The 55,754-nt window shown below is 45.8% G+C and overlaps 4 protein-coding genes and 1 pseudogene across 5 annotated transcripts; 2 read left to right on the forward strand and 3 right to left on the reverse strand.

Moving 5' to 3' along the window:
• Positions 1-21,242: 21,242 nt before the first annotated feature.
• Positions 21,243-26,728, reverse strand: LOC101757002 (splicing factor U2af large subunit A). Of its 2 annotated transcripts, none has more exons than XR_001164758.3 (10): positions 26,440-26,728; positions 25,404-25,687; positions 24,650-24,766; positions 24,130-24,203; positions 23,314-23,372; positions 23,081-23,179; positions 22,379-22,999; positions 22,143-22,281; positions 21,763-21,998; positions 21,243-21,675 (listed from the first exon to the last, which is right to left on the reverse strand). XR_001164758.3 is itself a non-coding variant. In XM_004979736.4 (10 exons), the coding sequence occupies exons 1-10, from the start codon at positions 26,620-26,622 to the stop codon at positions 21,538-21,540; spliced, it is 1,782 nt and encodes a 593-aa protein (XP_004979793.1). In that variant the 5' UTR covers positions 26,623-26,727; the 3' UTR covers positions 21,243-21,537. The 2 variants fall into 2 exon arrangements, 1 of the variants encoding a protein (XP_004979793.1); XM_004979736.4 differs by having other exon boundaries at positions 21,763-21,830; positions 26,440-26,727.
• An 898-nt stretch (positions 26,729-27,626) lies between these two features.
• Positions 27,627-29,596, reverse strand: LOC101757402 (polyol transporter 5). The gene is made up of 2 exons (XM_004979737.4): positions 28,936-29,596; positions 27,627-28,864 (listed from the first exon to the last, which is right to left on the reverse strand). The coding sequence occupies exons 1-2, from the start codon at positions 29,428-29,430 to the stop codon at positions 27,902-27,904; spliced, it is 1,458 nt and encodes a 485-aa protein (XP_004979794.1). The 5' UTR covers positions 29,431-29,596; the 3' UTR covers positions 27,627-27,901.
• Positions 29,597-30,409: 813 nt separating this feature from the next.
• Positions 30,410-32,019, reverse strand: LOC101755520 (probable indole-3-pyruvate monooxygenase YUCCA10). Its single transcript, XM_004980729.1, has 4 exons — positions 31,405-32,019; positions 30,908-31,141; positions 30,704-30,826; positions 30,410-30,592 (listed from the first exon to the last, which is right to left on the reverse strand). Exons 1-4 carry the CDS (start codon positions 32,017-32,019, stop codon positions 30,410-30,412), a joined length of 1,155 nt encoding a protein of 384 aa, XP_004980786.1.
• A 546-nt stretch (positions 32,020-32,565) lies between these two features.
• LOC105914994 lies at positions 32,566-33,433 on the forward strand (annotated as a pseudogene).
• Positions 33,434-51,695: 18,262 nt separating this feature from the next.
• On the forward strand, positions 51,696-53,756 carry LOC101757805 (AAA-ATPase ASD, mitochondrial). Its single transcript, XM_004979738.4, has one exon. It carries the CDS (start codon positions 51,778-51,780, stop codon positions 53,503-53,505), a length of 1,728 nt encoding a protein of 575 aa, XP_004979795.1. The 5' UTR covers positions 51,696-51,777; the 3' UTR covers positions 53,506-53,756.
• Positions 53,757-55,754: the final 1,998 nt, after the last annotated feature.

Consider the following 55,754-nt stretch of genomic DNA (forward strand, 5'->3'; position numbering starts at 1 on the left):
TCGGCCCCTGCGCCGCCGGCAACCTCCGCCCAGCCTTCCCGTCGCCCTTCGCCTCCCTCCCCCACCTCTTGCTGCCGGCCGCGGCATGTCGTCCTCTGCTGTGGCGCTCCACCTACAGGCCACTCCCGAGGACATGGATGACAAACGATGGAAAGGAGCTGCGGGGAGCATTTTTTTTCGGCTCCCTCCCCGTGGAATGGCTCCACTCAACGCAATTTGCGGAGCTTCTCCACCGAAGCTGTTTGCGTCTCGCCGTTTGGTAGAGCTTCACGAGCAGCCATTGAAGAAGCCGAAGCTGGAGCTCTCCCAAAGAGATTGGGAGAGCCGTAGTATGGTGTAGTCGAGTCACCTAGCCTGACCGGCCCGAAAATAGATAGGATTTCTGTTACAGAAAAAAAAACTAACTACACATAGCCTTTTGTCAAACTGACTAAAGCCTGCAAAATCAATTGTAGTACTTACTTTGCTATATCCTAGAGAAATTGTTAAACTGACTGAACGGCTAGAATGGAAGCTTGATTCGTGGCATGCCGTGAGCAGGCCTGGCCGTGGGGCAAGGCGAGCGGGGCGGCCGCCCAAGACCCCACGGCTGGGAAGGGCCCCACTGATTGGCTTAGAAATAAACAATATATGCATACCAGTAAATAAATGTAGCTAATATGCTGCTATTCAGTACTAGCAGCTAACAACACGAAGCATTCTTGTAACTGGTTACATGCTCCATCCTTTTGCTGGTGATGTCCAAGACTATTAATCGAACATGCGGATATTATGCTATGTGCAATGATAATGATAAGAATAGAAGCTAATGCATGCCTTAATAGATTTAAAAATCATTTTATTTGGCCCGTTCCACTAATATCTTCACGCAATTTTTATGCTATCCTGAATGTATTAATATCTCTATTTACACTTTGCTTTTGAAAAAACAACTATATATGTACTAAATTGTCTTAACATATAACAGAGCACATAGAATGAGTATGCGTGTGTACATTAACTTCTGCTTCTACACTATTTTCACAAAAATATGATAAAGAATTAGTGTTTATTTTAGAAATGATTGAGGTGATCCATAAATATATACTAGCCGCGGAAAATTTGGTAACATCGAGCAGCTGAACATCTCAAATTTTGCAAAGGAAAATGCATGAGGCCAGGCTGTTTATTTCAGATAAAATTTAGTTCTAGTTCATGTAGAGAACTATGAGTTCCCTTTCGAGTTGCCAGCAAAAGAACATTATCGTAGTTTAATCCTATTTTCGTGCATGCTTTGTTGGACGGAAGGAGTACAACAGAAGCATGGTCCTGCGCTGGCACCTCCTAATATAAAAAGAAAGGCTCTTTGTGTGCTAGTTCAGCATGTGCTGTACTGTACATGGGCTGCTTTTAAGCAAGTACTACAAAACATGCCGATCCATGGACGTGAATCACCTAACAAATTTGCTAGGCAGCTCTTGATCGCCATGTCCCAGCCTGCCTCGATACCAATGCTTTGCATCCGTAATATTGTTGTTCGAGAGAAAGAAGCAGGCATGGAGGCAAAGCTAAAAATAGAAGAGATCAGAGAGTATTGTATGCGTGGTATGTGCAGTGAGATACAGACAGTCATTCTGCGTTAAAACGTTGAGTTTGTTCTTGAACATCATATTGTGATGACGATGTAAATTAGGGAGAAAAGTGCTAGGCATTAGAAGCATCGAGAATGGGTGAAGTTAATCCTTGTGATAAGAGGCTTCGTCATAGAACTTCCAGGCCGCCTAAAACTGTTGTTAGACCACGTGTTTGGACAGAACAATAAAACTCAAAGAAAGCATCTGCATGTTAGCAAACATGCGGTGGACAGGTACTCACAGATTGATAGCATATAACTTTTCTTTGAGACGTGCAGTACCTCCCCTATCCTTTTTGATCTGATTAGCTTCCATTACGTACCACAGCTCTGCTTATGGCTCTGATTTTATTATCCTGCCCTGACAACCTAATAAACATACTGATAGAACAGCATCACTTCCCTGTTGCCGTGTTCATCAATACATATAGATTCATGAATTTTCATGACTGGATGTAGTGAATATGCACACGAGCTTAGCGAGCAAAGACATGAGCAACTCATCAGAAATCGGCTCGTGCTGCAACACCATATGCAACCAATTTGTCTTGATTTTAGTCATTTCTAACGGTGTGGGGATGAGAGACACCATGGAAAATAGAGGCGCCAAAACCGTCGATGCCACCGAGTTCTCTGCTGGAGGGGGCCTACTCACCTACACTGTTCAAACACTAGTATAGACAGGATTATTTGCAGGAGCCGGCCGGGGAGATAAGTAGCCTTGTGTAAGTAACTAAGTCTGAAGATTTGTCTCGTTCTTTGTGTATTCAGCACAGACTAGTTTGGCAAAACCCTAACACGTTTCAATCATCCACCAGTACTAAAAGTACATTGTTTTCCATACTAAAAAAATGAACTCTACACATATATTCAGTGGTTGTAAAGCATTCCTATGCTTTCCTGCGAGCTATAGCGTCTCATCAATTTATTTTTATTGGTTTTTTGTTATTTCTCGGTTCATTAGCAAGTTCATTTCCTGCAGGTGTATATACAACCCATACTAGCTTCAGCCATCTGCTCACTAATACGAAGCGAATGAAAAACTAAGAAAAATAAAGATATATGCATTAATCGGGAATGAGTGGCCCTGGAAAATCCTTTCAGCAGTAGTTTCCCTCCTTGTGGCAATCGGGTTGTTTCTGGCCCTGTGAGAAGACAAATGTTGCTTATGGGTGTGTGGCATTGCGCCCATTATTCCACCAAAAAAATAACTGACGACTTGTTCATGTGTTGGCATTTCTTCCTGAGTTCATCTCGGAGTTCAACATGGCCACGAGTCTTAAACTCTGGGAGGAAGTTAAAGATCTACTTGGAAACATTGAAGTCAATGGGGGTGAAGAGATTCGCCAGCTTGAGGTACCAGTGGACGATCTAGCACAATGCAAATTGGTCGATGGAGTGGATTGTAAAATAAAGATCGGATTGTTTAAATTCATCAGTTGGTCAATTTGAAAAGTAGTTGAGCTATCTGCAAGGAAAAACCATGAGGCCTACGTAGGACTCTTGGAGACAGAGTTTGGTAGAACTGACTTTGCTTTTCTTTGAGACAGGAAGACAGAGGAGATGTCATCTTTGGATTTTCGGACAAGCTAGCAGGCTCACAAATCAATGGTCCTTGTGTCCTCCAGGTGCAGGAGATTGGGCTTAATGCACTCCAGAGAGCAGGTTCTGCCGATGAGCTTCTCCGCGGTCCAAGCAGGCCCACAAATCAATGGTCCTTGTGTCCTTCTTGGCATGTCGCTGATGGGCTATGAATCACCGATACTTCACTGATCCTGCCGTACCGGTATCAGATACTTGCGTATCCAATACTTCGGTACTTCGATACTCCGATACTCTCTCTATATCATCACTGTGTTGTTTTCCAAAATTGCGTATCGCTGTATCGTATCGCTGTATCGGTGATACGTAGCTGATGGGTGAACTTGGTGAGGAATGTCACCTCTGCTTGCTGCAGGCGGACCTCAACAAGGACAACTGCCTTCATCTCCCGGGTGCCCGTGGAGGCAAGCGCACTCATGACCATGACCTTCATTCAACAGGTCCAAGGAGGACGACACTAAGAAGTTATCCTCAAGCCTTCCAGCCTGCACTTCCCAATCGTTGCCAACTAGCAGAGATCAGCCACAAGGTCATCTGGATGAAGCATGTGCATTGCTTTTCTGCCGGGTATCTCTGCAAAAGCACGTACGGATACGCTGAGGCCATCTTCGATAGTACAATCAGCTTCTGTGCCACATCCACAGACTGCTCTCTCTAGCATTGAACTAGTAGCATCATCCACTTCTCTTATACTGTCTTTATATCTCATTCCAAATAGCTATATTGTGCCCAATTTGGTGTTGCGTTTATGCAGTAGATGCACAGAAATCCTGCAGAGACGTCGAAGCCACGTGGCAGAGAAAGTGGTTGACACAATGTACGCGCTCACCCAGGAAATGAAAATTGCACCGTAACACATCCTGTTGCTGCGTACTTGACGTGCATCACCCATTTAGCTCTTGTACAATGATCTTCTCAGCGTCTATATGTATTGCTTTCTTGCATAGGTCCGAGCATTTCGATTAGGAAAAAACAAATGATGTACGCAATCTGAGCCGGAGAGGCGGAGAAGGGACAAACGCATCAAGGTTGTAGGGAATGAGAGGTACTGGGAAAAATTGAGGTGTAGTTTTGGCACTTTTCATTTTCTATTTGGACATCCCAGCCACGTCCTAGCAGGCAGCAGCGTGTAATGAGCACGACAGTCAGCACTAGCTATTGGTAAGGCAGCTGTTAGTCACACGATACAAATAAGATAGCAAGCTGCGTATGCCGAACAGGGGACAAAATATTTCTCTGCATACAAACAGTCCTTTCCATGCAGAACATACATTTCTTGAGAAATAGTGTATCACCGAAATGAGCTGTTTAGGGAATTCGTGATCAATTTTCCCATCTCAAATGGAAGGCAACAAATACGCCAAATGTTCAGAAGAAATGCTTACTTTTTTTTTCCTTTTGGGCGAATTCAGACATATGTTCTTACCTGCACATAATTTTACAAGGGGAGTAACACTGTTCCTGTCCTGTTCACATTAACTATGAGCTAACACCACATCTACTTTTGTTCGACATATTGATTACTTACACAGTGCCCTTTCTTCTATATATACTGCCAGTTTTTCTCAACTATATGGTTGCCAACAGATAACAGAGGACTAGCCGGAAGAGAGGATTACGTTCTTCTGTTCTCCAATGATGAGTAGTTATATACTGTTTCGATGACATTGGAATACAGCTCGGGAATGAGCGGCATCAAGGAAAATACTTTTACTTGAATACCCCATTGTCTAGTGATGAAATAGGGTACGTAGTCACAACGTAGTGATGAAATACTTTTACATGCTTTCAAGATCCGTAATGCATCCAGGCTTCAATGGAAACAAGTTATATGCTTGGTGATGAAACTGTATTAATCTTTTTAGACAATGGGGTAGTCTATTTCGTTAAGGAAATGGTAGACAATTTAAATAATACGCTACTAAATTGGAATATCAAGTGCAATTATAAAAACAATTCAATTTAGTAACATGAATTACATGATGAGAATACTTTTTTTCCAAATAAAAAACATAAAAAGTGAAGTTGGGTAATTAGGACATTTTTTGTGAGAGCCAGGTAAGATACAGTTTGGACGTTCAGAGCCTTTTTATAGGCATACAGAATGAATAAAGTTCGTGTAGGAAGGCACACGCACAGATGCTGGCCCAATCCTTACATGGACAATTATCTCCATAAAGAAATACCATCAAGTACAGCGAGACAAATACTGAGCCTTGAACAACTAATTTGGAGATGATGATACCGTGCAAAGTTAGGAGACTGCTCTTCCCCTCAATCCACTCTTGAGTTTCAGTACATAATTATTTTTATTTGAGCAATCACTCCAACATTGCTTATGGCTACCAGTGCATAAATTCTGTCCACTCTGAATTTCAGTACTTATATATCCATCCATTTGGGGCTTAATTAGGGAGAGGGAGAGGGAGAGAGAGCTTTGTCACATTATGCAAATAGAAGCTCATGGCATCGCTAGGAACATTGGAAATGAGTGTCATCAGGGAAAACTGAATGACTCCATGCACTATGTACAGTGTATGCGAGAACTTAGAGACAGCGGAGGTTGCATTCATCAGGCGTGTTATTGCCACCATCCGCAACCTCATCTCCCTGATAGTTTGACCCAGCTAAACAAGAGGCCACTGTCGCTGCCGCCCAACTGCTAGGTTGTCGCCAAGAACCTAAGAGGCCTCATCCTCCCTCGATCTCACTTGCTTAGGGAACAGTATCATGTAACAAACTAAGGCTCCGCTGTCAATTTATCAAGATGTGAAATTTAATTCACCTGTGCTTTCCTAACCTTATCTGCCAATGGATGTGAATTTGGTCCTGTCAATTCCCTTCTTCTATGGTGGGAACTATGTGCTATGTGATATGTTTATCTGCTACGCTGTGCTTCTTCCTGCCACCCAGAATCTCACAAACCTACTGTATTACATACCAGTACATTATATTTATCCCAGCTTTGGGCGGTTTGCTCGTTGACTGAAAGAATTTAACTCGCATTGAATTTCAGTTAACACAACACATCTACTTTTTTTTGACACATTGTTTTCTTATAACTTCCTTTTCATCTATATATACTAGTTATCCTAATCATTGTATGCCAAGAAAAAAGACAACTATGAAGATGAAAAACATCAGTTTTACATTGTTTAGTGAAGAAAGGAAAGCTCGCTACCATGCTAATATGGTATGGTCTGCACATTGTGAATGAGTGGCACCAAGGAAGATACTTTCGATTGATTGATGTGCTCCTTGTGAGAAAAGATCCTTGCAAGTGAATTCACATAGCCGAGCAAGCAGACGCACTTGACCATTTGGAATCGGGAAACAGCGAATGATCACAATTCCAACTCCATCCACAGTTCACTGGCAGCATCCTAGTGTGGCAGTTTGAGGCTGTGCAGCATCGAAATAAGCACTTCAGTTGATCGGCATACCCAAGTGAGCATTTTGCCTAAAACTTTACTTGATTGCCAAAGTAGACATAAATTAATAATGTAAAATCCTGTGTAAATTGCTTATAATGGAGTACCCTGCCCCGTTCCTCTGTTTTCCCATCACCACTGTTCTGTTCGTTAATTTCCCCACAATCTTCTTATTGCCAGTTTTCTCTGGTACCCAATTTATTTGTAAAAAATCCATAGAAAGGAAGATGTACTTCATATAGTATCATCACTTCTATTTTGTAGTCCATGATTACTTATCTAGAATAGGCCTCTGTATTGGTCAGAGTATCTCTAGTGCCACCACATAATATTTCAGTTATTAAAGCAGTCAGTTGCACTTCCATATCACTGCATCTAACACTTCTCTTCATTAATGCTCTTGTATATCCCATATAACTTTGAGTTAACAACACACCTAATATGTGTGACATGCTTTCTTGCTACTTTACTTCCCCTTCTCAGTTGGCTTGATCCACATGGGCTTCTAGAACTCATATATAAATCATTCAGTGTTGGATGTGAAGGAAACATATAGGAGGCTAAAAAAGGTGAGACAGATGAAATCCTAATTTCTCATCCGGATGTATGGTTGAGAGACCTGTTATGAAAATAACATGTCACCGAAGGAGAGGATGGCAACGTTTGAAATGAGGGGCATTAGGAAAAACCAAGGTGCTGCGATGCGCAGAGTGCGACGTATAGGTTTACCGTTTACGTACTCTTGCCTCTCTCCCTTGGAACAACTCCGGCTCACAACCTAGAAGATCTAGCATTCATCCTCGGGTTTTGGGGTCGAGCGCGCATCAGATTCGAGCTTGGGTACGGTGTCTCGCGAACTTCTTAAGGATCAGCAACCTACTCTGGAAACTCACCAGCATGGAGTTTTCAGGTGGAGCTGCTATGATGCCATGCGATGAACGATGGGTGGAAAAGGGTCTGGCGAGGCATCCAGCGTGACTCTCCTCTTCCTGCCTCCCCTTGAGCCGGTTTTAGCGCTGAATAGTAATCTAGAGGAGGACTGTAGTATGTCTGCAAACCCCTTCAGAAATGGTGGTTATGAAGCGAAAGGGAATACTAGTATACATCAAATAACACGATTTTGGCTCATTGCCCATAACTAATGCTTATATACGTCTTTGTTTCTTATGCACAACACTTGCTAATTTCACTTGTTATTCTACAATTAACTCTGCTTTCCTGCCACATCTACCTACCTCTCTATATAATGCGTCATTCTATGATCTCTGCGTCATTACTCGGTTCTCCTTTATATCAACTGGTAACTTCACATGGAAGATATAAAGCTATTTTTGTTTTTTGAGTAGAGAAGATGCAATATGAGAATACTGCGTATAGTACGTAGAAGATATAAATGTTGACGAGGAGAAGAGAACATATAGGAGGCCGCAAAAGTGAGACAGCTCAAGTTCTAATTTGTCATCCAGATGTATACATAGTTGACAGATCGACTTGTTATGCAAATAACAGGCCACGTATAGGAGAGGATGGCAACGTTTGAAATGAGAGGCATTAGGAAAAACCAAGGGCCTATGATGTGCAGAGTGCAACCTGTAGGTTTAGGAACTCGTGCTTCTCTCCCCTGGAACAATTCTGACTCACAACTATAAGATCTAGCGTACCGCGAGGAGAAGACGACGGACTCTGTCACTGCGACTCTCCTGGCGAGCATTTATATATTCTAAGGCTTCGGGATCGAGCTTGCATGAGATTCGGCTTGGGTATGATGTCTCACCTGGAAGGGAAACGGGGTACTCTAACGTTATATATACGTATCACCGGAAACTTTGAGCAAAGAGGTCACCGATCGTTACCCCAAGACGCGCAGCGCAGAGGAGAGTTGGAGCAGCCGGTCCATGTAAATGCGCATCGGTGTAGAGGAAGTAGTCAATCACGATCGTCTCCTCATCCTCTCACCAACAGCCACCTCACACCGTCGTAGCTGCAGCACAACAGCAACATCAGCAGCGCCTCCATGGAGTCCACACATACGAGGAAGGAACATCGTGCGCCGGTGTGCTAGCACCGCGCGCTCGGCAGGGGTCTCAGGGTCACGCCGAGAGGAAGTGGCGGCTAGGGTTGTGGCGTGGTGGATTAGTGCGCCCCTAGCCCCACCCCTCATATTTATAGAGCACACTAATAGGTTTCTAGTCTGAAGGCCTATTAGTTACCCTAATCCCTCATGGATCAAATGTTCTATGGGCCTTTAATCCGAATTGTTATGATTGCCTCTTGGGCACATCACCAAAAATCTCCCACTTGCATCAGAGACAATCATACAGGCAAGTTCTTCCAATATTCAAACCCTTAAGTGTGTGACCTGTTAGGTTCATGTACAAATGGCTGTGAACGAAAACCGCTTCTGAATCACAAGTCAGCAGCGGTACCTAGCAGGACACTCTCGAATGTACATAAAGATCTTATCGACCTCGACCGAACCTAGTTACATTCCTTCACATACTAATCCCTTTGCCACACGATACCAGTCAGGCTCAAGGTGAGATATGTGCTACCCTTGTGATAGCTCCACCATTCACTTGATCAAATAGCACTAACCTTTAATCATCATGATTAACTCTTTAATCATATTAGCATGGCCGTGCACTTTCCAATCCAACTATCTCGAGGGGCCCAGAGGTATCTCTCCTGTTATTTAGGAGGGGCAAATTCCATATTGATCCACTCACATCACATTCTATATTTCATGATACACCTGGAGACTACTTTTGTAACTATCCAGTTGTCAGTGTTTAGACCCGGCAACCTACCGAGAGGTACTCGAGGTAGTGTTTTATGTGTGGAGCTCACCGAGATCAAGAACTCGATGGTGAACTCAAACACATAATTTAGACAAGTTTGGGCCGCTTATGTCGCATAATACCCTACATCATGTGTGTTGGTTGTGTTGTATTAATTGAACTTGTTTGGAGGAGGTCCCTGCCTCATCTTATATTACCGGGGGCAGGGTTACAGGTTGGTTGTTTACAAGAATACTCGTCAGATTCGACTAGAGAGTCCTATTCTAATTGCTACGAGTAGTTTCCTAATCCTCGACTAGTTCTTGTCCTCCATGTAGACCATGCCGTCCTACACCGTAGTCTCCATGTTTGACATGTCTCGGTGAACAGTCCCATATTGTAGGACTGTCCAAACCTTCTAGTGGACCCATAGATGTATGGACGACAAGCCTTCAAGTACTTTTTAGTCAAATGTAGCAATTCCGAGTACTTCTGTAGACATCTCCAACTAGTTTGTGGTGCTCTTTAAGTACTCCATCGGATTGAGTCTTCGAAAGAACTCGAGTACTGCTATGTGGCTAGAATGTGCTCAAGCCTCATAACCTCATTTAACTTGGTCTTGAATTTTCAACCTTGAATTTTATATGGAAGTACGATGAAAATCGCACTCCATATGGAGTAGCCCCCAAGCCTTAGGTTGAATCGAAGAATCAGGCTAAGGGTCAATCTTGTAATTTCACATCTCTTTTACCTTAAAACCCAAAGAAAAACTTTTTAGCCGATGGGCACATGGCACACAGCCCTCGAGCCGTTACACGACTAGTTTGGGTATAAGGGTCAACCACTGGTAAACGTGACCGTTCACCAACAGTAACCTTATCTCTTTCAGAGAAAATTTGGAAACTGCTAGCAATAACTTTGGGCGTTTGAAAAACATAATATTCCCATTAATCTCACCCCGATTTAATTGTGCCGCGGTTATAAATAACGGAGTAATTCATTCTTTCGGTTTCACCTGAGCCATTCTGCCCGTTCATCTTCCTCACTGTAGCCCTCGCGCTGCTGCTTGTGATCCTTTGAGCTTTGAGTGCCATCCTCCCCCACCGCTTAGCCCCCGAGCACTACACTTAGATCCAGTTCTTTCATGCATGATGATTATATCTACAAGTGATTCTACATCCCTAGGACAAGCATTTTATCTATCTTATTTACATTCATACTCTCTACCTGTTTTAATCTAGGTCACTAGTTCTTTTGTTAGATCAATCTTATCATATACAAAGAACCTTCAGTTACATAGATTAGTGCTTAGTTAAGCGTGCAAATCCAATTGTTCTACGGATTGATAATACTTGGGGGATTACTCTAAGGGAAGAACTACAACTGATATGTACGCTTGCGGTTCATAAATTGACGTGCTAATTGCTGTTAACAAGCTTTTCTGACGCCGTTGCTGGGAACAAGTCAATTTTGCTACGTTTAACATTATATTAATTTTTGTTAATCTCTAACACCTAACTTTTTCTCTAGAAAATAAAATCTTTGTTTTTGTTTTTGGTGTCTAGATGGCTCTAATCAATCACTACAAGGAGGAAGGAGAAAAGTCGCTAAGGGACTATGCAATTCCATTAACCGATCAATTCGACATGTAGAAATCCGACTCAGTGCTTGCAGCCAAGGAGTACATCTTGGATGGATAATTGACATGGCTGGAAGCAATCCTTTCCAAGGAAATCCATATAGACACATTGAGCGATTCACGATGCTATGCAACACACTACAATAAGATGAAATTCCGCTAGCTTGGTTTAGGTGGAATTTATTCCCGTTTTCACTTGCAGGTGAACCGAGACGATGGTATGCAGAAGCTTCTTTCGATGCGAAGGGAAATTAGGAGACACTAATGATAAAGTTTTGTGGGAGATTTTTCTCTGTTAGCAAACTTCAGAACCTTCGGAAGGAAGTGATCATGTTTGTGCAAGAAAATGATGAAGAAATAGATCAAGCTTGGGACAAATTCAACAGACTACTCGAACAAAAATCTAAGCTTGGATTCTCGAGTGATATGTTGTTGTATACATTTTACTTTTCACTAACCTAAAATACCGGGGCGAAACCCGCGGCTAGGAAGGTCCCGCTGATTGGCTTACCAGTAAATAAATGGCTAATATGATGCTATTATGCTCCGTCCTTTTGCTGGTGATGCCCAAGACTATTAATAGAATATTCTGGTTCGTTGGCACTCATAGCCTTCATCCGGATATTATGCTATGGTTGGGGATGAGAGGCGTCCGGGAATGTAGATTCGCATTGTTTCAAGATGCATGGGCCGACGTCATCGGACCTGCTATTTCTCCTGCCCGTCTGCCGTCTTTCTATGCCAGTAGCGTGCCAAGCCCCATCTCACCAGCCTCCTACGCAGAGTTGGAGCTTAGGATTGATGCATGGCAGCATCCTTTGAAAAAAGCCTTAGGAGTGGTGCATGGTGATCTGGGGCTGATCCATTGCTAGAGAGTCTCCCACCTTTCAATCTGTTTTGTCTGGCAACAGCCCACCGCTCGAATTGGAAATCAAGATGCACTGGACGGTCAGGTTCTGCAGCAAGTGCAAAGCCTACGGCAGGAAAATAGACTAGTACCCACATGACAATAACACTTTATGAATGGCATTCTTCAATTAATTAATGGTGTTTCATTACACATGCTGTAAGCAAAAAATTTCATTCTGCTTACAAATTTTCAAATCACTATGCCACTTTAAATTTGTCGGAGTGTTTAGTTTGCAGGAATTTTGTGTCACGTTGCATGAAAACACTCACTTTGCATACACCTTAGATGTTCAAAGTTTTAGTTGGGATCCATGCATTGATCACTTTCTACTAAAAACAACACCCATATAAGGCATCAAACCTGCCTGTCTGCAATCTTTCTATTGTCCCGTGACTCGGAGCTGCACGATCCGTTCTCCATGGTCCTACTAGTTTACCCTGCTTTGGCTTGACCAACTTCCATGGTCCTATTCCCAACATGGGCCTTCTTTACCACATCAGAACACATGGAAATAAAGTAGAAAGTAATGTGTTTCAAAAGTTTGAATGTTCAAAAAATATATCCACAAACTGTGCCCCATCCACTTCCTATAGCAAACTTGTATAGTTGTTCCGTTGCACTTAGCTGCAAAAGTAGTAGTGATGAAGGGAATATAATTTAAAGTGAAAGTATATTCTTTGGAAAATGTGGAGGGTGTTTGAGATATTACAGGACAAACTTTCAAAGTTAAGAGTGCACACTGTTTTTATTTAGCTCGCAATAACTTTCAGCTACCAAGGCACATCTACTTGCGGGTGTCAATTGTGGACTTGATTCATGGAGTTAGGGCTGTTTGGTTCACAGGGGGTTAAACTTTAACTCTGGTCACATCGGATGTTTAGATACTAATTAGGAGTATTAAATATATACTAATTATAAAACTAATTGCACAGATGGAGGCTAATTCGCGGGACGAATCTATTAAGCCTAATTAGTCCATGATTTAACAATGTGGTGCTACAGTAACCATTTGCTAATTGTGGATTAATTAGGCTTAATAGATTCGTCTCGCGAATTAGCCTAGGGCTTCTACAATTAGTTTTATAATTAGCTTATGTTTAGCCTTTTTAATTAGCATCCGAACATTCGATGTGACAAGGACTAAACTTTAGTCCCTCAGCCCCATATATTTCAGATCCATTAAGCTAGTGGAGTACAAAATAATTTTTCCGTCATAATTACTTTTGTTTACTTCGTTAACTGCACAGTCTGTAAACATCCATCACTTTTGGAGACTCAGCTTGTACAGCTCTCCTTTTACTATAAAGAAAAAAAACCGAAGAGCTAGTCCTACATACTCTGATCCTACTTGTATAGCTTCACTGTAACTTTACACACCTACTATACTTATCACAGATAGCACACAATATTTTTGCTTTTCAGATATTGGCCATCTATATAACTCCCACACTTTTTTTTTACCATAAAACTGTGGGGGATACACTCATGCACCCGGACACAATAAGCAGCTAGTAGGTACAACCCGGCCTGATGAGCGTTGCAATCCTAAGCTAGGTAAAAGAAAAACAGGCATAGTCAGCTTTTGCAATAGGATAGGCATGAGGGACATCGAGGAAATAACATTCTCACTGCAACTGGTAGAGGGACCAGAAGGAAATAGGGAATTTACATAGTAGGCTATTATCAGAGGTTCTACCATACAACTCTGTGTAGAAGAAATTAAACATTCGACAAAACAGTGTTGCAGTCCCAATGTCAGTGGTTACCGTGATCATACTTATCACCACCATCCTGCAGACTGTCTAAACTATCTTGAGTTTCTGGATCTACACCGGAAACTAGCAATCGCAGGATCGAGAGAAATATATTTGTGGTTTCTAATATTTTTATGTGTAGTAAGCATGTAACCTTTATATGTCCACTAGTGATTACAATTTTGTTAATGAAATTATAGTGTTTAATGGGTGTGCTTTTTGAACAATTACTTCGCATCTACACTATCCAGATTTACGGGTCTTACAATAACCTTCTTTCTCAGAAATTTTCACATCCTATCAGCAAAACAAATGATCCCAGTCATCAGTTCCACTCGTTTCATTTCGGCTTCACTAGTTTTCCACTTACCTGTAATACAGCATCTGCCACTAGACTGTACATATTGTTATCGCATATTTTCTGTAGAAAACCTCGCTTGCATTTTACATGAACAGACATTCAGCCTGTACAGCTCTTCCTTTTATGACCACCTACTATAAATTTACACCTACTTACTAGCTTTACTGTAAATTTACACCTACTATAACCACCACAGCTCGCACGCAGTATTATTGCCTTTTCGGATATGTTATATAACTTCCATGCTCATCCAGTCAAACACAATGATGTTATAGACTAATAAGCAGCTAAGTATTATTCATGTGTGCAGCTAAGTTGATACAGCACACATGAATGGGATGGGAATGAGAGACATCGCTGAAATAGCATTCTCAAAGTAATAAACTGTGGCATTAGTTTGGTAATAGGGAATTTACACAAGCCTGCAAATTGCCGGAGAATTGAAACATCTGACAAAACAGTCTCGGGCTCCCAACATTGACTAATTCATGGGGTCAATGAGGTTCAAAGATGGTGCTACCAAATAATAAAACCCATCAAGACCAAAGGGCGAACAGAATGAAGTTGAACGATTCACTTCTTCAACTCTGCCATCATCTCTTGTTCAAAGTTGAGTATCCTGTTAAAGATTACTGACCCTGGAACGTGCCTTGACAACTAATTTAATCCAGGCACTTGTAGTATAGATAGTGGCCTTGCGTTACTTGTGATATGTGCAGTCCTGCTATTCATTCATTTTTTTAATTTAGTGGATAAATATTAAAGATGGTGTCAACCCGTAATATTAGTTCGTCCACTTTCAAGGTCATTCAGTGCAATTTGATGCTCAACATGAAGGACAGAATTCTGGTTGAAGGCTTCACCCGGTACTAAAGTACCGATTGAAGGCTTCAGCCGGTACTAATTGTCAATCTTTAGTACCGGGTGAAGCCTCCATCCGGTACTAAAGGCCCTCACGGGGGCTTCTCGGAGACTAGCCGTTAGGCCCGGTACTAATGCTCACATTAGTACCAAACCAAAATGCAACCGGTACTATGGGCTAGGACGAATGCTCAATTTTCTAGTAATGGAATATGCAACAAAAACTGCTGGTCCACTTAGGTGTAAATGTAATAAAAAAATCACCCACCTACTACTATTTATTTACGCACTCAATCCTCCCAACTTATGAACCACTCTGTATATATGGTGCGGGCGCCGGACGGAGGTGGTGGGGACGGGCCAAGCACCGGGCTGAGGCGGGAGGAGGGCGGAGGGGCGGCAGGAGGCCGGCGAGGCGGAGGCGGCGGCGGGGGAGGAGGGGGCGGCGGGGAGGAGGGGCCGGCGGGGCCCGGTGGTGGCGGAGGGATCGGCGGGGAGGGGCGGCGGTGTGGCGGGGGTGGAGGGATTTTCTTTTTTTTTTTAATTTTTTAACATCCTTTCAACCGGTACTAGAGGACCCCTTTAGTACTGGATGGTTAGTACCGGTTGCACAACTGGTACTAGAGGGAGGTTTGGAACCGGTATTAGAGGCTGTTTTTCTAGTAGTGTACTATATGATTATTTTTTAGGAATAAGTGTATTTTTCATCCCTAAAGTATTGTAAAAATGTTACATTCATCCTTCATGTTTCATTTAGTGCAAATCAACTCAACTAACTAAACTAGTGCATCTATCATCCATCTTAGTTTAACAATGATTTATGCCATCTAACGGTGGTTTATATGCTACGTAACCATCTGACCAATCACTGCTTATGATGTAATATGTGAGTCATAATCACACAACAGCTACTGGTATCCTGATTAGTAGCTAGCCGCCTCGGCTTCAGTAAGTTATCGTCTATGGGGATGTCTGAATGAAAATTTGAGAGACTTTACAACACCTAGGCAATACTATAATGGTACTCGGGTTCTGTCGTTTGGAAGGACATGGTATATGAATCGCTCGAGGCAAACCACCAAATAGCCTCCTCAGCCCAGCAGCCTCTCTGTGGAACAGCGCGCTGTTGTTGTAATCCATCGTCAATCCATTGGGCGCGTGAGCTTCGACCTGATATGGCCCATACAACGAAATGGTGAAAGGAGTTCCAGGTGAGCCGGTTGTCCTAAATCCTAATAAAATATGATAACTTTTTCGTAAGATTCAGGAAAGTTTGAATAATTCCTTCTTCCAAACTCGTGGCAAGTAACCGAACTGGGTCACAATTTGTATATCCCCTTCGGACAAGGCTTTTCAACATTTCTTCACAAGATCCATTCTTTTTCACACCTCATCTACACGCGCAACTGCTTGCGTTTCAAGTGCAAGAACCAAACGTTTGCAGCCGTCTCGCATCCAAGCAAGCAACAAGGAGAAACATCAAATGAATTATTTAGCAGGCTACCAGCACACATCCAACAACTATGTATGCAATATGGTCCGAATTAAATAGGGAACGCTAGGAATGGACATAGTATTAATTCATTTATTTAATTCTCGAAAAAAAGATAGTATTATTCGTTTGTTTTCAAGGCCATTTCGTTCATTTTGGCTCTCAACATGAAGGACAGCATGGCAAGGAAAACTGCAGGTGCAACAGCTGTAACTACAACAAGAAATCACCCACCTACACTACGGGACACAGGAAAATTGCCGAGTGCCGGGGGCACTCGGCGAAGGGCAAAAAACACTCGGCGAAACGTTTGCCGAGTGTAACACTTGGCAAATGGCACACGGTAAAAATACACTCGGCAAAGTTAACTTTGCCGAGTGTTTTATGTCGGGCACTCGGCGAAGCTTTCGCCGAGCGCCCAAAAAACACTCGGCAAACATATTTTTCGAAAAAAATTAAAAAAACCAAAAACTCCGGCCGCCACCACCACCGGCACCACTGCCGGCAACCACCACCGGCCTCCACCACCACCGCCTCGCCATAGCCGCCGCCCACCACGCCGCCTCGCCACGGCCGCCGCCCACCGGCCTCCACCACCGGCCACCACCACCGGCCTCCACCACCGGCCTCCACCACCGCCACCACTGCCACCATGCCGCCTCGCCACGGCCGCCGCCTCACCACGGCCACCGCCCACCACACCGCCACATCCACCGGGGAGAAGGGGAGGGGCGGGCCGCGCGTCGCCGGGGAGAAGGGGAGGGGGCGCCCGGCCACCCACCGCCACCCGCCGAGGAGAAGGGGAGGGGGCCACCCACCGCCACCCGCCGCCACACCACCTGTCGCCGAGGAGAAGGGGAGGGGGCGACTGGCTGCCGCCGGATCCGGCGGCGAGGGGAGGGGATCCGGCCAGGAGGGGAGGAGCCGCTGTCGGATCTGGCCTGGAGGGGAGGTGTCGTCGCCGCATCCGACCTAGAGGGGAGAGGCGCCAAAGAGAAGGGGAGGGGGCGGCCGCCAGGGAAGGGAGGGCCGCTTCCCATCCTCACCCGGATCTGGCCCTCGCTGCCTGGATCTGGCCCGTCCGCCGAGGGAAGGGAGGGCCGCCTCCCATCCTCGCCCGGATCTGGCCCCCGCCGGGGGAGAAGGGGAAAAGGGAGGCAGCGTCCGGTGGGAGGGAAGGGGCGGCATCCGGCGGCGTGGGTGGGGGAGAAGGGGGGCGGCGTGAGGGGAGGCGCGGCGGGGGGGGGGGCGGGGACGGCATGAGGGGAGACGGGCCGGGGGTGTCTTGAGGGGGGCGGCGTGAGGGGAGGCGGGCCCGATACGGGGAAAAAATCGCCGAGTGTCCTATATGTGACACTCGGTAAAGGTTTCTTTGCCGAGTGTCTAACCTAGGACACTCGGCAAAGTTTTCTTTAAAAAAATTAAAAAATATCCAACAATTTCAAAAAAAAATCCCAAATTTTAACATAAAACAATATATGTTCTCTATTGACTATACAAAAGGTTTTGTAGTCAAACCAAACTCGACCGTCACTTAGACTCTAAATCTTATCGAATCCTTCTCAAAGTTACTATTCTTCTTCTGAGATGCTTCGGTTTGTAAACATCGTACATGATGAAATGTGCAAAACCTTCTCAATTTTTTTCCACAGCCTCCACATGTTATATCATCACCTCATGACAAATCTCATGATTTTCAGACTTTGCTTGTTTTTTTTACAATTTAAAAATACTCCAGCCACACGTTTATGGTCATGTTTCCTGAACAAGATGTTCGAAATTTTTTTTATTTCATGGGTCAGGTCTCAAATTGGGCCAAATAACATGAATATCATTTTTCTACTCATTTTGTTCCATAATTTGAATCACTTGCAGTTCAAATTTGACTTATAACAAAAATTTCCTTGAAATGCAATTAATTAAATAAATATAGCAAATAAATCCAAAAATATACCAAATTTTAACATGCTGTACCACATGTTGTATGTGGGGAGTAGAAAAAAATTCAAGGTGAAAAGAGGAAAAAAATTATTTTTTTGCCGAGTGTTTTTTTTTGACACTCGGCAAAGAGGGGGGTTTGCCGAGCGTTTTTTTTTACACTCGGCCAAGTTCCGATTTGCTGAGTGTTTTTTCTTTACCGAGTGTTTTTAGCTTGGCACTCGGCAAAGAGCTTGTTTGCTGAGTGTTCGAAAAAAAACACTCGGCAAAGAAAAAACACTCGGCAATTTTTAACTTTCCCATAGTGCTACTTTCTCTTTCTTTTCTTTGTTTGCACACTCTGGCCTCCCAACTTATTATCAACTCTATATATATTCATCTACAACATCCCATCTGAGTTCACTATGATGCCGATCGAGCAGCTTTTTCTCAATGGGAATGAGTGGTATCAGGAGTAACGCGCTTCACTGAAATGGCTCCAAACTGAAGTGCACGATGGACCTATGTTCTCCATGGCTCCATCTGAGTGTAGCTCCACTGAGTGCCACCTCGTCACAACAAGGCAGCGCCCTTCGTAGCTTAACTTCTTCCTACTTTGATTATGCGTTCGTGTTGATGAACAGTTACCGGAAGCTCATTCCGATCCTTAGCTAGCCCAGGAGCTTCTTCTGCACTGGTGATGTCTCGTTGAAATTTTTAAGAAACTGCACTACACCTATGCAATGTTACATGGACTTTAATTATCATTTCGTAGCTATGCAGACAAGGTATATGAGTTGCTCGAGACAAACATTCGACGGATGGCAACATTAGCCAAGAGTGTCGGCAACAGATTTGGTGCATGAACGGGAGACGCGAACAGATAAAACAATGATGACGTAAGAGGACAGATGGATTTGTCTTCTCACACAGTGTATGCACAATTGTGTGTCTATACTTAAGTCTATGATTATTTTATTATCCAATTAAATGTTGCCACAAGCAATGCAAGCTTCTACTTTTACCGTGATGACATGAGAATTAGTATACTTCTTGATTAATCTATACAAATTGAAGATAATCACACAAACGTCTATTCATTCCTTGTTGGAAAGTGAAATAATACAGTGACAATCTTTTGGGTCCATGCTCGTGTTAATGCTATGTCTTAGGCTGAAGAAAAGTTTTCTACTTAAATTTATGGTATATAATTTGTTATTTAAATCCTTAATGGCTCTTAGTGTTGCATCTTATTAATTAGATTCTCAACTCTTAAGCCCATACACGTATGCACTGGACTCTTGCATGCACGCCTGAGGTAGCTAACATATTGTTTTTTTATGAAATATTTGTTTCTAGGAGACCAATGAAGTATATCCTTTTAGATTGAGCACACCAAATCTCAGCTGCTGTGATCTTACACCAAATCGACCGTATGATCTTACTAATCATCAGACTGTGTGATTAATATAGATCTAGATAGGTAGATGTAGCATCAATTCATTTATTTTTCAAGTTAATTAGGTTCAATTTTGATGCTCAACTTTAAGGTCAACATGTGCAAGAACTGCTGGTCCACTAATATGTAAATTTAATAATAAATCAACACCTACTGTTCTTTTTTTTTTCACACGTGGTTACCACTTGAAGCCTCCCAACCTATTACCATCTCTACATATATTCATCCACAAAATATCCCACCTGAATTTGATATGATGTTGAGAGGAATTCTCAATAGGAATGAGTGGCATCAGGAGAAGATCGATCCCTTTTGCTCACACCACTGCTTGTGTTTCGAGTGGAAGAACCAAACGCTTGCAGCCTATCTCGCATCCAAGCAAGCAAACAAGGAGAAACATCAAAATATCAAATGAATTCTTTAGCAGCACACATCCAACAATTATTATGGTTCTGCACCAAACTTTATGTCTACAAAATATGGTCCAAATTAAATAGGGAAAACTTGGAATGGACATAGTATGAGTTCGTTTATTTTCAAGGCCATTTCGTTCATTTTTTTTTTGTTTGCATACTCAGGCCTCCCTACTTATTATCCACTCTATATATACTCGTCTATAACATCCCATCTGAATTTACTATGATACCGAGCAGTTTTGTCAATGGGAATGAGTGGTATCAGGAGTAACTTGCTTCATTGGAATGGCTCCAAACTGAAGTACACACCATGGACCTATGTTCTCCATGGCTCCATCTCTTTCCATCTCAGTGTCCAGATCTGGCCATGCTGCATCTCTCGTCACAACCAGGCAGCGCCCTTTGTCGTGTCTTTGTACTTTGATGCGTCCCGAATTGCATGCCTGGAAGTTCATTCGGATCCTTAGCTAGCCTAGGAGCTTCTTCGGTAATGAACTGACAACGGTCTTGTCTTGTTCAAATTTGGAAGAAACTGCACTACACCTAGCTAAATTCAGATGGATAAAACAGGCATGGTATATATGAACAGAAAAGGCGAACAGATCAAACAAATGATACGAAGCAGGCGAAGAGGACAATAAGATGGATTTGTCTTTTATTTTCTTTAATATCTGCTGGTGACGAGCCGAAGGAACCATGTCATGTGACAAGCTCGTTGAACCGGTTTCCCATGGGCTCAAACCATCTTAACCTGAAAACTCTTATCGGTGTGAAACCAAACCGGCCCAAACAATCAGCACCAAGTGGCCAACCCATCGAGCAAGGCCGAAACCACTCCTACGTTTTACAGACCAAATACCCTGTTCGATCACGCGCACGCGAACTAGTCAGCCCGGGACAGCACAGTCGAACGAATCGGTCCAAGTGAGATTACAAACAGGTTAATATGTAGGGGAGTCTACCTTCGGTTATTGGATCATCAAACGAAAACTCATTTAAGAAATAAACGAATGAACGCAAACACCAATCGGATTCTTTCATCTTAGTTCATCTTAGCAGCACGCATCCAACAACTATTATGGTTCATTTTACGACTACAATATGGGCATATGGCCGAATGCAATGGCCAAAAATAGAACTTCATCAAACTAAGATAAAAACAAAAATAGAGTTCTAACTTCCTCAAACTAAGATAAAAACAACCAGTGTGGCGTGACTCCAACTCTAGCATAATTCTAACTTCATCTGTCCATACTGCTCAGCAGCGAACCTGTCCTCGGGTAGAATACCTGGCTCAAGCCAAACTTCATCCGTCATACTGCTCCGCAGCAAACTTGCCCTCGGGGTAGAACACGGCCACCACCTGGTTCCCGCCAAACTTCCTCCCGTGCATGCCCGTCTTCGCCTTGGTCGATCCGTCCACATCTGCATATTCCAAAAACACCTGCAGCACAAGTTCATGGATCGGGGTTGAAGTTCAATTAGTGCAATCCAAATGCTATGCTTACGTTGAGACTAAATAAGAACTCACCTTCCCAACTCCAGCAGCAGGAGCCCCGCTGGGGTCAGGCCGTGGGATTACAACTTTCACCAAGTTACCTGTCCAAGTGTTAGTGAGTACATCCATAGGCAGAGGGTAATAATAATATAATAATATACATGATTAATCAAACTCAAAAGAAAGTGTGTCTTCTGTAGGTTAAGGCCCGATTGCCAATATTGCATAGGGTCGGACTATAAAACACTCTGCAATGGCATTATGTGGGACTACAAAAAAGACACACAAAAAGACAAACACACAAAAGGAAACCAGTTCAGTAACTGAGGGAAGGCAATCAAAACAATTATAGAACAGAATATAAGAGGTCAAAACAAGGAGGGGACAGAAGTCCAGGGTTTCATGCGGCATACCATATTTGCGTCCTTCTTCCCTCATGTCCTCCACAATGTCCTCATATTCCTCATCATCTCTCAGTTCATCTGCTGTGACTACCTGTGTCAGACATACGACTTTTGTTGGAAGGGCACCTCCAACTTGGTACACGAGTTTCTGTTCAAAGATTGCAGTCAGAAATTGAACAACAACAATCGTTACATAAAAGATGTATCTTTAATAAAGTAAGTCTAAATAGAAAGCCTGCTTGTACCTGCATTTGCACCTGTTGTTGTGCCTGCAACAGGATACTTTCCTGCTCTGGTCTAGGCTGAGCAGCTCCTTGGTTCGCCCGCCTAACAGTAAGGGTCTTGTCTCCCATCTTGATACCGTTAAGAGCAGCACAGGCAATGTCGGTAACAGTAAGATCCTGGTACACACAGAAAGCATAGCCCTTCGAGTTACCAGTTTCCCTATCCTTCACAAGATCAAATCCCCGCAGAGGACCAAAGGACTCAAGCAACTCCCGCACTTGGGCCTCAGTGAAGTAATAGGGGAGACCACCCACAAAAATGCGATCAGGACCTTCTAATCCTCCAGCAGAGCCAGGCGTTAAGCCAACAGCAGCAAGATTAAGATTGGGATTTGGTTGGCTTGGGCCAAGCGCAGCTGCTAAGGAAGGATTATAGTCCGTCGGCCTTCTGACCTTCACTGGTGCTCCCTCGAACATTATGCCATCTAAGGCCATTGCATTGCTTGCTTCCTCCACAGATCTCATCTCAACAAAAGCAAATTTCTTGTCATGGTTTATGTAGACATTAAGAACAGCATCACCTGGACCAGCAGTGTTTCCTCCAATAGCTGCCATAACTCCATTGAAGAATATGGCAACAGTCTGCATGAAACAATACAAAACTGGTAAATATGGAAGACAAAAAGAGAAACTAGTAAAAAGAAAATTAATCTAAGTACTTACCTGCTCATTAGCAGTTGGAGGAAGTCCACCAACATACACACGCCGAGCATGTCGAGTAGCCTGTTGTGTCATGGCTTGAGGTTGAATAAGGGGGTTCATCTGATGAAAAGGCAAGTCAAAATTAGGAATCAAAAAATCTAATAATTAAAGATTGAATTCCATTACCAGATCATGACAAAAAGGACCAATCATAGTATAAGCTTCTAGTTAAGCAACCGTGAAAGGAAACCTACCGGTCCCATTAATAAGTTTGGAAACATCCCTGGTATAGGAGTGACTACAGGCAGCTGACCTGCAATTCAAAGAAAGCTGTTACGATAAAGAAAACAAAATTTGAGCATCACACAATGAATACACACCCACCATTGCTACGAAGCTTAGTTAAATTTGCCACATTTCACAAGAGGAACAGGGTAGTATATTGTTTTTAGAAAATTACTGAAATATTAGATCTGAAACTATCAAAATATAATACATGTGGATATGGAGACGAACAAGATATCAAACCAGAGTGTCCTCGTACATTAAAGCTACAGTAGCCAGCTCATTCCATTGGCAGCAGATTGGACAAAGCAGCCCAAGATTGCCTTCTAAACCATACACATACACAACAACAAAGCAAACACCAAGAACAGACAAGAAAATTTTGCTCAGATTCAATTACATTCATAATAAAATTTTAAGAACAAAATACACAGGTCTTCTGTACAAAAAAAAATCAACAGAATCTAACAAAGCCTAAACAGAAGGTGCCAGATGGGACAAATTCCAAGAGCTCAAGCATACATTCTGGAGACAAGCCAGAAAAGTATCCTACTCCTTAAAGATTCTTAGGCATAAAAGAATAATAAGAATGAGGCTATACTTTGCATCGCTAAAGCCACCAGTTTAGACTGAATTTGGCACTGCTAAGAAAGTTGAAAGAACAATAAACTTAACATTTTTTTTATTAATGTGCATGCAATTATCGAAAGTCCACCAGTGGCAACTCCAATCATAGATAAATATATGTAAAAAGCAAATTACACTACAGAACTATGATAACATACCAGGAACAGCACCAGCAGTAACTATAGGCATCGTCTGTTGCAGCGGTCCTTGATCAAATCCACTCACACGCTTGCTGTTTAAAAGAACAGATGTTAGCAAGTAGTTAAAAGAAAACAGGTTGCAGGCACTCCCCTTCGCTTTTAAATATATTAAGTTCAGGACAAGCTAATTAAATAAAACATGGACTAATTAACTTTTCAGTTTAAAATGGAGTAGATAGTACAATAAAACAACAGACCATGTTTAAAAAGAATAAATCATGTCAAAATAAATACACATTTACTCAAGTTAAAATTTGATAGGAAGGAATCAATGCATAGCGATTCAGAAATGCACATTTTGCAGTGAGTTTTCAATATGCAAAACCAAAAGACAACAATTAGCTATGGAAAGAGCATTTATACATAGAAGGCATCAAAGCACAAGATGAGTTGTCTATTCAAAAACCTCTAAAGGCACCGACAAAAGAAATCAAACTAAAAACATGTAGTGAGAGAGAGAGAGCATCCAATTACATACCTCTTTGAACGAGAGCGTGAACGAGATCTAGATCTACGGTCACGGTCACGACTCTTGGACGGAGAGCGGGAGCGGGATCGATGCCTACGGTGGCCATCTCTGTCACGATCTCTTCTCCTGCATTATGATCCATACATCAGATTTCTGCTGCAACTAAGTGCCTTTTGTTTTTGCAACAATGTTTATTATAAAGAAACATATATCCTCTTTTTCATTCAAATTATTTTTTTTGACTGAATGGTTTTGTCATCAGTTTATGAAGACCCAGGTTTCCAGAATATAGCTGGCCAAAAAATTTCAGCAGTTTTCTGACTAAAGAAAGTGAAACAATTAACAAAAAAAAATACATCACAAGTAGATGACTATTGAACAGCAAATTGTTGCAGTGACTCAGATTTTCACTATATAAGATTTTCTCTAGAAAACGCAGGAGAACTGTGTCTCACTGCAATAGGAGGAATATAGATTGGTTTGCATCTGCACTAGTAGTTTTTCACTACATTAGGTTGCTTAGAAATATCAATACAATACAGTGAATTAGCATGTTATACAGTTTCAGAAGATTATTATGAGGTAAACCTAGATTGCACAGGCACAAGTTTCGAAATCTCCTGAACATAGCCTATCAAGTTAGGTGGCTAGCCGATTGCGCAATCATCAATTCAGTAAACAAAGTTCAAAACTAGCAAAAAATAACTCAGAAGACAAAAGCTGAAAATGCAAAACTAAATTACACAAATAATTGACCCATTACCTTTCAGAATCAAGGCTCCTGTGACGGTCACGATCATCACGGTGGCGGTCACGATCATGAGAACGATCGCGGTGTTCCCTTTTCTCGCTGCGCTCGCGGCGATCCCTGTGGTGGCGATCACGATCTCGGTCCCTGTCACCTCTTTCACGGTCCTTATCCCTGTCGCGGTCCCTCTCCCTATCTCGGCCACGGTCCCTGTCGCGCTCCCTGTCCTTGCCCTTATCACGGTCTCTGTCCCTTTCTCGGGATTTTGAGGAACCACTGTCATGTGACTGTGTCTCGTGCTAACAAAAGTTAAGAATACAATCAGCCCAGTATATCCAAAGGAAATAACAGTAAAACATGTTGCTAAGCATGTACAAAGGCTGACAGAGATTGATATTTTCGCATGAATCCACAAGCAGCTGCTAATCCAATTGGAGGTTACAACCTACCATGCAGTAGCTGAACAAAATGTCAGCAATCAAATGCCAACATGTGACTTATTTTGTATTCTACCCAGTGGGGCATGATCAGCAAAATATGAATTATTAAACTTAAAAACTAAGATTGCAGAATAAGAACAATACAAACTATAACGAGCATGGTAAAAGTTTGTAAAATTAGCCTCCTCCTGCCACCAATCTCAGGACTGACGGGAACAGAAGATTTCGTATAGAAACGATCCCATCCAAGTCACTAGACCTAAAGAGGCTCATTCCAACCAATAACTCGTACAGAGCCCAAATTATCCCCCTATTTTTAGTTGCACTATTTGTATTATTACTCAATTGGAAGCAAATCACCAACAACCACAATAAGAAATCAGGTTGGCAATAATAACCACCGCGCTACATTAGACTCCGGGAACATAACGCCCCAACCGAACCAATCTAACCCGAGACATCGGACCTAGCCCAACGCGACCCCCTCGCGCCAGCATCAAATACGAAAAATCACGCATTCCGCCGCACACCCTCCCGCAACCTAGCGGTTTCTACCAACTACGAGCCACAGGCATGGTAGCAAATCAGATCGGGGCCACGCGCGCACGAACCTGGGGCTGGGAGTTGCGGCCGTCGGCGTGGTCGGAGAACCCGGTGGGCTTGGCTCCGGCGGGCGGCGAGCCCCCCGCGGCCGGGGGAGCGGCGCCGTACTCGGCCTGGGCGTAGGCACCAGCCGCGTCCGCCCCGGAGACGGGGCCGCCGTTGCCCTCGTAGCGCTCGTCGTACTCGGCCATCCCCCGGCGACGCGGCGGCGGGCTCGGGATGGGGAATTTTTCTAATTCTAGCTAGGGTTTGGTAGGTTAGTTGGGCCGGGAGGCGGATTTGGAAGGAGGAGCACGCGAGGGGGGGGAGGGGGGTCTGGTTATATACGAGGCGCGCGCGGGTTCGTGGCGGTTTGCGGTGGAGGCGGCGGGTCACTGACTGGCTCGTGGGCACGGTGGTGTTCGATGCGATCTGTCACTGGCAGGTGGGGCCGGGGAGCGTTGGAGTTCGTGGCGGTTTCAGTGTTCGACGGCAAGTGCTTTTTTGGGCTTTCTCAAAAAAAAAAAAGTGCTTTGTTGGGCTTTGCGTCTTGGGCTCTAGCGGGCTGGCGCGCTCGGCTTGCCTCTCAAATCATCATCAGTCGAACTGTTCGCGGACCGGGAACAAAGCCCGTGTGGCGCCCGCACGATTTTCGGCTCCGGCGCGAAATATATTGGGCTAGTTTGGGCCTTATTTTGTTTTAGGTGGCCATAACATTCTTTTCCTCAAAACAAACAATGTTTTCTTAGTTAGAAAGCCAGTTCAGCCCATGAAACTTTGGCAAGTGCTGGGTACAATCCAAGAACGGGTTGGGCTGTTTCCAGCATTACGGCCTATGAAATGTGCCACTTTGTTTTTTCTTTTTCTTACTATACGCAAATGTGGCCGTATAAGTGATGTAGGTAACACTTTTCTGGGTTTTTTAGAACAACAGTACAAGTTTAGAATTTTTATTTTGTTACCATGTATTGAGTATTTTTAACTAAGTTTTCCAATTATGTGATGATTTGTTTTACTTGAGATTATTTTCATAATTTATTGTTCCTCTAACCCAGTTAGATTGTTCAGTGCCACTTTTTTAAATTTTTTGTGCCGTATTTTTATTTGTTTGAGCGGTGCATAATACTCAACCATGACGTGTTTCAATACACCGGGAACACCCTCCCCACCTACATCGTGTGTATGGTTTAATTCAAGTTTTCGCGGCTGACCCCAAAAAAAATCATGGTAGCATCTTTTCTATTTTTTTTTAAAAAAAGATCCTGAACTAAGAGAATACAAAATGTTATAGAGGCAACTGTGTCTGGATAAAGTAATTCGACAAGTTCAGAGCCAAAACGTGAAACAAAAAAGGCGTCAATTTGCACAGCAATTTGTGCAAACTGTCGGGTAACATAAAAACAACAAGATACTAGCAATCTAGCACTCATCTTCTCAAGAACCGCTGCACCGCCTCGGTCACTAGCTAGTGATGATCGAAGCCATCAAAGATCACTTGGCGAAGAGCACGTCCATGTCCTCGAGGCTCCTGCCCCTCGTCTCCGGCATCCGCGCGTACACGAACACACACGCGGCCGCCGCCACCCCGGCGTACAGGAAGAAGCACCCGGGCATGGTGATCGCGTCCGCCAGCGAGATGAACGTCATGCTCACCAGCGCGCACGTCAGCCGGTTCACCGCCATGCCCAGGCTCGCCCCCTGCGCCCGCAGCCGCAGCGGCATGATCTCGGCGCTGTACGTGCCGGCCAGCGGCCCGAACCCGATCGAGAACGCCGCTATGAACGCTAGCACTGACGCGATGGTGGCCGCCATGCTCACCGGCGAGGTCGAGCCAACACAGAGCGCCGTCCCCAGCGACGCCATCGACGCGGCCACGCCGGCCGTGCTGGCGAGGAGGAGCGGCCGCCGGCCGACGCCGTCGGAGAGGAGCGACGCCACGAGGACAAAGCACATCTTGACGACTCCGATTCCCACGGTGGCGCCGAGGACGGCGTCGTTCGACGACATGCCGGCCTTCCGGAACACCAGCGGGCTGTAGAGCACGATGGCGTCGATGCCGGAGGCCTGCTGGAAGAAGTGCACGCCGACGACGCAGATGAGCATCCGGCGCACGCTCGCCGACGGGCGGAGGAGGAGCTCCTTCCAGACGTCGCCGCCGCCGCCGTCGTTGGCCTGTGGCTGCTCCTTGAAGACGGCCTGCTTGATCTCCTCGAGGCGGAGGTCGGCTTCGGCGGGCGTGTCGGAGGTGCGCAAGAGCACGGCGCGCGCGTCGGCGTGGCGCCCGCGCATCGCGAGCCACCGCGGCGACTCCGGCATGGCAAGCACGCCGGCGGCCAGAAGCACCGGCGGGAGCACTCCGGCGGCGTACATGACGCGCCAACCGAGGTGCACCGGCAAGCTGGCGAAGGCGTAGTTCGACACGTAGCTGAGGAGCAAGCCGAGGCTGATGAACAGCTGCGCGACCACACCAACCACGTTAAGTTAAAGATCACAGCAAGAAGGATGTTCATAGTTCAAACACATACGTCGAGGAAGGACGACAAGAATCCGCGCATGGACGGCGGCGAGATCTCGGCGTTGTAGACGGAGGTGACGACGATGGAGAACCCGGACCCGACGCTGGTGACGCATCGCGCGAACATGAGCGCGGGGAAGCTGCCGCCGAGCGCCATGGCGAGCGCGCCGGCCATGAGGGAGACGTTGGCGAGCACGAGCGTGCCGCGGCGGCCGAGGACGTCGGCCGCCCATCCGGCGGCGAGGATGGACGCGAGCATGAACACGTTGATGGAGCCCGCGAGCACCTCGATCTGCGCGTCCGAGAGGCCCAGGTCCTCCCGGATGAACAGCTGCGCGCCGCTCATCAGCGCCAGGTTGTAGCCCATGAGGATGGTGGTCATGGAGGCCAGCGTGGCGCAGCCGAAGGCGTACATGTTACGGCGCGGCGGCTCGTCGCCGGCCTTCGTCGTCGTTGTCGGAGAGGGGAGCAGCGGCACGGCCGCGGTATCGTCGGCGTGCGCCATGGTTTTGCCACCGCCACGCGCCGGCAAGGTCTTGGACTCTTGGAAGAGCGATGGATCCTTGCAAAAGTTGTGATGTGATGAAAAGTTGTGGAATGTTGTATCGTTGTGTTGCTTTTAAAAGGCTTCCTGGCAGAAGGTTCACATGCATCGATCTAAGCTCGTCGTTCTTTCTTCAGTAAATCTCTTTGTTTGCACCACACATGGATCCAAATCGAGAACAGTGATCAAATTACAAGTTCTTGTCTAGAAAAATGAGAATTTACCTACAATCTGTTAAAAGTTTACAATACAAATGGGCATCAATTTATCTGTACAAGTGAAAGCTATGCTCAGGAGCCATGATTGATGTCGAGAGAGAGATCTGGCCAGTGGCCACACATGCTTGGATGCCGCGCAAGCCGACGAGCAAGTCAGCCTGTCAAAGCCTCAGTCTTTAGTGAGACGCTTCGCTACACTGATGGGATCGATATTTTGTTCCTTGTGTTCGTCTGGTACTCTCTAGTCGAGCTCATGAAAACGACAAGCGATTGCTACCTAACATGAGAGACGCCGTGGCCTAGATGCTCTGGTTCTCGTAGGATTAGAAAATAGATGAATGCATGGCAAATTCTTTTTAAGAATACTTTTCAAGTATCATGCCTACAAATAATCCTACAACCCTCCTAATGCCGTCATGCAAAGCATTTGCCAAAATTACCAGTTGAGTTAGCATGTGAGATAGATCCATGTGGGACACAACATGCACATAAAAGCAATGATAAACCCTATAGCCAGATGTAGGGAAGTTAGATGAGACTTGGGAAAGTGGAAAACTAGACATTTCCTGATAAATATGAAGCAAAATGTTCAAGTGAATTTTTTTTTACAAACTATAATTACATGAAATTTTGTCACAAGACGAAGATCACACACACCCCCACACAAATATGGCTAGAAGATAGCCAAAAATGCAGTTAAAAGCCGGCTATAGTTAAAAAATCTAGATATCATGCATGGAAGCTAGACAAGACAATATGTCATTGGCGATGTTCTTGGCATCCATTGCGATTCCAGCCAGGCCTCTCTTTGCCAAACCAGCACAATAGAGCCCGTTTTCACCCTTCCAATGATTTGGGAATTCTTTCTTAGGCAATCCATCATTATTCAGCATGCTTTCACCATTCTGCAATAACAAATTACAATGATATATTTGTAAATTCGTTGTAAAACAAATGACACAGACATTCGATTATTTTTTTGCAAGGGAAGACCAAATAATGACATTACTATGTACCTTGAGCCATGTATTTGCAGTGCTTTTATATCCTGTTGCAAATACAATAGCATCAAAAGTGTCTTCGTTTCTATCTTCAAATTCAACAATCTTTCCCTTGATTTTGGAAATGTTTCCAAGCACCTGTAGAGATAAACAAACTCAAATAAGTCACCAAAGAAACTTTATTATATAAAATTTTGTCATATGAGGAAATAGTCTCACTTTGATGGTTCCTTTCTTAATTAAACCAACTGTCCCAACATCAATCACAGCAGATCTACCAATTTTTTCCTTGAGAAGGAGAGGACCCATTTTAGGTCTCACAATTCCATGCCTTGACAGGTCTCCAAACACATAATTTGACAACCTCACAAGAAGATCATCTACAACATTCACCGGTGTATGTTGGACCAATGTCATGCCCAACCGGATTATTTCTTTTGTGGTTACATGTACCTGTAAGAATAAAACATGTCACACATATATATCTTGTAAGAGCACAACAACATACATATGCATAGAGCTTTTGTCTTTCTAGAAGTGTCACCCCATATTTCCTAATGTTTAGGACTATATATGTTCTTTTCCTTAATTTAGAAAAATTGTAACAAATTCAAGATCTTATATTATGAATGCTCCTTTACATCAATTTAAAACTTTATCAAACAATGTAACAGAAGCTCCATGTCTGCTTTTTATTGCAAAAATAATGAACTTACCGGGCTGCGAATAACAATGGATGTGTTGGCACCATGAGACGCAAGGTCATAGGCTATCTCCATTCCAGAGTTGCCACACCCAACCACTAGTACGTTCTTCCCCGAGTAGGTGGCACCTGACTTGTATCTTGATGAGTGGATAGTCTCTCCAGTAAAGCAGTGTAGCCCAGGGATCACAGGAATGTTCTCTGCACTATTCTCACCGCTTGCGACAACAAGGAACCTCGCCATGTACCTAACAGACACGGATGTTTTCATGTCATGAGCCACACCGAGCCAACATCTTCTAGCTTCGTCATATGTGCATGACTCGATGGCAGTGTGGTACTTTGGTCGGATGTTGAAGCACTCAATGTAACTGTCGAGGTACTTCACAAACTGATCCTTTGGGATGTAGGTTGGGGCATCTGCCGGGTACGACATGTGGGGCAACTCGCAAAACTCCTTTGCAAGGTGTAGCTTGAGGCGGTCGTAGGCACGGTTGCGCCACAGGGATGCGCTGCAATACTCACGCTCGACGATTACATAAGGGATGGAGAGTTGTGTGAGGCATGCTGCCGTTGCGAGCCCCGCTGGGCCTGCCCCAACAATGAGGACCATGGTTTGTTCCTCCATTGGGAACAAGCGAACTTTTGAAGCTATGGGGTAGTGGTGTGATGGTAGGCCTTCGAGAATAATGGTTCTTGTTGTTTGCTTGATAGATTGTGAAAGGTGTGCTGAAGAGAGGAGTATATATGTCTTACTTTCACGCGTAGATTGCATTTGACCGAATGGGGATGTGGTTGTTGTCCAATTTGGCAAGTTGTGTTGAAGGACAATGCATAGTATGGATGCTAGCTTGTGTGTGTAACTATGTTGGATGAAATGGTGAACCTTTGAAAAACTTTACATAAATCGTGACTCCGCGTGAGACATCTTAGGCTCCCTTCGGTTGGATTTTTGGGGGCTACTTTTGCTTCCTAAAAGCCAAAAGCCAACCAAAGGGGTGAAAAGCTCATTTTTGGCAGCAGGTGGGGAGGTGCTTCCTCGAGACTTCGATTTTCTCAAGTTCGAAGAAATTACCAACTGCCACTCGTTATGAGCGTACTACTTCATTTCTTTCCCCTATCTCCCAATGTTTTTCGCTTCGTCGACGAATGCCGGGAAGCCACGCAGCTGAACATGCACGCCTTCGCCTGCCACGCTCGCCTCCATGACCACCATCCTCATGGACTACAACCTCGCGCTGATGAGCAGCGCGCAGCTGTTCATCCGGGCGGCCGGGCCTCTCCGATGAGCAGATCGAGGTCCATGAACGGGTACATGCTCGGGTCTGGGTCGCCGACGTGCTGGGCCGTCGTGGAACGTTGGTGGGCGCCAACGTCTTCCTCATGGCCGGCGCGCTCGCCATGTCGCTCGGCGACTGCTACGCGGCGCTCATGGCTGCGCGGTTCGTCAGCGGCGTCGGGTTCTCCGTCGTCGTCGCGCCGGTGTACAACGCCGAGATCTCGCCGGCGTCCGTCCACGCGATTCCACATTGATCTTGAAGCCTTACGTTGGGTTTGTACAGATCTTCGTCAACGCCGGCATCCTGCTTATTAGCTACGTGTCGAACTACGCCTTTGCCGGTCTGCCGGTGCGCATTGGCTGGCGCGTCATGTATGCCGCCGGCGTGCTCCCTCCGGTGTTCCTTGCCGCCGGTGTGCTCGCCATGCCGGAGTCACCGCGGTGGCTCGTTATGTGTGGGCGCCACGGCGAGGCGCGTACGGTGCTGGTGCGGACATCGGACGACGTGGCCGAGGCCGACCTCGGCCTCGAGGAGATCAAGCAGGCCACCGAGGCGCCGGCGCCGCGTGCCGGCCCTGGTGGAGGCGGCGTGTGGACGGAGCTCCTCGTCCGGCCGTTGGCGAGCGTGCGCCGGATCCTCGCGCTTTATGGATCAGCAACATCCTTCAAGAAATTTCATCTATAAATTGTGACCTTTTGTGGAATTATTGAGCAACAGGCAATTCATGTAACCTTTCCTCTTGTTTTCCTCTTTTTTGTGGCCTTAGATTAGATGATCCTTGTAATTTGTATTGCTTCCTACTATAATGAATGGGCAAAGCACTTGCGACTAGTATATGCACACGTAGCTGCAAATTAAACCATGTGTCCAGGTTAGTAGATGAACCCCAATCTATTACGCTGATGACCTACCTGTTATATGTACCAGTAACAACCATGCTGCATGTGCATATGCAGAAGGCCCACGACTAGGGGGGGGGGGGGGGGGCAACCATGCTAATTTTTTAAATTTTATTTGAATTTTAAATTTTAAGTAGAAAATCACTGTCATAGGGGGCCTGGGCCCTGTTCCCCTATCTCCACCACTGCTCGCAAGGAACCCACCACTTGACTGGCTATAAGGATCTGATGGTGGCATCATCATATATGGATAGGGACAGACACACATTTCCTAGAGACATCATCCAGAATGTCGACATTGGCAATGATGATTCTATCCCTATCCGTGGTTCCGAAACTAACATAGAGACATGTGAGATCAAGCCTGAGGAGGAGCTTGAGTTGAACCTGGTCTCCATGAGAGCCATACGCCCCGCTGAGCTGAGCCCGCTATGTTATGGACAGCGAAAATCAGGCGAAAAAAATTGGGTTGGCCTGAGCCCACCTACACAATTAATTTTATTTATTTTTCTACTAAAAGAATAGGAATCCCAAGACCGGTCAAAAAATTGGCCCTACAACGCCATGGGATTGTTGGGGGCATAGATTATAGTTTCAACCCTAAGCGAACTAGGATTTTTTTCTGCCCAACTCAACAAATGCTTAGGTCTCTACGACACAGGTAGCACATGTTTGTGGAATGATGGCGAGACCGCCCCCGAGAACGAACCCATGCATGCATCTGCATCCGAGCGATTGGATCGACGGGGTTGTACGCCCGCTTCAGAGGATGGGTGTGCTGACGCTTCTTATAAACGAGCTTGCCCATCCACATGGAACACCTGAGAACTTATTAGAACGAAATTCGAGGGCTTCACCCTAAGATCGATGACATTGCTCATCATGTTGTTTATGTTCTTTTCTTCAAGATAAGAGGACCGGAGTTGGTTCTCTTTCCTTCAAGAGGGGGGCTCCATTGTTTATATGGTGGTAAGGGGGCTTAAGCCCCCACTAGACCCATATTTCCATAATTCTTACATTTACATAAATTATGTTAATCACATTTCTTCAGAGAAAACCCCTGATTATTTCAGCATGAAAAGAAAATTATAACATGTGGCTAGTTAATACAAAAATATAAAAGAAAAGTCTTCGGTCTCTTGCTGGATGACGGCTTCTTACATTTGATTTGAACATGATATGATATGGCATGCATGCATCGGCTGATTGCATATGACTTGGACATAACATTTATATTTCTTTAACATTTGATTTCACCACTAGCATGATTATCGAATACTAGTGTACCCTTTTGCAGCACGCTTGCCATTTATTTATTTATCTTAGATGGCCGCATATATGGTGACTAACTACTGTATATTAGTACATTACAAACAAAATGCTTGTGCATTGCTATGGTAAAATATCAATTGTGTCTTTTAAACTCAAAGTCTTCAAATTTTTACCACTATTTTTATTGCACTCAATGGATCTCTTCAGATTTGCTAGGAAACCAATATTTTTTGACCTAACGTATTTTCTCTACTCAAATACTCATTACATTTCTGCCTTTTTATTTAAGGAAAAGAGTTGCTACTTGCAAAAATCAATACAAACCATATTGTACCATACGATGACACCGCATCCTTAGTTGTATTCTCTTATTCAAGTGTTAGCGAGGGCTATATTTTACACACGGTATGGTTTAGCGAGCACCGTTGCTGCCTAAACATAGCGTACATGCATTTGTAGGCGTAGACCCGTTTCTCCGTGCAAGTAGCAAGTAGCGCATGCCCGGTCTGCGCCGACGTAGCTCAACATGCAGTAATTCTATCCTCATGCGCAACTTTTCTATTCTACTCTTGTATCTTGTTCCTCGTACATATCTTGTTCTTCTCAAGCCGACAAAAGATCCTTAGAGTTTGGAAAAGAAACAGGTAGCTAGAAATTTTAAAAACACTTATATCTATGGATGTATGGATGTTCTTTGCAAGCCAAGATCTATTTTAGCATGATAACCGGACTTTGTTTCGCAAGAGAGATCACTCCCTTCCCATATGCATGGAGCGTTATCTGTTCCATTGCATTTTCAGACTGGTTGAAGTTTAGCGCATGTTTCTTTTATGTTTTACCTTACCAAAAGTGCTCGCTTCATCTATTAAACGACACAGATGGCATGATCCTAGATGAGGCTATCTCTCTTTGATTGATCGTCGATGCAGAAGCGCAGCAGCTTGGAGATGCTTTGTGCCTGCCGATGCGTCGTTCCACCAAACTCTGAAGAATAATGCACGCCTGCAGCAACTGAAGACGAGCAAAGAGTGCTAGCTTGCTTTGCTTCTTCAGAGCAGCACGCGCGAATGCTCGTCTAATAAGAGGAACCAACTCGTCAGGGTCCTTGTCTCCCTCTCCTCGTTGTTCAGATGCATCTCCTACAGATCACACCGCTGTCGGCCTTGCAGACCGTTCTGGGGTAGTAAGCGTCGACGGACACGACAAGGCGGCCGGCCGGCACGAGTTCCTGCAATTAATCCGTCAGAGATATGCAGCGCGCGCGCGGCTCATTCCGACATGGACCAAGACACAAACTTTGACTACGGAAGGCACATCATTTATGTCTAAGAAAGTATGTGAGTTTGCTGGCTCTTATATTGTTTAGTTGCCAAAGTTGGGAGGTGACAAATTACTGTTACAGCACTGTAGCACACTGTAGCATTTCGTGTGTATTTGTGAATTATTGTCCAAACATTGACTAATTAGGCTTAAAAGATTCGTCTCGCAAAGTACAACAAAACTGTGCAATTAGTTTTTAATTTCGTTTACATTTAGTACTCCATTCATGCACCGCAAGTTTGATGTGATGGGGAATCTTCTTTTTGTATAGTGCCAAAGTTGGGAGTTGGGGGTGAAGTAAACAAAGGCATAATTAAATTGCTCAATTCATCCCCATACTATGCTCAGGCTAATGATCAAGCTGAGTCTAGTAATAAAATTTTAATTAAGTTCATTAAAAAGAAAATAGAGGATAATCCTAGGAGGTGGTATGAGGTTTTGTCTGAAGCTATATGGGCTCATCGCATATCTCGACATAGTGCTACTAAAGTTACTCCTTTAGGAAGCCGTTTTGTCCGTTAAGGTGAATCTTGGTGCATATCAGTTAGCTAAGCAAAATGATTTGACTTCTATTGATTATCATGCTTTGATGATGGATAACATTGATGAGGTGACCGATAAGCGATTGGGAGAGTTGAAGGAGATTGAAAAAGACAAAGCTAGAGTTGCCAGAGCTTATAACAAGAAAGTCAAAGAAAAGAAAAGTCATTTCAAGTGGGCGATCTGGTTTGGAAGACTATTCTACCTATTGGCACCAAAATCAATAAGTTTTATAAATGGTTTCCAAGTTGGGAAGGTCCATACAAGGTTGTCAAAGTGATTGTCGGTAATGCTTATATGGTGGAAACGTTACAAGGAGAGCATTTGCCTAAATCTCTGAATAGGAGATACTTAAAAAAGTATTATCCGCGCATATGGCAAGAGGCTTGATGTCGAAATGGCCGATATTTCTGAGTATAGCTCTTAGCATAAAAAATGGCTGATGGAACTTGTAGGAAACATCGCCCTTAGATGAATTTTAGTTCTAAATGTTTTCTGGTACGCAAGCTTTACCAAAAAATAGGAGGGTATGTGTGATGACCAAAATTGGCACAAGGCTGATTTTCTGGGCAGAACCGGCTAAGCCGGTTTCCAATGTCGACCAAGCCTATTTTCAAACCTGGCTAAGCCGGTTTCTAGAATCGGCTAAGCTAGTTTTGGTCAAATCCGAGTAGAAATTGGAGATTTGTGCAGGATTTGATTTGTAAACGATCTCCAATAGGAGCAAGACCTCCCCACCCTATAAATATGAATGGCCATGACCGATTGAGGGCATCCAATCTATCAAAATGCATTTGCCTTTACTTTATTTCCAACCCTACTTTTCCAAACCTAAATTGCTGTTCTTCTTGTGTCTCTACGGTGTTCGAAGGTGTTCTGAGTGGCTTGCCGATCTCAGAGCAACCCTAGGTGTGCCAGCCCAGATGGGATCAGGCGTTCATAGGTCTTCGCGGCGAACCCGAGAAAACCGGCTAAGCCTATTTCCAAAACCGGCAGGGTGTGTCGTGCGAGTTGATTTGTTGTGAATCTGCGCGTTCTAGCACTTTGGTGTGTCACCAAATCAAGCGTCAACAACCTATGTAGCAACATTTGGCATGTTCCTATATATGAAGAAGATCTAAAGAAGCTAGATGAGACATGGGAGAAGAAACCGAGCAGGTGATTGATGATGATGGTGTATTGATACCAGGAGGTGTAATGCTTCTCAACCTCCAAGCATTGAAGTCGGGTTGGAGACAGGACAAGAGGTAAATTAAGGTGAAAAAAAGAAAATAAATTGTTTGAGGATAGGTGCACAATGCGAGCAATCAATGATCATTATGCTATGCCATGGGCATGGTACTTTAGTTGGTTCCTCGTGATCACGGTGACAAACACCCAGCCTACCAACAACCTGCAGCAGGCTCCATCATCAAGTAGCTGAAATTGCTGAATGCATCAGGATCACTCTGAAACACAGGTGACAAAAACATGCACGTTAGCTGCATTGTCCACCACGTCGTGCATCCAGCATTAGGATCACTACTCAGTAGGAAGGGTGTCATCCTACACATATCCGAATTGATTAATAATGAAATTAAAAAAGAATTAAATAAATTTGTGATACGCGTCCGATTTGTCAATATAGATTTCTGAAATGTCTTTTGGAAATTAATCCTGACACAGAATTTGAATAGACTTGGAAGCAAATAAGGAGTCACATGACTGATGACAAACCAAGGAGTCATGGCTAATTACTTCATGTGAACATGTCTTAGGTAATGTGAACATGTCTTAGCAATACCACACAAATTCTCTCATGTTCATGTTGAGTTCTTAGATTTTCCTATACTTATGTGCATTCGATCCTTCAACAAAGCCAACAAGTGGTATCAAGAGCTTGGTGTATATCATGGTGGGAGGCGACCTCACTGGCAGCAAGTATGGTGGCTCGACATCTCGAGCCCTAGAGGGCAGTGGTGTGCCCCTCCACTATCCCGTGTTGTCGAAGACCAACTATACAATCGAGGCTATGAAGATGAAGGCGTTCATGCACGCTCAATGAGTTTGGGAGGCAATTGAGCCCTCAGATCCAGTGGAGTTGGTGAGTGAAAGAAAGGATTAGATGGCATTGGCAGCCATCTATCAAGCAGTACCTGAAGCAACCCTCTTCTTATTGGCTGAAAAGGAGACAGCGATATAAGCTTGGGAGACTCTCAAGACGATGAACCAATTTGCTTATCGTATAAAGGATGTCAAGGTGCAAACTCTCAAGTCGGAGCTCGAGATGATTTGCGTGAAGGAATCATAATCTGTTGATGATTTTGCTCTCCGGTTGATGACTATCATCAATAAGATTTGAGCACTTGGTGAGAAAGTAGAAGAGATTTATGCAGACAAGAAATTCCTCTGTGCCGTCTCTCGTAAGTTTCTTGAAATTGCTTCTAGCATTGAACAGTTTGCCAATATGAAGACCATGACGGTAGAAGATCTTATCGGGCGGCTGAAGTCACATGAGGAACGCACCAAAGGATATACTGATGATGGAGAGGAGCATCTACTTCTCACGCGTGCTCGGCACAGGAGGCAACAAAAGGCAAACGCAATAGGAAATTTGACAAGACAAAGGTGCGGTTACAATTGCTAAGATTTTGGGCATTATTCTTGGGAATGCAGCAAGACAAAGTTGAAGGAGCAGAGGCACATTTGATTCGAGCTGTTGACATTGCCTTGATGAAGAACCATATCTTATTATATATTATAATTTATGTATGGGAAATTAAGTTACTAATGGTGTGTGTTTCTCTCATGAAGTTGTGTCCACGAGAGGGGTGAGTTCTTGTGTCAGTTGTGTCCCACAAGAAAACGTATGTCTATGGTAGATGTGCGTCCAGGATGTGGAAGAGATGTGATCACCGTCCTGAGTTGAGACACCATAGGAATATGAGCACAGGATGTTGATGAGACGAGTCTCCATCCTATGTGTGTGAAGACATTGAAGAGATGAGTTCTCCGTCATATTTGTGAGTTGAGCAAGCCATAGTTGAGACTGACTGCTTCAACGAGCTTGAGATGTGTCAAGATTAGGGGGGAGAATGTTGGAAATTAATCCTGACGCAGAATTTGAATAGACTTGGAAGCAGACAAGGAGTCACATGACTGGTGGCAAACTGAGAAGCCATGATTAATTACTTCATGTGAACATGTCTTAGGTAATGTGAACGTGTCTTAGCAATGTGAAACAACAATCAACAGAGAATAAGGTGCTAGTTGTGTTCCACCACAAATTCTCTCGTGTTCATGTTGAGTTCTTAGATTTTTCCTATACTAATGTGCATTCAATCCTTGGTCAAAGCCAACAATGTCTGGGCCTTGCTAGCTTGCTGTTCACACGTGGTTCAGGGTTGATTGATTGAGCACTTTGTTCTTTCCTTCCATGTCTTCCATTTTAGCCTTCCAACCATAAACTATGTACTATGTTATTGTTATGTTCATGCTCTGAACTTTAATTTTCTATCATCTCAATCTCTTGCATATTCAGTTATTTATATATTTATTAGGGAAATTTTAATACATAGGTGTCGACGCGTCGTTGTTGGCTCGGTGCTCACCGGGGAATGTTCAAATTCGTCTCTTCAATTCTTCTGCCTAGTGAAAAAGAAAACATGCGGTGTAATTTACACGAATATCCAGCCCCAACACATTCGCCTTGAATTATTCAGAATTGGAACTAATTAATATTTGCATTAATTTGCTCTTTCTATCTATGCATACATGTGACTTTCATGAAAGTTTGTTGCAGGAATTTCATTGCACTGTTACCTAAACTGCAAACTAGGTAACTGTGCATGCTGATTTCATGAGGATGAAACTTCTCTTTTAATGAAACTTCATCCTCTCTCCTCGTAAAGATCTTGCCAAGTCAGCAAAATTGCTGATGTGACATACAAATTAATGCTGATGAAACTCTCTATGAAACTCCCACTGGGACAGGCCTAAGGAAGATATGATTTTCCAATAAACTTTGTTGAAATCTAAAAGATTTGATTTATGACAAAAGAACTTCGAAAACAAATCTCTATCGCAGATGCAAGTTCTTCATCTCATTCAGGAAGACATTCACCTTAGGCAGCAGACCTGTGGGAAACCTGACTTGGGGTAGTGTTTCTTTAGTTTCTTATGTATAAGACGCTTGAGTATTCGTTGTACCTATGTAGCTTACAATTGATTGTACCCGCAATTAGCAGTGCTCCTGCTCCTTTTCAAAAACAAAAACAAAAGAACTATAATTTAGAATGGTTAAAGCGGTAATCCGAAGAGTAGAGGGAGCACACAGCGGCGCTGTGACTATCTGCTCAGGGGCTTCCTTAGCGCCTCCTCTGCTTGGTGCATTCCTCAGCTCGTCAGCACCGCTGTGTGCGTTCCTGCTGCAACTCGCCATGAGATGCAGGTTCAGTGATAGGAAATGAATTACCGCGGTCACTGACACCTACAGAGCGCAGGATCGACCGGCGACGAAGAGTTCCTGTCTCCGCGACCCGGCAGCTGGAGCTCCTGGACGACAGCTCCATCCGCGTTCGGTCCCGAGCACCCGCGCTGCTCGACTTCCTCCGCCACATCAACGCGGCGAGAACGAGACGGTCGCTCCAAACCGCCGGCCGGGAGGTCGTCAGCTTCGATCGAGCAACAGCGCAACAGCAAGTGCCTGCCACCGCCGGCGGCGAGGCTGCCGGCGCCCTCCACCAGCGCCGTCGTGGCGTCGAGGAGGGAAAAAGACCAAGTCAAGATTGCTATCCTACCGAATCCGGGCCGCATGTGCTCCATCCGACGGTTTACATGTACCAAGAGGTGGACGGTAAATGAAATACCGTCCACGCCCCGACCCTGGGCAGGGAGCTCCGTGCCTCGACCGTCGCCATGCCCGAGCGCCCTGGGCACTCGTCTCCACGATGTGAGCCTTGCCATTGCTCCCTGGCGACGACGCACGCAAGCCGACGACGTCGTCACCGTGCCTGCCGATGAGGCTTCGTCCAGCGCCTGCGATGCCATCGGCGCCGCTGCCGTGGCCTCGCCATTGCTCGAGGCGTCCAAGCGCGCGGACGCGGGCGCGCCGCCGATCAGGCAAAGGTCTCGCGGGTCAAGTCCAAGGCAAGATGACGCACAGCGCCTGCGACGCCCAGCCAGCCGTCCCCAAAGCCGTTGATGGTGCCGCCGAGGAGGTCGTCGTACGTCCAGGGGATCGCGCACGCTCGCTGTGAACGCTCCGCACAAGGCGGCGTCTAAACAAGACGTACACTGCAGCAGTGAAGAAAGCGTCACCGAAGCAGCCGGAGTCCTCGACCAGCGAAGCAGCACGGCGGCGGCGGCCGTTGAGCATCTCCGCCGCGGCGGCATCCTAGCTGCCATCAACGACGCGGCCGTGGATGACATCCTGGGTGCGTACGGACCGCCAAATTAAGGGGTTATCACCTCCGCTGCTCCATGTGTCCCTGTACTTCAGAAGATTAGCGGGCTCTCTGTTTGTCATGATCATGCAGGTTCAGAACAAACACACGAAGCTACTTTCACAATGTTTTGTGTTTTCAGAGTGTTTTTTATAGCATTTCAAAGGTTCATCAAGAGAAAGCATAGTGTTTTTATGATATTTTATTTTTCTGAGGTCACATAACAATAGGGCATAGATTTCAAAATAGAAAAAAAAGCAATTAGTGGGTGATAGAAAACACAAGGCATGATGAGAAAAAGGTGATACACAATGATAAAGATACAAAGGATAGCACCTTTATCTGTTGGTAAGGCAGAAGTTGGGCGCAGGCTATTAGTTACGTTGGATAGTGGAGACACCAAAAAGAACTACAATTTTAACAATACTTTTCAAAACTACAATGTTTGTAGTTTTAAAAGCTTGTAGTTATTAGCTGTTGCATGCTTTCTGTTTCAGTTATTTTTTTAAAAAAGAAAAGTATTCTGGGATGGTTTGACTAGCGGTTGGTACTAATCCTGCAGTTGGTTTCTCAATTCTCAAATTGCCCGTTGCAACATTATATTGCTAGACAACATAATTGTGTGATGCAATTACTTGACCATAAACACTTAAGAGTGAAGAATGCACAGCGCAGAGTGGCACACACACCTGGTCGTCAAGAGGAACCAACGCATCAGGCCAGGGTCCTTGTCTTCCTCTGACGCGTCATGTACAGGTCACAACGCCATTGAAACTGCCGCCGTAAGAGGAGTTCGTACGGCGCGAAGGAAGCATCGGCCCCCCCAAGACTGCCGCCGTCCTCGAGCAGCGAATTATCACGGTGGCGCATTGCAACTCGAGGAGCAGCCCAACGCATTGTAATTTGTAAGCCACACGATTGAGCGGCGGTGACGACCTTGCCATTCGCCAACGCGCCGGCCGGCTACCGATGGACCAGGCCTCGCCGGAGCTTGCCGAACTGAGCAGCGATCAGGATCGCTGACGACTGCTCTTTACTGTCGAGCTGCGTTTGGTGTTGGCGACTGCGTCGTCTGATGTTGCAAACTTGCAATTTATAGATTTTTTCCCATTAACTAAATTTGCACGAGGAAATTCAGAACCAATGCGTTCGAGCCGTCAGTAGGCAGACTGGTGCAATCTTTCTGAACATCTACAGAAACTCTGTGTCTCTTCACAAGAACTGCAATGCTGTCCCCATTAGCACGACCAAATTAAGGGGTTGCATGCCACCTCCACATCCACGTGCCCCTGTATTTCAGAAGAGTAGCGTGCTCTCTGTTTCTCATGAATCATGATCGTGTAGGTTCAGAACAATCACACGAAAGTACTATTACAGGTGTAAGTGGCAGGTAAACTATCAACATGGACGGGACGTCACCAGGCAGGACGAATAACCCTCACAAAGTCGGTCCTCTCATCGCAACCAGTATATTTCTTTACAGCTCTAAAACCAAGCAACGAAGTACTCCACGACATAGACAAAATCCGAAAAAAATTCCTATGGGCAGGAGACCAACAACTAATTGGGGGTAAATGCAAAGTCAATTGGACGAAAACCTACCTACTAAAACAATATGGGGCCTGGGCATCCCAGACCTAGAAAAATTCGCACGAGCCCTCCAGATCAGGTGGCTTTGGCATGAATGGGTGTCACCGGAAAAACCCTGGAACAACACGGAAACCCCATGCGACGAGACTGACAGGCAACTGTTTGCTGCATGCACGTCTATCACCCTGGGAGACGGCAAAAAAACCAGTTTCTGGGCATCTGGATGGCTACATGGCCAGCGCCCCAAGGACATCGCCCCGCTCCTCTACGCCATTTCACGCAGAAAGAACAGGAGCGTCCATGATGCCATCAGTAATAATAACTGGATCCACGACCTCACAATTGACAGTAACATTATCGCTTCTCATCTAGCGTCGTTTGCCCACTTATGGCACATGGTCAATGGTACAGAACTCAGGACAGACAGGGGAGGCGAACACTATTACCTGGAAGCTGACAAAATCGGGCATGTATACAACGGCCTCGGCATATAGAGCACAATTCCTGGGTTGCACCGAAACACCCAATATATCTTCCATCTGGAAATCATGGGCACCACCAAAGTGCAAATTCTTCACGTGGCTAATTACACCAAACCGAGTTTGGTCAGCTGATCGATTGGCCAAGCGCGGTTGGCCCCACAACGCCACTTGCGCTCTGTGCAGATGCACTATGGAGACTGGACACCACTTATTAGCCGAGTGCAGATACACAAGGAGAATCTGGGATCAAACGGCGACATGGCTGGCGTAGCCTAATCTACGGCCTAATGCATGGCGACCTTCATCCAACGCTCTGGAGTGGTGGACTTCTATCACCACAACACCGGACTCATCACGTAAGGCCCTAAGAAGCCTCACTCTTCTAATCATGTGCGAAGTTTGGAAAGAACGGAATGCACGTATTTTCAACAGGCACGAGACCTCACCAACGACACTGATGGCGAAAATTAAGGATGAGGCCTCAGCTTGGCTCTTGGCGGGGGCCAAAGATTTAGCGTTACTCCTAGCACGCGAGTAGTCCCTTAAGGCTCCTCTTTTTTCTTTTACCTTCTCAGTTTTTTGGTTTTTTTCCTGTACACTCCTGCTCTATCAATGAAATAGGCACTTTCTCGTGTCCGTTCGTTCAAAAAAATATTACAGGTGTAGCTGTCAAAAAATTCACCTTTTAAAGGCTTTCTGTTCCCACTCCGAGAAGTCAGCTCATATTCCTGTAAAATAAAAAACTGAACTTTATTTTTTATTTTTCTCCCTTCTCCGAGAAGTTCCCTTCTCCGAGAAGTGGCCACTATGCTGGCGGGCGCTCCCCTCGCCGGCCCAACGAATCTTTGTGCTGGCAGGAGCCAATCACACCTGCCAGCACACTAATTTGCCTGAACCAGCACAAATCATTTCTGGCATTAGTGTCAGACTCATATCTGTGGCTTCTAGGTTACACTGTTCGATTCAACTCCGTTCTAGCCCCTAAGTATAGCACTCAAGCCCAAATGTAATGACTTATTTTACACACGTATTTGACACAAACTTAGCAGGGAAGACCTCAACCTGCACGCTGGCAAGAGTTAGGTTGTGAGAGCCCCGCCCACGTAGGGCAACCGAAATTTCTAGCTGCCTTCCACAGAATTCAGACACATTTTCAGGACAACGATGGAAGTTGATGCCCTAGTGCAGTCTTTCTCCTTTTCCCTGTATTCGAATGAGGAGATGGTGCACTCGCTGTTTCTCCTTGTGCCTTTTTTTCAAATGGAGATGCCCTCGCACCTTGCCTTTTTTCGAGGATGTGAGGCCGCTACTCTATAGACGATGTCACCATGAGAATATCATAATGTGCTGGCGTTTGGTTAGCTTGATATTCCTAACCGATATATGAATCCAGAATGTGGAACCAAGCTTGTTGGGAAAGCATTGTGCGTGGTCCAAGAATGTGGAACCAACCGGTTCAAGCAGGCAGCTGATTCATTTTTTTTCTCTCTTGTAATGTCATTGTTCAAGCAGAATTTTGAGAATTAACTAATGAAACAAATTTCATGAAAGAATAAGATAGCGTGGTTTGTGGATTAATTCCTGAACTATTTCTATCCTGATTTTGGCAATTTTTGAACTTCATGTCTTGAATTTACAATTTTATGAAACTTTTATTTATATCGTGCATTTTGTAATTTTGTACTCCTACTTCTATACATAATGTGCATCTTTTTTAAACTTGCATATACAATTTGAGGCAATATGACAAATTGGTGTGCCTCCCTTTTCTAAAAAAACTGTAATTATAAAGAAAGAAACTGCATTCTACCAGCTCTCCCATTTTCAAATATTTTTATATTTACCCTAACATTTTTTTCTTAACTCCCCCAATAGATGGGAGTTGGTACTCCCCCAATATGATAGTTGTCTTTGGCCCCCTCCACCCGAACCTATAGATGCCAACCCCCAATGTCTTGCGATAACTCCGCCACCAGCCAGTCGAGAGCCAACCACTCCCATGCACCAGTCCCACCCGATATCCGCCGGATGCTACAGTGTCACGCTTATGACAGTAAAGAGGGAAGCCAGCACAGGTAGGGAATGGTGCGACTGTAGAGTTGCACGGAGATGTTTCTGCTCAGTGTAGAAGAGGGGGGCGGAGGAGAGAAGAGAGAGGGAAAGAAATGTGTGACAAGTGGATCCCACTGTTGGATGAGATATTAAATTAGTTTATTGGGGAACTACAAAAGCACTTCCCCATTACTACCTTGTTGGGAAGGGATAGATGCTCTTATATTATTAGCGCACATAATAATGAGATCCTAGCCACTGTGGGCAAGATGGCATTCCATTAGCTAGTGGCTCATCACTCTGGATGCTCAAAGACATAAGGGATAGTGCGGTCCAGATGGTGAAGAAGTGTTTGCTGCTGGTGGAGATGCTCTTATATGGGCACACGTAACGATGAGATCCTAACTAAATGTGGGAAGATGGCATTCCATTAGCAAGTGTCTCATCACTCTAGATGCTCAAAGACGTAAGGCATAGTACGGTCCAGGTGTCGAAGAAGTATTTTTGAATCAGAGCTAATTGATCACCAGTACGTTATAACTCTTAAAAGTAACACATTTTAGATAAATTTAAAAAAAGAAAGTGGTGGGACTGCCTGAGATCAAGCGCTGACCAGCAGCTCCCCATTTCGTCGCCATATATTTGCGAATAGAGTAGACGAATCATGCTAGAGAAGGTCAATATTGCAAGTGCGTGTTCTTGGGATAGATTCTTTGGATTAATGGATAAATTAGCTGCTGCGATGAGTGCAATAAGATTGGTGTCTCCACTTGTAGAATTAGTGCATCATCACTATGGGTCCTTATCCGGTTCCAAGTTGCGTAATACCCTACGTCCTGTTTGGGGTGTTATATATTGCGCCCTATGCTTGGGTGTTGTTTGGTTTGAGAGTAGCGTAATATCCTACATCATGTTTGGGGTGTTGTATATTCCACCCTGTGCTTGGGTGTTGTTTGGTTTGAGTTGTTGATCTGCTGATCTAGGGACCCCTGCCCTCCTTTATATATCCCATGGGGCAGGATTACTAGTTGGTTATAATGGAGTCCTAGTACGATTACAAGGTATGAGTCAAAGTAGGATTACAGGAATCCTAGTAGGAGTGTATCTTCTTCCTTCCTTGCGGGTACCTGGGGATCTATCCCTGGCAAGCCCCCGAGCGATAGCTTCGAGTACTTTCTTATGAATATTCAAAGTTTTTTAAGCCTGCCATGAGGCTATGATGTCCTCAAGCCTTTGATCTTCTTGATATTGTAATCTTAGGCATATCGAATGGTTTCCACGCAAAAATATCCAAGTTGGCCTGAAGGAAACTGGTGAGCACGTCTTCCTATTTGGGAGAGAGGCCAGTCTCGATGAGGACCATCTTGGAAGGGTCATCGAGGCCAAGGCTGACTGTCTTGACTTGCTAGTCGAGCTTTAGTGCCAGGGGTGTTGGCTCCATCTCCGGGATCATCAATTGGTTCTGGTCCACCTTCTTGGACTCGGCGAGCATCATGATAGCGTTGGCTGAGTACTCTAGGCTCTCGGCGAGCTTTACAGCTTCCGTGTCACAGTGACATCTTGATATCGCCGAAGATGGATAGCATGCCTTTCGGAGGTGGCATCTTGAGGATGAGGTTGGTGTGGTTGGGGATCGCCATGAACCTCCCCAGCATGGGCCTACAAAGGATGGTGTGGTAGGACGTCTTGAAATTAGCCACCTCGAAGGTGAGGTTCTTTGTGCAGTAGTTGTCGAGCGTGCCGAATGTGATCACTAGGACCACCCTCCTAATGGGGTAGGATCCTTTGCCGGGCACGATGCCATAGAAAGGGTCATCAAATGGGAGGAGCCGATTGAAGTCGAAGTCCATGTGCTTTAGCATCTCTGTGAAGATGATGTTGAGGCCGCTTCCGCCATCGATCAGGACCTTGGATAGGAGAAACTCTATCCACCACGGGGTAGACGACCAGCAGGTAGGACCCGGGACCCGGTAGATGAACCCAATGATCTTCCCTAGAGATGGTTATGGGCATTTCCGACTAGCACAGGTACTGGACTATTGCGATGGAGATGAATTTAACCTCCCGCCTCTAGAGCTTCTACTTGCACCTGCTACAAAAGGCCTAGGGGCCGCCAATGATGATGTCAACCTCCCGCGCGGCGTGCTGGAACTCATCATTGTCATTCCGAGCAACTTGGTCGGCCGTGGGGTTGCGCTGCTCTTGGTGATCTTCTCTGCGCTGGATGTCGTGGTTGTCATGGTAGTAGCTGTCCTAGTGGCGATCTGCGTTATGCCAATTGTTGTCCTGTCGATTGTCATCACGACGGGGCCTATTGAATTCTACTGGAGCGCCAAGCTCCTTCTTCAGGATCGAACAATTGCAGAGATTGTGGCGCGCGTCCTTGTGGAACGGGCAAGGTGCATTGAGCGTGTCATCGAACTCCTCGTAGAGGAAGGTCAACTGCTGTTCGGGGTTCTGATGTGGCTGCTAGAACCTCAGGGGCCCTCTTCCGAGGTCAGGGATGATCTCGTCGGTCATGCCGCTGGTTGTCGTTGTAGGTCGGCTGCTCATCGTCATCGTGGTGGCGGTTCTTGTCATCATTCAACTAGATGCACTCGGCGTTATCCGTGTCAGCGTGTATGTTCACGATTTGCATCATGTGCCCAATAGTCTTGGGGTCGACTTGTAACATGGTGCGGAACATGCACCGGTTCTTGAGGCCGGTATGGAAGAAGTCGATGACATCACGATCTTCGACGTGGGCCAGCTAGTTGCGGTTGTCGAAGAAGCAATTGACATATTCTCGGAGGGTTTCATTTTTTCACTGACAGACTTGGCTGAGGTCCCATCTTGTTCCTGGCTGGGCGTATATGGCTTGATAATTCTAGCTGTCCCCATGTGTCGATGCCGCCTTGGGGGAGGCCTTCTATCCATAGGAGCACTGTGTTGCCCATCACCACTGGAAAGTAGGCGGCCATCTGGTCATAGGTGCCATGGGCAGCCTTGACCGCAGTGTAGTAGGTTTTTAGCCAGATCTTTGGGTAGGAGCGACCGTCACAATGGCTAGCTTGAAAGACTCGGGCGAGTTGATAGCCCTAAGTTGTGGGGTGAACGCCGCAAATCCGTCGATGTTCATGTCATCATCTTCCATGAGGCAGTATTGCACGGCGGAGCCCTGGTGTGTCATAGCGGCGATCATACTGATCCCGATGGAACAGCTCCTCGTATTCGCGATTGCAGGCTTCCTATTCAGCATCATGATTGGTTAGTGGATCGTCGAGCCCTGGGACACCGTAGTCATGGTTGCACTACGCACGGTGTCGCAGCTCCACCTCTTCCCACTCTTGATGGCAGTTGTTGAGGCCATGGCGGAGGTCACCGTTGTGTTGCTGACCAGATCGGCCACAACGCTCGTCGCCCCTTCTCCTGTCTTAATGGTGATCATCACGGCGGTTGTCATCAGGTCGACCATCGTCGTGCTGGTATTGCTCCACCTCTTCTTCGTGTACAGGCTCCGGCCAACCTCCTCTACGGCGGTCCTGATTAGCTCGGCTGTGGGTGGATCTTCTTTGGGTAGATCAGTTTTGGGAGTGCCGTATAGATGTAGATCAAGAGTGGGACAAGCGATTTCTTGAGCGAGTGGAGCTTGGGCCTGTTCCTCAATCTGGGTGTTAGCAATGAGGATGTGTGCCTGGATCCGTTGTATCTGCTCTGAGTCCAGAAGATTCTCAAGCTTGGGGAAAACAACCCCCAAATTGGCTTGGAGTGTGTTGAAGACATTGTTGCCATCTTGCTTGAACTACGCCTGAAGGTTACAGCCGCGTAGTGGGCCATTGCGGCATCTGCGTGGACCTCTTTCATCATTCTAGCCATTGTCATCGGCTCTATTTGGCTGGACAAGCGGAACATGGGGTGCAACACCGGCCATAGTGCTAACAAGGCCTGGTTGGCCTGTGGGTTGGCTTGTTCCTGCAGGTGACACCTCATGCAGTCTTGGTTCCTGCGTTGCAGCCTTCCTCCTGCGAGGAGGTTTCACCGTCCTAGGGCTTCTTGTCGGCTGAGACAAAGATATCCCTGTTTGGCGGGGTGAAGCTACCTTCATCGCCTTCTCCATAAGGGTTTCAAGTTAGGGTGAAGCAAGCAACCTAAAACTCACCGCAGTTCGGGAACTGGGCGGTTCAGGTGGGACATCAGATCCAACTTGATCTGACCACAGAAGATCTAGCGAATACACTGTGGCCGAGTTCCTTAGACAAAACGGGGCGCGTGAGGATCCCTGGCCCGACCCCCCTAGGCGTAGAGCCGATTCAGAGAGGGTTATGCACTCCGCAATTGTCGCACTGATGCGATCTAACTCCACGATCATATCGAAGGGTGCGGGTGGGTGGGATGGCACAAGGATGCGTGGAACTCTCTTGGTGATAGAGAGATCGCCGATCTGCTAGATGACCGGTGCGATGATCCTCGGGTGAAGACCTTGCTCCGATGACGCGGATCCAGCAGGTGCCGAGCTAGCGGTAGTGGCAGTGGAGTCGAAGTTGGCCGGCATGCTCTCGAAGCGAAGCTAAACCGGGTTGCGAGGAAGTCCTTCATGCTGTTCGGGAAGATGACACCAGGACGAGATGCCATCGAGCTCGCTGGTGAGGATCTCACGATCACCCCTACCTGGCGCACCAACTATCAGATTTAGTGACTGGCAGTCCACCTGGGGGGTTTCCAAGTGGTAGATTTGTAGGAGGGGAGATCGTGAAACCAAGAACTCGAATGGTATCACAAGGGCGCGAGGTTTAGATAGGTTCGGGCCATCAGGGAGGTGTAACACCCTACATCCTATGTTGTGATTGATTGTATTGCTCGTATATGATCAGGTGTCCTCTGAGGGTGCCCTTGACCGCCTTATATAGACTGACGACCTAGGGTTACAAATTGGATAGGATCTAATCCTAGTCGGTTGTTACAAGGACATCAATATGAGTCGGGCTACAACACATATCCCGTGATAATCTGGGAAAAATCTTTTCACCCGGTCTCCTAACTTATGCTCCACGCAGCTCTATGTCTTGCCCCGCACGCCTAGGTCGGGCGGAGCCCATCTGTCAGGCCGGCCAATATCCTGATTAGTGCGGACTCGTGGGTACCCATGTCTCTCATATGGTGATCACCACCAGTAAAAATGAGAAGCATTTGTCTTTCTCTTATGAGCAGAAAAACATTTAGTAGAGAATTGAAGGAACAATAGATGATGTAGTCACGGTGAAGTGCTGACATGCACAACCATCCATAGGAAGCCGTAGGTAGTGTTCGGACCATTAGGACCTTATAATTACAATAACACAATTAGACAAACTATTTGCATCTATTTATATTGAAGTAAGAAAAACAAAATTTCAGCTAATAAAAACTAGATACCCACGCTATTTGCGCGGGGAACCTTGCTAGTTGGGTATATATTGACATATCAATCAAGCCACGGCGAGCTTAGCTTGGCCTCATCAATCAAGAGCTTACTTTCTAATCCTAGCAAGCCAGCCAACCAAAACCAACCCATGGCGGCGAAGGACTTGTGGACCGCGATTGGATCAACCCTGGCGTTCATCCTCGCCCTCTGTTCGATGGCAATGCACCAAGCCAAAATCATCCTGTGGATCAACAAGATCGTTGGCTACTTCAACCCATACATCCAAATTACCATCCCTGAGTACGGCGCCGACCGTTTCCAGCGCAGCGACTTCTTCGTCGCGATCGAAGCCTACCTCTCCCACAAATGTGCTTCCCAGGCGCGAAAGCTCAAGGCCGATCTTGGCAATGTTCGGAAGAAACCCCAGGCCTCTGTTGACGACGGGCAGGAGATCATTGACAACTTTGATGGCGCCATGCTCTGGTGGTACGCCGCCATGGTGCCAAAAAAGTACAACGTCATCAGCTTGTCGCCCGGTGATGACGAGCGCCGTTACTACCGACTCTCCTTCCATCGCAGCTTCCGCGACAAAGTCCTCGACTCCTACCTGCCGCACGTCCTCGAGAAGGGCCGCGCCGTCATCTCCGAGAACCGCCAGCGCCGCCTCTTCACCAAAAACCCAAGCAGCCGCTGGAGCTCCTACTCACCAAAGACCATCTGGAGCCACGTCCCGTTCGAGCACCCGGCAAAGTTCGACACGCTCGCCATGAACCCTGATGTGAAGGAGGACATCATGGATGACCTCAGGGCATTCCAAGAGGCGAAGGACTACTACACCAAGGTCGGCAAGGCATGGAAGCGTGGATACCTGCTGTTCGGCCCCCCAGGCACTGGCAAGTCCACCATGATCGCCGCCATGGCCAACTTCCTTGACTATGATGTCTACGACCTGGAGCTCACGGCGGTCAAGAACAACACCGAGCTGCGGCAGCTCTTCATCGAGACGACAGCAAAGTCCATCATCGTCATCGAGGACATTGACTGCTCCGTCGACCTCACCGGCAAGCGCAAGGACAAGAAGGTCCACAAGAAGAAGTCCAGTAGCGAAAGCGAGTCGAGCGACAACGTGACCAGGCTGCCGATAGAGGCCAAGGAGGACGACGAAAGCACCAAGCTGACCCTGTCCGGGGTGCTCAACTTCATTGATGGGCTATGGTCGGCGTGCGGCGGCGAGCGCATCATCATATTCACCACAAACAACAAGGATAAGCTCGACCCAGCACTGATCCGGCGAGGCAGGATGGACAAGCACATCGAGATGTCCTACTGCCGCTACGAGGCCTTCAAGCTGCTGGCCAGCAACTACCTCCAGATCACGGAGCACGAATTTTTCGAGCAGTTCGGCGAGATACAGCAGCTCTTGGAGGAGATCGACATGTCTCCGGCGGACGTTGCCGAGAACCTGATGCCCATGTCCACGAAGAAGAAGGATCCTGGCATGTGCTTGGCAGGTCTCGTGGTGGCTCTGAAAAATGCCAAGGTGGACGCGGCAGCCAAGGTGATGGAGGAAGCAAAAAAGGAGGAGGACGCAGAAAAATCCATGGACAAAGAGGAGGCGGTTTCGATCAAGGTGAAGGAGGATGCGAACGCAAAGGAGAAGGAGACGGAGAAATCCAGGGAGAAAGAGGAGGCAGTCACGGTCAAAGTGAAGGAGGAAGGGAAAGAAATTGTGAAGGAGGCAAAGAAATTCATGGAGAAACAGGAGGCAGTCCCGGACAAGGTGGAGGAGGAAGTGAAAGCAAACGAGAAGGAAGAAAAGAAATCCATGGAGAAAGCGGAGGCAATAACAGTTGAGGTGGAGGATGCAAAAGCATAGGAGTCTGACAAATCCATGGATAAAAAGGAGGCAGTCGAAGTGAAGAACGACACGGGAGAAGAAGAATGGGAAGACAATAAAAGAGCATAGTAATTTGGACTTTCCCTTTAAAAAAAATAAGATTGTTCCGGGTAGATTGACTGGCAGTTTGTACTAAGGCCATTCTCGTTGGGTGATTTTGTATTTATGTTTCCAAAATGCTACATAAGTAAAAAGAATATTTAATTTAGGGTTGAAATAGCTTCATACAATACATTGTTTCATTTCTTATTGTTTCCTAGACTACATGCAAGACACAATTTATCTTGAAAATAGTGTATACAGGGTTTCAAGGCCATTCTCAGTGCAAAGCTTCATATTTATGTTTCCAAGAATGCCACGTAAGCAAGAGAGCATTTAGTGTTTGGATGAAATAGATCACACAATGCATTGTTTCAACTTTGGTTGTTTTCAAGACTACATGCAAGACACAAGTTATGTTGGAAACAGTGTACATATGATTTTATCACCATGAAACTAGTTTCTTTTCTCAATTTATAAATAGTGTGCCATGTCATCTAAAGTGCCTACATGTCAGCTCATTTATTACCCATAAAATCTACATTGAGAATGGCCTTACCACATCATCAAAAATGCTCATATGTCACCCTATTTAATTAGAATGAAACTTTCATTGTGAGTGGCCTAATCCTGCAGTTTTCACAAGTAGCCGGTTGAAACATTGGTAGACGACAAAGCCGTGTGATGCAATTCCCTGGCCATATAAAAATTGAAGAGTGAAGAATGCACGTTTCCAGCAACTGAAGACCAACTCATCAGGGTCGATCTGCTCATCACAGCTCATCAGATCACTGTGGTTCGCGTGTCGCCTCGCCGGTCATGGTGATCCGCCGCAAGCGCTCAGCAGCCTCCGTGACATCACGGGCTGGCGCGAGAACGAAACGGTGATAACAAGGATTTCACTCCGGTGATAACACGACCTCGTGGGATACGCCTGGCGCCTCCGATGCACCCGGCCGGGTGTCCGCGACGCCGCCGTCGTCTGCATGCGTCGCACGTCCTGGGGAATGCGCCCCATGTCCGGCCAGCCTGTATCCCCGCAGATTCAGAAACCCTTGAAGGAAGCAGCGGCGAGACGACCGAGACGGCCCCGAGCATCGCGGCCCCCGTCGAGCTCCACGGCTGCGTGGCTCACTCGGCCGAGGCCCACGGGCTCCGTCCTCCGGGCTCCGGCTCCCTAGAACGAAAAACGGCAAGTCCGAGGGATCATCTCCTGCCGAATCGGGGCCATAGGTATCCGATCGGACGGTTACGACGGGCTCAAGGGGTGGACGGTGAATGAAATCCCGTCCACCCCCTGACCATGCCTATCGCCGCTCGCTGCGCCATGCTCACTCCGTCACGCGACCCATGCCCCCTCCAGAGACTCCCGTGCGGCGTGCCGGCGGAAGGACCTGATCGAGGCGCCGCCCACCCGACCCGGACGTCGACGCCGTCCAGTGCGAGCTCGTTCGCCGTCGTGGACACTGCTCGGCCGGATCGCCAGCGCCAGCTCGCGCGCGTCGTTCCGCGGGCCACGGCGAGGGGGGCAGGGGGCTCGATAGACGGCGATCTACGGCGCGGTCCACCTGCAGCACAGTGGGCACGGCTGCCACAGGTGAACGTTTTCTACTGTTCCTGACAACCGATGGCTTTGGTTACTACGACCGGATGCATGATGTCTGACGACATGGATAGAAAGGTAATTCAGCATTCAAACTGTGTATCTTGTGTTTCAAACGCAGGCATAAGCTTTTATTACGATAACCAAGGTCTGTATATACAAGGCATGCCCTCTGAAACAAGGGCTCAACTACTCCCGGTCATCTCCTTGGCCTCTTGTTGCAGCTGTTTGGCTGCGGCTGTACAGCCAATCAACAAGCAGCAGCAGTATATTTTTTCAAATAGCCAACGCTGCATAAAAATCACTACCGAACACAGCCTGTTTCTTCACGAAGATGGCAACGCCAATGAAAATGGACCCACGCACCAACACTTTTCTACGCCTACAAACAAACTAATCGGTATGAACATATGTGCAAAGAGAACTAAGCAAAAGTGGTGTGTATATGAATTACCTCTCACGCTTGATGTTCTCCCGCATCACTTCTAGTCGCTTTAAACTAGTGAGCTGCTTATCATAGATTTGGTCCATTTTGTCCAATTTCTCAAGGATACGTACATGGGTGGGTTCTAGTTGTTCTTCTCCC

The sequence above is a fragment of the Setaria italica genome, chromosome VIII, assembly GCF_000263155.2.
Source record: "Setaria italica strain Yugu1 chromosome VIII, Setaria_italica_v2.0, whole genome shotgun sequence".
Classification (NCBI taxonomy): Eukaryota; Viridiplantae; Streptophyta; class Magnoliopsida; order Poales; family Poaceae; genus Setaria; species Setaria italica.

Excerpts from the sequence above, each read along its gene's own strand:
- LOC101757002 (XM_004979736.4), bottom strand. The coding sequence starts at position 26,622 with ATGGCCGAGTACGACGAGCGCTACGAGGGCAACGGCGGCCCCGTCTCC. Across the intron at positions 25,688-26,439 it reads GCCGCAACTCCCAGCCCCAG|CACGAGACACAGTCACATGA; the intron begins GTTCGTGCGCGC and ends AACTTTTGTTAG. Across the intron at positions 23,000-23,080 it reads CTCCAACTGCTAATGAGCAG|ACTGTTGCCATATTCTTCAA; the intron begins GTAAGTACTTAG and ends TGTTTCATGCAG.
- LOC101757402 (XM_004979737.4), bottom strand. The coding sequence starts at position 29,430 with ATGGCGCACGCCGACGATACCGCGGCCGTGCCGCTGCTCCCCTCTCCG. Across the intron at positions 28,865-28,935 it reads TCTTGTCGTCCTTCCTCGAC|CTGTTCATCAGCCTCGGCTT; the intron begins GTATGTGTTTGA and ends GTGGTCGCGCAG.
- LOC101755520 (XM_004980729.1), bottom strand. The coding sequence starts at position 32,019 with ATGGAGGAACAAACCATGGTCCTCATTGTTGGGGCAGGCCCAGCGGGG. Across the intron at positions 31,142-31,404 it reads CCATTGTTATTCGCAGCCCG|GTACATGTAACCACAAAAGA; the intron begins GTAAGTTCATTA and ends TTATTCTTACAG. Across the intron at positions 30,593-30,703 it reads CTGCAAATACATGGCTCAAG|AATGGTGAAAGCATGCTGAA; the intron begins GTACATAGTAAT and ends TTGTTATTGCAG.
- LOC101757805 (XM_004979738.4), top strand. The coding sequence starts at position 51,778 with ATGGCGGCGAAGGACTTGTGGACCGCGATTGGATCAACCCTGGCGTTC.